The sequence below is a fragment of the Berghia stephanieae genome, chromosome 5 (assembly GCF_034508935.2).
Source record: "Berghia stephanieae isolate SIO BIC M18660-M18661 chromosome 5, UCSD_Bste_1.3, whole genome shotgun sequence".
Taxonomy (NCBI): Eukaryota; Metazoa; Mollusca; class Gastropoda; order Nudibranchia; family Aeolidiidae; genus Berghia; species Berghia stephanieae.
The window spans coordinates 4,475,220-4,547,308 of record NC_088364.1 but is presented as its reverse complement, the minus strand read 5'-3'; the positions used below and the strand labels follow the sequence as shown (position 1 = coordinate 4,547,308).

The following is a 72,089-nucleotide window of genomic DNA, read 5'->3' as shown; positions in this document are numbered from 1 at the left end:
TCATCTCCTCAAATTAAAGTAGAACATTAAAATAAAACATGATTGTAACGGCTGTACCCTGAACTGGCTGGGCAAATCCTCAAACTCTCGATACCACTAATGTTGTATAGGACTACATACAAATACAAAGACTTTTGAATATTGTATGATTGGAATCAAGGAACATAAAGAAAGTTATCGGAATGAAATCATAGGAAGAATAAACTATCTACAAACGGGTCCACAGGAATTGGGGTAGACATGCCCCATGATTCGATACATGTGGCTGTAGATTATAGTAAAGACGTGAATCGAATAAATAACCATTGGGGGAAAAAAACCCATAGAATTTTTTAAAATAAACATGAGAAGCAACAACAACAACAACAACAATAATACTAATAATAATAAATAATAATAATAATAATAATAATAATAATAATAATAATAATAATAATAATAATAATAATAATAATAATAATAATACGTAATAATAATAATAATAATAATAATAATAATGATAATGATAATAATGATAATGATAATAATGATAATGATAATAATAATAATAATAATAATAATAATAATGATAATGATAATAATAATAATAATAAAAACAATGATAATAAAAACAATAATGATAATAATAATAATAACAATAATAATAATGATAATAATAATAATAATAATAATAATAATAATAATAATAATAATAATAATAATAATAATAATAATAATAATAATAATAATAATAATGATAATAATAAAAATAATGATAATGATAATGATAATAATAAAAATAATTTTAGATAATAATAATTTTAAATATAATAATAATAATAATAATAATAATAATAATAATAATAATAATAATAATAATAATAATAATAATAATAATAATAATAACGGATTATTTTTCTTTTTGAAGCTATAAACTACATAATCCAAAAATAAAAGCACTGACTACTGTTTTGAATACAACTTGTTTTGTAACCAAATGCAATTCTCAAACTGCAGTATACTCTCTCTCTCTCTCTCTCTCTCTCTCTCTCTCTCTCTCTCTCTCTCTCTCTCAATAAGAGTTTACATCAAAGGGAGATAACAAATAATATTGTGGAATGCGTGGAGGAACTAAGGCCTAAGGGAGACAATCAAAATAAAACGTGGTCATGATAACAACAATAATAATCATTGTGTACTAGTAATAAAGTCAAATAAAGAAGCAATAATGAACTAGTTCTCAATGTGGAAGGAATTACTGTTGTGGTCAATCCAAAGTTATGATAACACATTGATAGAGATTAAGTAAAGTTTATTTACAAGTCTGATACCCTAACATCTTATCGTCTCATTGCTGTAATGGAAATATTCTCAAATCAGCACAATTACTCTCCATTACAATCATGTTAAAAATGATTATTTTTATTTTTTTTTTTTGTAAACAGACATTAAAAAATAATAAACAACTAATTTAGAACTAAACTGACATGAAAAACGAACTTTGAGTATTTTGCAATACAACTGAAATAATATTAAATCTACATCATTGAGAAATGAGATTAACAGGTGGCGTCATCAGAATATGTGTTTTAAATGTTTGTTTTTACTATGTCATATGAAGCCTCTCCATTTTCACTCTTTACGATCACCGGCTTCAGACAGCCCCTACCGTTTTCTACTTTTTACTACGTCATGACTGTGTAGTGTGTGGTTGACAAGAAAGATGTGCAGCTGAAGAAAAAGGAAGTTGTTATTGTGTGTCCAATTCTTTGAGGGAATAACATGAGTTAAAACAGGTCATTGTTACGTCTTACAAACCCAAACTTTCATATTTGTGGCTGTAAATTCAAGTTCCAGCAACTAGATCATCCCGACATAACACCACTTTGTGACGGTGGGTCACGTATATCCTTTCTATTTATTTAATCCTACATACCTAACTTATCTTTTAATAAAACTAATTCGTTATTTATTTCTACAAAGTAACAAAATCCACGAATACAAAATTCATATCAAAATGAACATCCAAGAAAATAAAAAGTAATTATGGAGTAATTTGAATTCTGTAATCAGACTTGTAAATAAACATGTGCCTGTAGAATAGAGGAGATCAATCATGTCATGAGATTTTCCTGCCTTTTGCAACATAGAGAAGGAAAATTTGGGAGAAGAAAACACAACACAGACCTGCCAACTGTTACGAAAAATTTGTAGAATTACGAAATTTTGTCTCCAATTTGAGAACTTCATAATTATCTCTTAACTCTAAGTCATTAAAACTTAGTGAAAATAATGATGATGCCAGACTACACAATTTTAAGGATTTTGAAAAGATTTCATCCTTATGAAGGTAAATTGCTATTAATTAAAGATAACTATAGTGACTACAATTTTTATCTCCAAAAAAAATTACGAATTTTTATATTTTCAAGTAGGCAGGTCTGACTACACACATTATATGTGATTCCTTGAAAACTCACTAAAACTGAATACTGTACACAAAGTAGAAAAATAAAACATTGAGCGAACTCGTGAATACAATTCGTATAAAGGAGTAAACAATATGAGAGTGAGACGAAAAGTACATGGAAAAGAGTGATTTAAAGGGATTTTTTTTACATGACCAAAAAAAAAAATCTTAAAAATGTCAATAGATAAAACTGAATCAAACACAGATCAAAGTGAAGGATTGGGGATGAAATATAACACGAAATTGCACAGAAATATTTGGATTTAAACGTTGATTGCAGTAAAATGAGCAAAAGGGTAGGGATCAGGAAAAAATAAATAAATAAATAAATAAATAAATAAATAAGTGTAAATAAAATTTAAGTCAAGAATCAAAATACCAAATCAAATCCCATCATATGTTTGGGGGGTGGGGGGGCTTCTTTTTCTCTCAAAATCACAACCAAAGGGAAGAAGAAAAAAAGATATATAGAATAGGTTTTATTTATTTATTTATTTGGAAGCTATCACAATCACAATTAATAGTTTAATCATTGCACGAATAACCATGGCTTTTAATTTGGAAAATAATTTAGACAAATAAAAGTAAAAAATCTTTAACGGCAAATCAGAGTTTCCTTCACATCAGGATTTCTACAATTGTCTATCTGGTAATCAAAAACAAAAAAAACAACACAAAAGAATAAATAACTAAAAATAAAAATGTGCGCTTTCACATAGTGCAATATCAACTTAATGAGTTTAGAGCACTTTACAATGGGCCCGAACAGTTTTCACAAATTTAAAATCTCACCAAAAAAAATACAGAAATAAAACAAAGTTTATATAATGAAGTCGTAAATTTAAAAAATGGGTTGAGACCACATAAAACAGATCCAATTAAATGTAAAAATTAACACGTTTATAAATATTAACAGTTTTTCAGGACTCATGATAACTGAAGTTATATTTATTTGTATTTTAGTCCTGATAAAAGGTATATTTCAGACATCAAAAATAAACAATAATAAAAAGAAATTATCAGGTGTAAGTTACAAAACGTTTTCTATGAATTACTAGGATGGTCATTTTTGGTTTTGTTTTTTAGGGTTTTACGGCGCTTGCAACACATTTAGGTCATTTCAGCGCCAGTAAAAGGAAGAAAATGGAATAATAAAAGAATTCTAGAATTGCATGCAAGGGTACCCCAAAAAATGTAAGACAAAGGGAATGGTTCAAAATGGCCACAGGTCATATTTAATGATCTAATGGAAATAAATGGCCGACATAGAATGAACATCAGATCTATAATGACATTGACGAGATGGATTGACAGCAAGTTATCAAAACTATGGTCTTGTTGCTTGTTATTAATCTAAAACGGTAAAACAAAAACAAAACAAACAAAAAAATTAAATCACAAGGCTTATCAGAATGAAGTTAATGAAATCTTGTGTCCACTACGTCTATATTCAAATTCAAATTTGTAAAAGTTGTGATAAATCGGTGAGATATTTTATCAATATAGAAAAATTGCACAGTTTCCTTTACTATCAGTTTTTTGAGCAAAATGGATTTTACACAGAATCTTAAAAACAAAAATTAAAACTTGGATTGAGTAATGTCTAAAACAGAGATATATAATAATAATAATAATAATAATAATAATAATAATAATAATAATAATAATAATAATAATATATATGTGAAGTAATGATGGTAGAGACTTTAAAAAAAAATATTCAGAATTCAAGATTGGGAAACGCACTTAATAATAAAAATTATCAACAGAAATTACATCATATAAAAAGTCGTGTAATTCCAAAATGTTATCCCCATAATACATTGGAATGAGTGGAAGAATAATATTGCATAAAATTATAAATATCAACTTTGTCTCGTCGCAAATTCAACATTAAATCATTAAATGTAAAAATATGATAACTGAATGCGTATAAAAAAAATAACAAATTCTTGTCATGTTATAATTTTAAATGCTGAAATGTATTAAATGCATAGAGGATTTCTCGAATTTGCTTGTTGGGTTATTTCCCCCCTCATACTTACTCCTTACTTCATTCAATAACAGCAAAGAAATCAAATTTAAAGTTAAATTAAGTAAGATGTTTATAAAAACGATGCTCAAAACCGAAGTTTTGTCGGCTACTTAATAAAAATAATAAATTAATGAATATTGTCCTGTCTTTAGTCAAAAGAAGATTACAGCACTTTAAATACTGTTAGGTGTTAATTCAGAGGAAAAATAAAAAGGTTGCAAAAAAAGCACAAGCACATAAGAAAAGAAAAGCCTTTCAAACAAGTTTGGAATCTCATACTAAGGCAGCAACGGTGGTAAAACAATTTGGATGGTGATGGTTATAATGATGATGATGGTGGTGGTGGTGGTGGTGGACTTTTGGAATTGATGGAAAGATAACAATAACATAAAAGAATAATGTTGGTGTATATCAAACACAAACAGATCAAGCCTAAACCTCATCGAATCAACACAAAAAGTTATCTTGGATGTCAGCTACCAGTCACAATTACAATTTCACATAAAACTGGCTAGTCGTAGCAATAAAAATATATGTGAAAATGCTCTAAGTTTCTCTTTTCTTCTGGATTGAAAGAAACAGCATGGTCAACAAATCATCAAAATAAAGCTGTATTTTAATATCTGGCATTGGTTTGTATAGGATTAACCCTTAAACGACTAGAAAAGATTTCTTTAAAAAGCTTCAAGTTTTAGATAAGTTAGGGGTCATTTTCATCCATTGATATTTGTAAAAAAAAAATTTTTTTTTAAGATTTGTACTTAAAATCGATAAGAAAAAAATGTGTTTGGTAACCATCAAACCCTTGGTAGTAACGATCTCTTTTCACAAAGATAACTGTTAGAGAATTGTTAATTTGGCTTTCATCAGAGTCCTAAGTGAAAACAACAAGATAAAATGGGTGTTAAAACAAACTCAAACTCAGCCTGTTACTATTTAAGGCACTTGCGATAACTTTAAGGCTGTTGATTTAATCAATAGTCATTATGATTAATATAATATAGTAAATATTAATAAAAATGTTTCTTACTGAATAGGCACTTAGGAAGAAGCTGGAAGAACGTTTTAGGGTTATTTTTTTAAATAAAAATCAGTTCATAATATTCTTTGTACAACAGATTCAGCAGATAATTTATATTTAAAGCAACAATAACCAATACCATAATCAGCATAATATTATTTTTATCATATATATTATACATGTATAGATATATATATATATATCAAAGAGGTGGAAAATAATATATCTATAATTTTGCGTATTGCCATAAAACTTCTTATTGAAGAAAAGCCAAATTGAAATGTGAGACTGGGACAATTTGTTTTGATTTTGTAACATTTAGACACAAAAATACATCAATATCAAGTTTTATGAATACTTTTTCTTATAATTTAGCATGATTCAATGGTTAAATAATGAAAAAATACCCAAAACTGAGAACCTTGTATACGCTTCTCAAAGTGTTGAAAAAGATTTAACTTTGTCCACATGAGGAACTATTCTTACTATTTCACTTGATGCCAAACTTTCCGTTTTTTGGGGGTTTTAAAGCAGTTTTCATCATTCATCCGACTGATAAAAGCTAAATTCTTGCATAGTTCTTCAAATTCATGTAATACTACTGTCTTATTGAGTTGAAACATTACAAAACCAACCTTTTGTCATAGTCTCATATATATATAAAGACATACATACTGAATAAGTCATGTGCTAAGTTGTTGCTGTTTAAATCGAAGTTTGATGACATGACAGTGATAAAAATGTTTATAACTCACATATAAGCTTGCGTGATTCGTTATTTTGAGCACTGCTTTAAATAAAATGCTTGTTTATTTCATTATCACATATCGAGGCACTTATGAGATTACATCTAAACAATTAAAGTTTTAAATTCATAAATATGATCAGACAAAAACTACGCAAATCAAATTTACTTTCACATTCAATATTTAACCCACACCCCGAGTATGACACTGCAATCTTGTGTTTGCTTGTTTAATGTCTTGATGAGAACTGAAAATATAACACCTTCAAAATTGAAAATAAGAGGAATGTTTCAGGCTCAGTACCCTTCTTCAGATGGCAGGTTTTGAGCCAAAAATCGTACTTGTTACAGTTTCTTTTTTTAATTATTTTTTTTATTAAAGCTAATATATTCATTCTTAATTCATATTCATTCCATAATTGTTCATTAATTTCTGTTTACAGCAGAAACCTTGTTGTCTATGATCCATATCCAAATCTATAAATGTGCAAGTGTCACATGTCACGCTACACATGGATATGAGATAAATACAATAAAAGGTCATTGTGCCTCCGATGCTTGTGCCAATTACAATTGGACATCAAACAAGGTTGCCAAAAAATTTTTTTATTTTGTTTGTTGATTAGGTCTCTCCAACACAATTGGTATATGAACTGAACAAAAACAGCAATCAACAAAAATAGTAAAAATTAAATCAAATCATAACTAATATATCATAAGCTAATATCATAATAACCAAAACAACAGGCAGAAGATTTACAGAAAAAAAATATCCCCTGTAAAATAATTCACAAACAAGAAGCAGGATAGCTATAAAGAGAAAAAGAAACGACATCATATGGATCGTACAACCAATGCGAACATCATAGGTAATGAATAAAGGGTGATGCTCCCATCAACCACCCGTTGCCAAATCAGGAGGGGGAAAAAAATTGTATTATTTTTATAGAGTTACAACAGGCAACTATGATCATAGCTATCTATATATAAAGTGAAATGTTATTATTCAAATATAATCATTACACATCTAGTTCATAATAACAGAGCTAGAGAGGGCCATGAAAATAATGAAGAAAGGAGCAAGACATTTGAAATTTAAAAAATGATGTTGATGATGAGATTAGTGTTAAAGAAAGACAAGTTCTTTGCAGCTTCAAAAATATCTTGAAATCCATAATTTTAAGAAAAAATTGGCAACCCTGATTTTAATTAATGAGTATTTCCACTCATAAATCGAAGCATATCCATTCATACATTAGTGATATTTCAATAAATGAGTATTTCCACTCATAAATCAAAGCAAATCCATTCATATACATCAGTTATATTTCAATTGATGAGTATTTCCACTCATAAATCAAAGCAAATCCATTCATACATTAGTGATATTTCAATAAATGAGTATTTCCACTCATAAATCAAAGCAAATCCATTCATGCATTAGTGATATTTCAATAAATGAGTATTTCCACTCATAAATCAAAGCAAATCCATTCATACATTAGTGATATTTCAATTAATGAGTATTTCCACTCATAAATCAAAGCAAATCAATTCATACATAAGTGATATTTTAATCGATAAACACATGACAGTTATCCTATCTAAAAAGGCAGACAATATCATTTTTACTTTTCTTTCAAGGCCATTTCCAACCAATCATCTTCGTCATCATCAGAGTTGTCAGATTCACTGCGTAAAAGTTTGATGTATCGAACCTTCTCCTTTCTAGGCAAACACTTGTGTACCAGTGAAAACAGCACCATCCAACCAGCTGTCACAGCACTGACCGACCAAAAAAGAATCTGTGATCCATACTCCTGATACAGGTAGCCAGAGATGACACTTCCAGCTGAAAAACCAACACCGAAATAAAATGACGACAGGATGGAGCGAATACTTCTGTCGACAGATGCCCCGACGTTAAAGTCATCGTAACTGAGAATGGCTAACCACAGAGCAGTGTGGGTAATCCCATGACTAAATTCAATTGGAACGATGGCCCAGGGGTATGGAATGACGGAATAGCTTGCTACACGAAGACTGAGGACGAGAAGAGCCAGAGATACTGTCCAGCAATTTCCGATCCTTTTCACAAGACGGGAACTTAAAATAAGCATTGGAATTTCAGCAAAAGCAGCAGCAGAGACACAAAGACCCATGGTGGATTCTTTCCCTCCCAGATCTTGGATTCTCCAAAACAGGAAGTTGTGATATGATGCATAGACTGTGCCAGCGAGGAGAAGGGTTATGGTAAAGAGAAAGCCTCGACCGTCACAGCAAATGGCGTGTGTGGCTTTACAAATTTTGGAAACATATTTGGACGTGGCAGGTGGGGGGATGGGATAGCAGCAGGCAATAATAAGAGCCACACCCATGAGAACAGCAAAGATGTAGAAGTGGAGCAGGAAGTGATGTATGTGGAATGGCAGGAAGCAGGGAGTGTTGTCCACAGCTACGGTCACAATGATAGGAACTAAGACAAAAGCCAGGGAACCCCAAAATCTTTGCTGGCCATAGCGCTCCAAGTCGTCAATTCTATTGAGGAAATCAAACCAAGAGTCATCTGCAACTTTCTCCACTGGGGAAGCAAAGATCTCTCCGGTGATGACAATGGCTAGAATGATGAGACAAAGCAGTGTCTTGTCGGTCTGGAGAGTGTTTTGGATGGAGAGGAGTTTGGTTCTCAACTGATCCACATCCACCCACTTGGAGGATCTCTTTCGCCTTTCATTTTCTTTTTTGTCCACGGCCTGAAAGAAAATAGCCAAAATTAGTGAATTAAAAATCAATAATGTGATGCTTGATTTTAGGAGTATTACAGCATTTGAAACATTATCAGGTAATTTTAGCATCAGTAAATGTAAAATGATGGGAAATTTTTTTTAAAATCTCCACTTATAATGATAAGCACATTTGAAAAATAAAAATAGAAGGTATAGTTCAAACAGGAAACAAATGTCTGGGTTCACCTAATGGTCAAATCCTGACACTGGCACAGAATCCCAGTGAAAAGGGATAAATACTCAAAGTTTCACAAATACATACCATAACCACAACTGTATTTGACTGTTTCCTTTTTTGGCTATGGACCTCAGCCATGGTTAGCCAAAACCTAGTAATCTCATTCCAAGAAAAGGACATGAAAAAACATGCAAAGGGAAAACTGACACTGACACAGGCTGATAGAAGACACAACAAGAGTGATCGACCCAGTTACGAAATAAAAACTTGGAAAACATACGATATACTTACCTTCGTATTCTTCTTGCCTGACTCCTTTTTCTTGAGTAAATCAAGAAAACTCTGAAGGAGATCTTCAGAGATTTCCATATCCGGTGCCTTTTCCTTTATATGTTCAAGCAGTTGGTGGGCAGTCATGTTTGATGACAGAATGGCTTCAGGAGTCAGACCGAACCCAGCAAATACTTGGACAACTGTATCATAATCTGCATCTGCAGAAGATTCGGTTGTTGTTTGTTTTTCTGTTTTTGCCTGGCTCCCCTCTGTGGTTTGAGATGTGGTAGTGGTGGAGGCTACTGCAGAGGTCAGCGTCATCTTTGTTGATTGTGTCATGTTTTTAGACATTGGGAAGGAAGTGGTAAACGATGGTTGAGGCAGCGTTGATGCCAAGGTGTTGCCCAAGGATGTGTTTTCTACCTCAGACACTCCACCACAGTGATCTGGTTTTGCCAGTTGGGTGTATAAGGCTGGGAATACCAGATTGGTCACCATCAACATAAATAACGAAAACATGAGAATGACTCGTTGGCGATTGAAGGCAGAGGCACATCTGGCCCATAGAGGGGCCCATACTAATCCAGTGATGGTCTTGGCCGCAATGATGCATCCTGCCTCTAAAGCTGTAAGGCCAATCAGACGAAAGAAAAGAGTAATGAAGGGGACCAAAGCTGACTTTCCACCATGGAAGAACAAGTAGAAAAGATTGGTAAGAGTAGCTGCCCTTGAAATGTTCACACTCTCGTAGCCTCTACGCATCTTCTTTTGATGTACTGTCGAATGTCAAATATATATTCTTATTTTCAGTGATGTCTCTCAAATTTTAAAGACTTCTATAGATTCAAACTAGATTATTTTAATGAATTCTTGTCATGTAGCACAACGTTATTTCTTCAAATTCTGGATGGAAGAACCTGTAGGAGACAATGAAAAACACAAAACTTGCAATGCAGAGAAATCAATGTTCTTAGATATCAATAGCATTAATATTTGATGAAATAATTTGATTTAAATTAACATCATTTAATTAAATTTTATGGTGCTCGTTCTTTTTCTTTTATTTTCAATTTTTTTTAAATTATTTTTTAACCTAAACAAATAAATAACCACATATTTATAATTTATATATGCCAAGAGCAAAGTTCCATAAATAATGGAGATGACTGTGAGAGTTGAATGGAGTGTGAGTGCGACTGCTAAAGTTAGAAGAAAACTTTCAGTCACCTCGGTGCCATCTCAAACAGCCGATGACATGATGGAGCTGAAGTTTTAGTTTAATTTTAATCTAAACCAGATTACTTCAGCACCATTGCCATTGCAGAAGACCGGTGACAAGCTTTACTTTGGGTTTTCGATCAACTTTCTTATATTTATGAAAGTAATGTAGGAAAGTATATGAAGGGTGCAATGATTATCATATTTGCAAAATATATGAATGCGACAATAGTTCACAGGACTATTTTTAAAAAACTTATATTTGACTTACAAAACACTCAAACCAACTGACGAAGAACCTGTTACCACTGTTCTGTTGATGTCATTCGCCTACTCTCTTGTCATCAAGTAAATAACAGGGTTGCCAGATTATTTTTCAACAAAATGCCAGGGGAAGACTCAAAAAATGCCAAAACACTCAAAAAAATGCCAAAGTCTGTTGACTCCCACCCCCACTAAGAAAACTACTCACTTTTGATAGACAATTTACTATCCTATCCTGGTGGCTTGCGTGTTTTCTTTTTTTTTTTTTTTTGAATTATACTAAATTTCCTGTTGGGGTAATTTTTTTACCTACTGACTACTAAGTGGAGTGCTAAACCACTACACCACGGTTGGATTTTAAGAATGAAAAAGAAATACATTAACATGACGCGTTTAGAAATAATTAAGGAAAGGTGTCATTTGAAGTATAATATACAAGAAAAGAAAATGCCAAATGAAAATGCCAAATGCCAAATGATTTTTCTAATGCCAAACGGTTTTTAAAAATGCCAGATTTTTGGAATCTGGCATTTAAAATGCCAAACTGGCAACCCTGGTAAATAAGCTGTCTCCTCACTTCCGGTTCTTTGTAAAGAATACGTACAGACTATAAGTAAGACGTGTTTTGATGTAGTAAGTTCCGTGAATAAAGTGTGTATGAAACAGTGCCAGACAAAGCAGAGAGAAAATACGAGGGGGGGGGGGGTCTAGAGTATGATAATCGCTTTCGGATCGGAAGGTCCTGGGTTCGAGCCACGCTCGACGCATGGTTGAGTCCTTGGAAAAGGCTCTTTACTCACATTCCCTCGCCGTACTCAGGTGTAAAATGAGTACGTTGCCGTTAACAGCGTTGTCTCTGTCGGGGAAAAAAGGTAATGTCGCCTCACAGACGTCATGCCTTGTTCTATATGTTACGTGTTGCTGTTGTAACGCGCTTTGAGCACGTTTTGTGAATATTGCGCTTTATTAAAGCTCAAGTTGTAAAAGATCAAACGTCAAGTTGCAAACCACAATTCAATTTTTTAAAGTAAGGGGGAGGGGAGAGAGAGAGAGAGAGAGAGAGAGAGAGAGAGAGAGAGAGAGAGAGAGAGAGAGAGAGAGAGAGAGAGAGAGAGAGAGAGAGAGAGACTCCAATCATCGACTGTAAATGTCATTTTTAACATCTAAACCACCGCAGCTTAATACCGATTGGAGGCGATAGGCCACATAACTAGGACATTGGGTCTAGATACGAGGAGACGGAAGTGACTTTGAAATCCTGCAAGATCGACGTACACTTATTTGCAGGTCTGATAACCTAATTCATTATGGGCTCATTGTTGTAATGGAAATCTCAAAAAATGACGCAAAATATTGTCCATTACAACAATGTTAAACTAGGCCCACAATTGCGTTCGGACATCAGAGCTGCATATATATATATATATATATATATATATATATAAAATATATTATATATATATATATATATATATATATATATATATATATATAATATATATATATATATAGGGCTACACGTCGTGAGAGGTCGATTTTTTATCATTCTTTTTTTAAAATACAACCTTCTGCCATTTATTTAACGTGAACCTTAGATGCTATAAGCTGTGGACTGTAAAAAGCAATGAAGAATAATGAAAATACCGCTTCAGAAAAAAAAAAAAGAGAACAAAATACCAAAAAACGGAACGTTCTGGGATCAAACCCCTTCTTCAGCCAACAACAAACCAAAAACAAAAAGAAAACAAAAACAATGAAAACATAAATACATTACTAAAAAAAAAAAAAAAGACAGATCGACGGCAGAGAAATGATCATCGTGTCTTGATCCCGAAACGTTTCGTGTTTGGTATTTTGTTCTTGTTTTTTTAAGCTGTTCTGTCACATTATTTTTTGTTTATTGCTTTTGTTATTTATTTAACGACTTAAAGTAAAATATACTCGTCTTGTGTCATGTGTGTCTCATAGAATAATATCCTGGGTGTTTTGAAACTCCAACTTGTCTCTGGTGATTCTATGGAGTCCAAATATAGCTTGGGTGTGTAACTCACTTTTCTGTCTGGTTTTGACTTTGCAGATATTGAATGTCATGTCCTCATATTGATGCAGTTGGGGGCAGCGTGGATCAGCGGTGCGGTCTTTGCTTCGTACCAGAAAGGTACCGAGTTCGATCACCCGCCGCTGCGCCGTGTGGCCTTGAGCAAGTCACCTCGCCCTAGCTGACGCCTGGGTTATTCTAGTCTTCCCTTGGAATAGACCCTAGAAACAAATTTCGCCTATGGGATGAATAAAGGGAATTATTTAGAATTATTATTTATTTACTTTTAAAAACTCACAACATCCACCAGTCGGATATAGCGTTCCAACACACAAAACCATGTGTAAACTTAACCGTTAATTATAATTATCTGATTGATACAATTTAGTAAGAACTACCATAAAAATGACTGTCTGAAAACAATAATAAAGAGCTGAGTGACGTCAATTTCAATCCTTCTATGTGAATCGCCATAAAGTTGTATCGCCTTAACAATGAAAAAAGACTTTATGACAAAGAAAAAAAAATGCACATTTATAGAGAGTGAAGGACTAGTCTTGGGTCTGAGACGTGCGACTGAGAGATTATTAGTGCTTGACGTTAGCACAGCAATGGCTTGGGCTTTGACTTTGAGTCAAGGACGCCATGCGATCGGATGACTTGTTATTCTCCATGAAGTTGTCTCTTTTATCAAATCAAAAGAAGCCCAGCTACCCATCACGTGTTTACTGAGGATATTGTGGAGAGAGAGAAATGTATTGTCTCTCTCTCTCTCTCTCTCTCTCTCTCTCTCTCTCTCTCTCTCTCTCTCTCTCTCTCTCTCTCTCTTTCTTTCTTTCTTTCTTTCTTTCTTTCTTTCTTTCTTTCTCTCTCTCTTCCCCCCCCTCTCTCTCTCTCTCTCTCTCTCTCTCTCTCTCTCTCTCTCCTCCTCTGTATCTATCTATCTATTTATCTATATATATATATATATATATATATATATATATATATATATATATATATATATATATATATATTTCTTTCTTTCTCACGACATGAGAGATATAAGAAGCCAACGCTACGATTAACAAATACATTAACATTTTAACATTATTGTGTTGACACGGGGAAGAATCTAAACATTCAAACAACACGCAAACAGTCTCTGTAACCATTTCTGTCTTGGGTGCAACACCCCCCCCCCCCCCCCCCTTTTTTTTTTTTTTTTTTGTTTTTTTTTTTTTTTTTTTTGGTCTTATTTTATACTTGTATTTTATTATTTCAATAGCCACTTGCGACATTTTTAGGTCATTTTGACAAAATTTTGACAATAAGAACGATGACGGGAAAGACAATCAAAGATCTCGAGTTATGCTTACAAGAGTCAAAGAGTGTGTGAGAAAAAGGGAATACACACATGGATCACTGATAATAATATAGAGGGATAGAAGTCACAACAAGAATGATCTCAAAATCCCTCGTCTTCATGAGAGACATAAGACGCCAACGCGACGATAAACAAATAGAGTTTAACATTAATGTGTAGCCACGGGAAACGATCTAAACATCCAACAATACGCACTTTCTTTATATCTATCTCATTGGTTTCTGTCTCGGATGCAAAAAAAATATAATGGGAGCTTGTTGAACAATAACCTTATCAGGGGAAATGATTCAGTCATGCTTAGTATCAATGTTTGAATAAAATCAGTTATTTCCCTTGGTTGAGTACCCTGCATTGGCCACAAACGATCGAGATTCGAAATATTGAGCAGTAAAGTTAGGTGCCCCAAACGTAAACAAAGGTCGAGAAGCACGTGGCAAACCACATGTTCCTGTCTTGACAGCTCACGTTCCAATGTAAATAATAGAAAAAAATAACCTTTAAAATTTGGCTGTTAGGTGCAAAAGAAACACATATTCATAAATACTCGATCATGCATCAAATAATGTCTAGATATGGATATTTTATGGAACAAAAGGTAAAATTTTCTAAAATTTATCAAAAGTTACAGTCTATCTATTTTTAGACCAGAGCAAATTACTGCGCTGGTGTGAACAAAACGAGAATTATTCGGAGCCTGATTTTCATAATAATTTAGCCTTATATTATTATTTTTGCAACTGTTAGATTTTATGTAAACATATTTTCAATACTGAAAGTGTATTGCCTACAACTCAAACTACAAAATTGGGAGACCTATATTGTGCGTAAATTATTCCGGTCCCTAACGGAAGTCACTAGCAACTTGTTATTGTTTACGTTTGGGGCAGCAAACTTTACTCTTCTATATCGGTCATGACGAGTCTCAAACGTACAAAGGTACTCACCGGCTGACCAATTTTTCTTTCATACGAATTATGGTTATTTTGTTGTGTTTTGCGGGGAGAAGGTAGATTGTTTATTGTTGTTTGAATTTTTAGGGGAGTTCTGTTTGGGTTGCGTTTTTAAATTTGTTTTGTGTTTGTTTGTTTGTGGGGTGTATGGTTTTTGTATTGGTCTTGTTTTGTTGTTGCTTTAAGCTTTTAGCCATTTGCGTCACATTGTTACAACTTACGTGCGGCCATGCGATCTTGTGGTATGACACTTGCTTTCGGATCGGATCATCCGGGGTTCGAGCCTCGCTTGGGGCATAGTCAGTCGAGTTTTTGGAAAAGGCTCTTTACTCACTTTCTCTCAGGTATAAAATAAATATCTGACTGTTGACAGCGTGTTGCTGTTGGAAAAATTGTAATATCGGCTAATAGGCGTCATGACTCGTTCTACATGTTATTTGTTGCTGTTGGTCGGGGACCCTTTGTAAAGCGCTTTGAGCACATTCAGTAGATATGGCGCTATGTAAATGCTCAAGTGTTTTGTTTTGTTTTGTTTTCTTTGTTTTTTGTGTGGTTTTTTTTTACAACTATTTAAGATGTAAACATTAGACGTGGATTCATCCTCCTGTAAATATAATTTCTATGGATGCTGTGCGTTTAGGTAAAACATTCATAACATCCGCCACCGGATATAACGCACTAACATACAAAACTATGTGTAACCTTGAACGTATATCGTTTGAAAGAATTTAGTGAGAAGTGAGAACTACTCGTAAAAATGGCTTGCTAAAAACAATAACAAAGAGCTGAGTCACGTCAATTCCGTTCCTTCTATAAAAATACCCCCCCCCCCCACACAAAAAAAAAAAAAAATAAACAAACAAAAAACAAGAACAAGCAGACTGCGATAAATTCTCCCCAGTCGAGGTGTGTTCATTTTTTTTGAATATTTTTTTTTTCTTGTATGTATTTTTTCTTTGCTTTGTCAGCAATGTTTCAAATACCTACTTTTTTTTCAAAACTGGGCTAAACTTCAGTTGCATGGGTTCTAAGTGGACGTGTACATATGTGACCCTTCGCCTCAAAACGGTATTAAGTCGGGATTGTTAAGTTGTTGAAAACTGAATTTATAGCCAGAAATATTAGACTTGTGTTGAATTTAGGGTGCTAATGCCAACAATTTATATTTTTGACCAGTTTTAACATTAAATTCAGCTTTTAAGCATCTGGTTCGTTCCGACATAATACCGTTTTGAGACGATGGGTCACATATATGCAGGTCTGACATCCGAACCCAATTAAGGGCCTAGTTTAACATTGTTATAAAGGACAATATTTTGCGTCATTATTTTTTTAGATTTCTATTACAACGATGAGCCCGTTTTGAATTGGGTTATTAGACCTGCAAATAAGTGCACCTCGGTTCTAAAGGACTTTTTTTTTTACTTTTGACTCCGACTTAAGAGTAAAGTCTTGTTGTTTGTGCGTCACTTTGGTGCATTGTTACAACTATTTGAGATGTAAACATTAGATATGAATCAACATGCTGTGATTTGCAGGTCTGGTAACCTAACTTACTATGGCCTCGTCGTTATAATGGAAGCACTCTCAAACCGACGTAAAATATTGTCCATTACAACAATGTTAAACCAGGCCCGTTATTGCGTTTGTTAATCAAAATCAGCTTTAAAATTTTAATTGTATAACAGTCATGTTAATGAGTTAAACGATATTTGGTCGTGTCGTGGTGACGAGAAAAACGATGATGATATGAAGATGACAATGACAATTGCGGTAATGTTGATGATAATGACGATGATCATTTTGATGACGTTGATGATAATGAATTATGCCCTTTCGCCACGACATCATAAGATATTGTCGCGTAGGCATTCCACGAGGGAATATTATAGATAATTGGTCAAACACATAGCCCTACTATAATGACTCTTTTAGTACGCCATGGTCAAACAGGATGTCTGATGTCAACAGGAATCACCCGTGTTGTCCAAGTGAGCAAATTGGGGGTTAATAATGTCGCTCAATTAAAAAACAAACAAACAGAAATGCAAGTGCCTGAAGCGGGGCTTGAACCCGGGATGATTATGATGACAATAAAAAGGATGACGATGATGATGATGATGATGATGATGATGATGATGATGATGATGATGATAGCAGTGGTGGCGGTGGCGGTGGTGGTGGTGATGGTGATGGTGATCTTTGTGATTGTGTTGTTGATAATGATCATGTTGATGGTGTTGTTGTTGTTGTTTTGTTGTTGTTAATGACGATGATGAGGAGGATGGCGGTGGCGGTGGTAGTGGTGATGGTGATGGTGTTTTGGTAGTGGTAATGATCATGTTGATGGTGCTGTTGTTAATGACGATGATGGTGATGGTGGTGGTGGTGGAGGTGATCATGATGATGATGACGACGAAGACGACGATGATTATGGTGGTGATGGTGGTGGTGATGGTGCTCAAAATAATAATGGTAGTTAAGTTAAAGGCTAAGAGAGAGAGAGAGAGAGAGAGAGAGAGAGAGAGAGAGAGAGAGAGAGAGAGAGAGAGCGAGAGAGAGAGAGAGAGAGAGAGAGAGAGAGAGAGAGAGAGAGAGAGAGAGAGAGAGAGAGAGAGAGAGAGAGAGAGACTGTTGGTGTTACTGCTGCTAACTTATTGAAATAGATCATGTATAAAAATAAATAAATGAATAAAAAATAAAATAAAATAAATAAATGAATGAATAAATAAATAAAATAAATAAATAAAGTTTCTTTTTCATATCGAACCTGGATATATCGATATCAAATTCCTGTACTCGTGGCTGGATTGACCTCACTAGAGAGGGCATGCGCAGATTCGTCTGCTATCGTCTTCCGCGTTCAATCATGCATTCATTTTTCTCTTCGTGCTTACAGGTGGGGTTGAGAACTTTTCGGCGACTCTCCGTTATTTCATCACACGTCGCTCATTTTTCAAATTCTACCAAAATGTCTTATCCAATTGTTCAAAGAGGTTCACCAAACACGGAAAACTTTAGATGTTTTTTCAGTGAGTATCTCGTGTTCTTTCTATGTGGACTTTGATTTTGATTCCCGATCTCAGTCAAGTGGAACTCTATTCCTTTCATTGCATTTTTTACATTCACTGTGTAATTAGCTAGACGTCTATAGGAGTTATTTTTAGAATTGTTATGAGAATGCCATAATAAAGCAAAGTATGTATTTATCCAAAATTTGAAAAGTACATCAAATTAATTTTATTAAAAGAAACTTATTGGCAAGCAGTTTTGTAGAGGAATGTAATTTTATCGTCTGCTAAACTTTGGTCTTGGTTGGTAACTGATGACTGATGAACAAGTTGGATACTGCCTCTATCAACACTCAGTTTCTAACATGTCTTAATCAGAGTCTGACTCAGCACAGCTCGAAAAGTTTTGACATTCAGTTAATTTGAAAACCAAAATCATTATTTTCAGTTCATTCTAAATAAATGTTCTCAATATAGGGGCGAGTTTGTTGAGTTTAAAACTCCTGTCATAGTCTGTGACTGTGATACTCAATGATACTGTGACTGTGATCGTATGTTTGGGACGTCTTCTCTTCCTATCCTTCTTTCCCCATATGCTATTTATGTAGTCTTTTTAATGTCGCTTTCTATATTTGTTCTGGTTCTGCCCCGGTCATGGCTGGAACAGAGATAATCAGATGCGCTAAGATTTTTTTTGATCAACATAAAAAAAAAAAGTTTTGAGAATACCACACCCTAAAAGACAACCAAATCCTTGGGGCCAAGACAGTATAAAATTTCAAATTGATAAGAAGTCTTTCCATCACTTTTAATTGAATTTATTGATGGAAAAAAGACCTCTCTCAAAATATCACAGTAAAAATAACTACTGGTAAACATGATCCGAGAAAGTTTTTTAGGCCCATCTCTCTCATGTACCGCTGTGCGAAAGTTTCATTCGGAGAATGTGACCCAGCCATTTCCATCGTCTATGCTTGACTTCATCCACAATGTTTTTCAATCTTGTGTGCCTGGAGATTTCTTGTTTGGTAATAAGCTTTTGCAAACCAAGTTCCTTCTGCAGAGGCATCTTCGTTCAAACCCTCTGATGCAATGTGTCTAATTCGTCCCTTCAAACTGCATGCATGAGTGTGCCTATGTTTATATGTTCACTCATGTTGTGGTTGGGTGTATGTGTGTGAGAGGCAAGGGGGTTGGGGAGGGGGGGGGGGGGGGGGTGAGTGTTTAGAAAGATGAGAGAAAGAGAGGATGGGGAGTGGGGTAAACTTCAGATTTCCGTGGTAGGAATCCAGACAGTCTTAATTTTCACGGGCAGAGATTTTTTGCAGTGGCACCATGATGTTTATTTATAAGCTCTTCCGTGGATAATTTTGCTCATCTCAACATGTTCTCCAGCAACTCATTCCATGACATAGACACGTAATTGGGGAATTAAGTTTTACATGAATAGTCCCAGGTTGGGGAACTGTCTTTCCAATGGTTCACCTTTGCCATACATTTTGTTTAAAATTTGACTTTTGCTGTCCATCATATCTGAATATTTTGTATATAGCTCATGGTATTATTATTATTATTATTATTATTATTATTGTTATTATTATTATTATTATTGTTGTTGTTGTATTTTAAAATAAATTCATTAATCCTCTTTATAATATAAAATAAATTTTTTTTTTTGAAGTAGCTCATTTTGCCTTTATAAGTAAATACTTGTAACTTCCTTTTTTTTTCATGACTGGGTGACATCAGGAAATGAAAATGGCTTGGCCATCTCACCTTTTCATGACATCCCCCTCCATGCTGACAAAGAAAACAACCACTTCAACATGGTGGTGGAAATCCCGAGGTGGACTAATGCTAAAATGGAGGTGAGTGTTTTGGGTTTGTTAAAAATAACCAATGAAATGTAAATGGTTAACTAAAGATGTCTGCAACAACAGTGGAGTTGGTCTTTATTTGTACATTTGTGACTAACCATCTCAAAATGGTATAAAATAAAATTCCCTTTATTTATTCTACATGGGTAATTTGTTTTTATGGTCTATTCCAACATCAATTGGATCCCCTCAAGGAGACAGCCAATAATATCAACTACCATAGAAGCATGGAATCTGAAAGTGAATCAATCCAAAACAGAATATATAAAAATCAACAGAAATTTAAATGAATGGAAAAATATATGTAAAGTAGGCAATTTGATCAATGAAAATCAAAAGACATCTGAAAACGAAAATAGCTGGCCACCAATGCATTCAACCAACTCCAAAATTTATGGAAGAGAAATAACATAATCAGTGAGAATAAACGAATACAGATTTACGAGGCACTGATTATTCCGATATTGACATATAATTGTGGAACCTGGGGCCTCACAAAAAAGAACTTAGAAAGTCTTGAATCATACCACTACAAACAATTACGTCGCGTTTACGGGATCTATTGGCCAGAGAACATTACAAATACTGATCTCTATGAAAAAAACAGGGTCCAACACCTGAGTACAATAATAAAAGAACAGCGATGGAGGCTATTTGGTCACATATTACGTTGAGAAAATAACATCCCAGCCCAAACTGCAATGACAGAATATTTCCTTCATGGCAACAAATATGTAGGGAGACCACCAACATCAATAGTAACTACCCTGAAGCAGGATCTCTTTCATATCAAATATTTCTGGATTCAGATGAGGCCGAATTAATCCCTGAAGAACTAAGAAATACAGCAGTGCCCTCCGTACTAAAGTCACAACAAGATCTTAACAGCCTCAAAACTCTGGCCCAGGACCGTGACCAATGGAAACAGTTAACAACATGGATGGAGAGAGCAGTTATACTTATCGACCATGACTGAATCACACAATTCTCAGCAAGCGTCAATCGGACTGTGAAACATAATACTATATACTACTATTACTACTCTACTACACTACTACTACGACGACTACTACTACTACTGCTACTACTACAACGACGACTACTACTACTACTACTACTACTACTACTACTACTACTACTACTACTACTACTACTACTACTACTAATTCCAAGGGGGACTGGAATAACCCAGGCGTCAATTGCTGTGCAGCGCCGCAGAATGAGCCAGTATGTCAGGATCAGGATGAATCGTGCTATTAAGATTCAATTGACAATTAAAGTTTTATGGGATAGAACTTTGGTTTGAATGTTATACTTAACATTGACATTGAAACTTGTATTGGTAATAATAGTAGTCCCTAAGAGTCAAAAGGTCCATTAAGTCTTAATGAGACAGTGACAATTGTTTGCTGTCTTTTGATAACGCATCGGCTGTCAAGAGGTCATTTGACTCCATCAAATTCCCGACCAGTGCAACGGGTTATCTCCCGTGATAGTTGACAAATTTGTTACTGACATCTGGTTAAATTACAATCGCTTTTGCACAACCAGTCAATTTTACCAATTTAAACAAATTGGCAACACATTGAGAAAACTTTGATCTGTATTTTGGTACCAAACACTCTATCATTAGAATTACTGTCTTTGAGATATTTTGCATTAAGATATCAGCACAATTTTGATTATAGTTTGTTAAATTTAATTTATTGATTGCATTATTATAAGCAAACAAACCGATAGAAACTCTCAAAACTTGCTCTAACCGATGGAGGAATAAAGTAACCTTTCATTCATTCCCTCACAATTGTGCGTCACTCTGAGTTCTTTGATGTAGCAATGACTATCCCGCACAAATCTTTGGGCCTCTTTTTCGCTCACAAATTGCCCGAATTCGCGTCAAAATATGGGACGAAGCCGTTTCGTATATGCTATTTTGAAAAATTAATTACGACGCTGTTTATCGATGAATATGACTGAAAGTTGGCACACAGTTAGAAAAAAGGTCATTTTAGATTATATCAAGCGACAAAACTCGTGCGATTACCAGAAGACCGTTAAAAATAGATTTTTACTCTTTGGAGTAAAATATTTCTAAAACTACCGGGCGTGGAGGTTTTGTCGCTGACAAGGTAATACATGAACATTTCTTCTTTTTTGGTTGTAAAATTTCATATGAATATGACGAGTACTTTTCCCGTATTTTACAAAACACCATCCTAATTTGCTCTTCAAGTTTCAATCTTTTAATCCACTTATTACGCAAGATACAACGAAAGGTCGAAAAAAAAATGCCGAAAAAGCGTCCCATATTTTCGCGTTTTTATCCTCTTTGCGGGTCATCCAAATAAATGACACCTTTAAAACTGTATAACTTGTTTATTTATGAATGGATTTTCAAAATTCGAAAACATTTTTACTCAGTGGAGATAGGGCTTGGATTTTAGACAAAAATTTTCCTCAAAAAGAGAAAAAAAACATTTTTCATAGTCATTGCTATTTGATGATATGCGATAACATCTCGGTGCAGCTGTCCGATTTGTTTCGCTTTGATCACTGCTGGTTCAGAGGGTTATGAATTCCGGTCATTGAGTCTTCATCGCACAAATTATATTCAACAGATGGTCACTCTAGTTTAGCTTAATATTAAATGAACACGATTATGCCAGTTTTCCGTTCCACTAGTTACAAACTAGTTACAAACGTGGTCAACTAAGAACACTAGAATAAAGTCCGAGTCGTTTCATATTTCAGTTGTATATATTTGAAATTTACTTCCCAGGTTAAAATATTGTTTCAGTACTTTGTGGGTAAAAAAGAAACCTTATATAGTTTGTAATTATTTTGCTGCAATGATCAATATATTATTAATTAATGGTGATCATTTTAATCATTTTTGATACAAACACGACTTAACGAAGGGACAAAGGATAAATAGTAAATATATATATATATATATATATATATCTGTGTTTATATGTGTATGTGTGTTGGGGGGGGGGAGAGAAAGGGATAGATAGATAGAAAGGGATAGATAGATAGAGAGAGAGAGAGAGAGAGAGAGAGAGAGAGAGAGAGAGAGAGAGAGAGAGAGAGAGAGAGAGAGAGAGAGAGAGAGAGAGAGATATTTTCCATTTCATTAATGAAGGACAAAGACATTGGTCTATAACTGTAAAAGTCACTCTGTTGCCTCCATAGCCTCGTGATTTACACGTGACATATTTTGTGCTGTTTCCATACTTTTACACAACGGGGCTTCTAATGTCACCCTGTTGCTGTTCTTTATTATTTTTGCGTTTTTTATTTGGGGGGGGGGGGGGGGGGGGGGGGGGGGGGGGGCATGAGTTTCATTTCCGTCCCTCTGTTATCTATTTGTTTTTGATTGGTTGATTGATTTTGTGAGGGGCGGGGAGGGGGACACGATATGTTGAATACATTTTAATATGTGAATATGGCAAGATCAGTACGACCAGTCCCTTCCCTTTCATTGTGTATGTCGAATAGACTGAGATACCTGAGAAGTGGGTGGCGTCCATCATCAATATTCCATCGGAAGTCGATGCTTGTTCACAGTAATTGCTCCTAAGTCGTAACCATGCATAATGGAGAAGGAATAGCATCATCGTCATCATCATTAGTAAAACTCGCGTTCATTGTGTGTGTGACCGGCAGTCAAAGCATTACTACGTATAAAGACAAAACGGCCTTTTTTTCCATTTTGATCAGAAAACGTTTAATTCATATATCGATTGGGGAGAAGAGCTTTAACATGTTTAAATCTTTTAGGTTTTGGACCGACGCTACATATATGCAGGTCTGACATCCGAACCCACTTATGGACCGGTTTAACATTGTTGTAATGAACAATATTTTTGCGTCATTTAGATTTCCATTCCAACAATGGGCCCATAAGGAATTGGGTTATCAGGCCTGCAAATAAGTGCACATCGTTTTAAATCCATTTTTTTTTTTATGTTTTAGATATTTTCCACACGTTTGATAATCGATATAACACGGTCGATAAATGAATTAATTTGTAAAAGATGGTTTGTAACTATATGACTTGCTGTCTGTCTGTGTGACTGTCTGTCTGTCTGTCTGTCTGTGTCATTGTCTGCTTGCCTAGTTTCCATTAGGGAATTGTTATTTCTTCGATGTCGCCATCGTTTATCGTACGAGTTCTTTAAGTGTAGCCACAGAGGCTCTCTGGTCGTCATTAGTCAATGAATGCACTTACTTAACCCCAATTATCATTAGGATGTTGTTGATTTCATTCATTTCGTCATCACTTCCTTCATCATCATCATCATCATCATCATCATCATCATCATCATCATCATCACCACCACCACCACCACAACCATTGTGCCATTGACATTCTTATTGCAAATTGCGTCCCCAACTTCTCAGTGTAACAAAATACCCCCCCCCCCCCCATTCCCCCCTTCTCCCCACTGGATACAGAAATGCGATATGTATTGATTATTATTTTAACCCATCCAGTTATTAGTTACCATTTCCACAAAGAGAACAGTAAATAGTGTTGCAATAAAGTCCCAGTCACAACGCTTGCTTGTATTTCAATTTTGGTCAAATGTAATTATGTATGTATGTATGTATGTATGTATGTATGTATGTATGTATGTATGTATGTATGTATGTATGTATGTATGTATGTATGTATGTATGTATGTATGTGTGTGTGTGTGGGGGGGGGAGGACTTCAAAACCAACTGCAACACTGATCTAGTAGGACGAGACATGGCGCCGCGCTATCTCTTTGCTGGTTTTTTTTTTTTTTTGGACAGTTAATGTTGTCCTACACCAAACACTCATTCTACACCTGCGTACGGTGATATTATGTGAGTGAAGAACCTTTTTCAAGGACTCGAACCAGGGACCGGTAGGTCAGGTGCTGAGTGGCATAAGACTTCCAAAGTCGTTATAACTCGATAGTTAATTAATGGGATGGATTTTGATTTAAATGAAATCTCGTCCCCTTGTTAATGGGTTATACGATAAATACATATCTGGTCGTCACACCATTCTGCGGTCCCTCCCCTCCCCCCCCCTCCAATCACTACCCCCCCCCCCCCAATGCACGCACGGTGTGCCGAACACAGACGTCATTGATCGATCGGATTGTTGTCATCACAGTCTATAGAACACAGCGTGTCTCTCGGTCAATCAGGGTATGTCTGCTCACGGTGGATTTAATTGACAGTGGTATCGAATTTTAAATTTGATATCGGTCTCTCTCTCTCTCTCTCTCTCTCTCTCTCTCTCTCTCTCTCTCTCTCTCTCTCTCTCTCTCTCTCTCTCTCTCTCTCCCTCTCTCTCCCTCTCTCTCTCCCTCTCTCTCCCTCTCTCTCTCCTCTCCTCTCCTCTTTTCTCCTCTTTTTTTCTTCTCCCTATCTATCTGTCTGTCCTATCTATCTGTCTGTCTTTATATTTATCTACCTATCTATATTTATTTCTTTTTTTTATCTTTACCTCTCTCATTGCGTTTACTGGGGAGGGAAAGGAGAGGGGGGGGGGGGGGGGGGGGTGATCATGCGTCTGCGTTTGGTCTTATATCTAGGTTGTCTAGGACAAGACCCATCTGACAGATTACTCCTGGGTTTACTTCTGTTTATTGAACAAGTAACCATTGTATGTGTATTATGTGTGTGTGTGTGTGTGTGTGTGTGTGTGTGTGTATTGAAAATGGAGGAGGGGGTGGGGGTGATTCGTGCTAGTAAGCGTGGCTAAACTATTATTAATCTAGCGTGTTTTAACTGTTCCTTGTAATCCTTCCGTTACCCGATAGTACATGTACCCATTTATCGTTCAATGTCTCAGTCTAGTGTTATGCGAGGATGTATAAGGTTTTCAAAACTGTCTTTATGAAGTGGTCAGAACCATAGCTGTGGTCAGAACGACACACTGTTAGTCATTGACAGAAATTATGTTCATTCGCATCAGTAAAAGAAATAAATCCAGCGTAAATGTCATGATTTTTGACATCAGTCTAATTGTCATCATTTAAATTACCTCGTCGTTAAACTGTTTTGGGGAGTCATGTGACCTGATCAAGGGGATAAATAGTAGTGCCGCGCTGAGGACCGGACCGAGGACCGGTCCCACGGTCTTTTAGCTGTGAACCGTGGTCCAGTCCCAAAGAGGAAGACCGCCGGCGGTCCTCACTTCTTATCACCTTTCAACGGTCTCGCGCCATACTACTTCCCCAGCGATTCGTTGCCTCGGTCCTTTGCCTATCTTCCACCAATCACCACCCATCCCACTTAATTAATCGCACCCACCCCCCTTTGCCATACACTAAACGACACAGACGACCATAGAGGCAGACGACCACCTCCCTCCACTCCGCAAACAGCCCTTTCGTGTGTGAGATGGGGGGAACAGGAGGCGCACGCCTTGGACTATTCCATTATACGGGGTAAATTTCAAAATTTACTACACCATAATGATCGCAATGACAATGATCTATGATGAAGGCATGACCCCTCTTCTCTAATGGGTTATTGTTTGAAATGTATGTGACTTCTAAAGATGTGTGTGTGTGTGTGTGTGTGTGTGTGTGTGTGTGTGTGTGTCGAACCTAGCAAGTTGCAAGTCTGATTTTTTGTTTTCTTTTGTCCATCTCTTGTCGCCACTCCTTTCTATCGCATTGTTGTCATTTAAAATAATACAATAATATTAAAATTTCGTTTGGTGTTTTAACTAATCAAGTAATATGAGTTTCATTAGTTTCTTCCGTCCAAAAAAAACAGTTATAACGTCTGTATTTTTAAAAGGTCCAATAGAATATTTGGGGACCCGATAGCTCAGTTGATAGAGCACTCTCTTTATACGCAAAGGGCCAGAGATCGATCCGGGTGCAGTCGATTTTTTTCTGAATCCCTGTCTACTCAGCAATGAATGGGTAGCTGAGTTTGTTAGATCTGGCGAAAAGTCACCATCGACCCCTCTTATCACCTCATCCACCCCCTCTTATTATAACTTCACGTCTCTCTCTTACTCTTCAATGCTCGCTGCCCTCTAATGTGTGTGTGTGTGTGTGTGGGGGGGGGGGGGGGGGGGGGGTTAGGAGTTGCGTGTGTGTATCAACGCCACGAACAAGTCGATCAACGCCTTGGGCGATGCCATTATCTCCGTTAATGGGGATAAATTTCAAATTTTATTAAATTATCGAAGTAACAATGAAGTACGGTGAGCAAATAAAGAAGGCATCACCCTCTTCTCTAATTAGGTTACAATTTGAAATGAGTGTGACTACTCCGTGTGTTTTACTCCTGTAGGCCACGGTTTTCATCGTGTAGCGGTCTTTAACGGTTCAAGAATGAACGGACCGGTCGAGAGACCGGTCCTTGCGGTCTTCATTTCCCAAGGACCGTAGGACCGTGGTCCTTAAGCTTGCCAAGGACCGCCCCGCACTAATAAATAGATAAAAGAGCGTCGTTTAAAATAAACAAAAAAAAAAAAAAAAGGGATATCAATTAAATTTGCCCTATCTAGAATCACACGTAGTCCCTGCCATTCAATTCAATCCTCGCTGCTCCTGGCTATGCATTTAGGTAACACAATCACTTTTGTAACAGTGATGATCTGTTGTAGGGGATTTTAGTAAAAACTGACAATTCGTTCTTAACACTTCCATGTCTGAGCAACAGACTTGGTGCTTGCATAGATTCATTATTTAAAAAAAAAAAAAAAAATTAACCAAATTAGATTTTTTTTTCTCCTTGTTCAACGGTTAAAACCAGAATTATAGAAGGGAAATGTCACCAAATGCAATACGACTATCAATAATCAAACGATATCACTGTAACTCGGAGGATTATCCGGTTCTTGTGTAAATGAATCTGGTTCGACTATCGTTACAAAAAAAAAAAAATAATAAAAATAATTATTAAATAAGATTACTTTTGGGCATTTCATGTGTTGGGTGAAGTGTGTACCTATGTCCCATCGATGCGTACAGTAATGTATGTGGTGTGTATATCATGTTTCTTGGACGGACAGGGTCACCAGTTGTAATCTCGGAATAGCTTATGTCTGCAAACAAATTTATATATTATGATTATCGTTACGTTGTATTGTCAATTTTATGAGAGGTGCTAAAATCGGGTAGGCAGGTAAGTTGATAGTTGACACACATACTAAATTAAATGTTGATTTTTTGAATCACCTAATGGCGTGTGTCCCGTACACATTATCGTTGACACTTGTATTATAATAGTGTAATACTGACACCCTGTATTCACAATGATAATATTCATACTGGTGTGTAGTATTCTGCCATGTCCTGTTAAAAATGCTGTTTTAACATTGGAGCTAGAAGGCTTGGAGAAAGTGAAATGCTCTTGTGCACGGTTTCCTCCAACTCCTCGAGACAAACAAAAAAAAAAAACCCAAAAAAAAAAACCCAACAAAAAACAAAACAAAAAACAAAAGCAAAACAAAACAACAAACAAACAAAAATGCAAGAATAAAACAAACAACAAAATTCTGGGGAGAACCGTAGTTCGAGGAAGAGGAAACCGTTTCAATGAATGATAGGGAAAAGAATGTTAGTTTGTTTTTTGACATTTGAATAAGTTTGAGGAATTCGTACTCGAGAGAGTGTCTTTTGCGAGAGTATGGGACAGCCCACTTGTCTTTAATGTCGTCTAATTATGACGATCCTCAACTTAAAAAGACGTCAATACAGTGCAGCTTCGTATTCTTGTGGTATGACAACCGCCTTCGGATCTGCAGATCTGGGGTTCTAGTCCCGCTCCTCGCGGCACAAAGGTGATTCCTTTGAAAAGACTCCATACTTACTCGCAGTCTCTCACCGCAGTCCTGTGTTAAATGAGTCCTTGGCTGTTAACAGCGTTGTCTTTATCGAAAAAATAAAAATGAATATCGCCTTACAGGCAGCATTGTCTGGCCCTACATGTTATAGGCCTTATGTTGCTGTTGGCTTGGGACTACTTATAAAGTGCTTGCAGCACGTTTTGTTGTATTGCGCTATGTAAATGCTCAGGATTTTAAGTAGTCTCAATTTTTTGAGGGGTCACTCGTAATTTATCAGTATTAGAAGTAAATCCTCCCCCACCACCAAAATGGAAGGATTTCTTTCTATTCAAGTGCGTTTTGTCAGTGTAAATCGTATCGGTGTTAATGAGCCTAATGGTATCCAGAAACACGATATTTTGGCGCTGATCGTCAATAGATAACTTATCACTTTTATTTAGTTATTCCTGTCCGTTTGAATTATAATAGCGACTCAGCATTTTTTTGTTTTGTACTTTCACACACAGTCAAATCAAAAATGTGACCCATCGTCCATAGGGTATTATGTCGGTGTGAATCAAATGTCAATAAGTGACTTTAAAGTAAGAATGGTGGAAGGATTATATGGCATTCTATCAGAGGGGATGAAGTTGACGTCACCCAGGTTTTTATTATTGTTTACATACAGACCGCATGTTGAGTGATTAGTTATCATTAGAATATACCACTCAGACTATAAAACCTATTGGCTCTGTGTCTACTTTGGAACGGTCTCGACATAATACCGTTTGAAGGCGATGGGTCAGAAATGAGTAACTAATGACATTTGTCTAAGGGGTGAAAACAGTCAAATTAATAGTACCGACGTGCACATATTTACAGGTTTTCTGACTGAGACTTTTAGGTGATCTCAAACTGATTACACTGATAATCTACTTCTGTACTGTTCCCTATTTGAACAAGTCTCCTTTGTTTTACTTTTTTGGGTGCTTTACATTATAAACATATTTTGTGTGTTTTTTTTTTGTTTGTTTTTTCTTCCTATTGACCTAAAACACAAAATGTTAACCTGTTGCGGTGGGTGGAGAAACACAAAAGTTTTCACATAATATCTCATGTTTGATGCAGGAATTCGAGTTATCCCTGTTACATGATATGAATTGTTATCATTGCGAAATCTCTGTCTTTGGGGTATTTTTTTAGTGTTTTTGTTAGATTATTTATTTATATCAATTTGTTTATTTGCATAAACTATCCTTTTACTTCCCCAAACTCTCTGATCTAGCGTAGTCATACCAAATTGGTTGATGTAATTTAGCCTTCTCTTCTATAATATTCATATAGTCGGATTATATTTATGATGATGAGGAGGACTGGGGGGGGGGGGGGGGGGGGGGGGGGGGGGGTTCCTGACCTCCCATATTGGGCAGGGAGGTACATACTGTGTCTTCTATCCCCCTATATCTGTTTTCCAACATGCTTTCTGTCTTTGTCTTGGAATGAGATTACTTGGTTTTGTCCTACCCCTGGCCGGATATCCTGGCGGAGAGGGAGACAGTCAAATGTCTAGTTAGTTTTGGGGGATTATATTTTTTCCTTGTAAATCATCTCTCTTTTATGCACTGTATTATGTTTTGTATACATATTATATATGATTTGTAAACATTTGAGTGTATTCCTCTTAGTGGGGACCTGTGCTTGTGTCTGGATGAGACTTTTAGGTGATCTCAAACTAAGTACTTTGATAGTGTGCTCTTGGAATCTACATATGTTTCCTATTGGAACCTATTCCGCTTTCGTCTTCATTTTTCTTGGATGCTTTAATTGTAATTCTAGAACTTTTTACTTTCCCATTTACCTCCTTTTTACTGACTGATATGACCTTAATGTGTTGCAAGCGCCGTAAAACCCTTAAAAACAACCAAAACGAGGAGGAGGATGACGATAATGATGTTGATGATTATAGGGTTGGCTTAGAAACTCTTTTTTCGTTGTCATTGAAGCACGACTGATTTTAATCGGTGAAATGAATGGCCCTGTGAATTTGTTCCCCTCTTTCTGTCCCATTCCATTAGGGTTGTACAGTATGATAGTTTAGGCTAGGTTGAAATCAATTTTAATAATAATTTGTAGTTTCAGATAATGGTGCTGTGGTGTGTTGTGTTTGCTGGAGGGGTTGGAAGAACAAACATGTTGGGTTTTATAATGATGATGATAGAGTAATAATAATGATGTTGACGAAGACAGCGACAATGATGATGTTGAGGAGGATGATGATGATGGTGATGATAACGACGACGACGTAATATTTCAACCTCGTTGTTGTAATGTAATGTAATGTAATGTTGGAATTCATCCATACTGGTTGATTTGTTTTGCATTGTATATGCCATTGATAGAGTTGATCGGTGGTACTGACGTGCGTGCCTGTTGCCGTCCCAAGTTATCAACAAGATGTGTGTGTGTCAGAGTCCGAGTCACAGCGAATTGTTATTGCTATGACCAGACATAACTGACTATCTCCAACTTAGTTGACTTGGCCATTGGTCTTGTATAATATGTACTAGTTCTATCTGGAATGTTATGGAATTGGATAGATTATAATACACTCTTAAAGGAAACCCACCAATACTGGTGTACTATGAACAAAAAAATAATACCTATTTTAAATTTTGGTCAGAAAAACTCGTCCTTCAAATATCGATCGTTTGAAATTACCCTCATCTTGTCAGAAAGGCCCAGGTTTGAGAGTTTCTGTCAATGTGGTGTTAGTTTTAATCGATCGATTATATTTGAAGGACGAGTTTCTGAGTCCAAATTTTAAATAAATTTTTTGTTTTGTTTTTGTTTGGGGGGGGGGGGGGGGGGGGGGGGTCTTCATAGTACGTCAGTATAACATTGTGTGCTTCACCGAGTTGCATAATGCCCTCCCCTAGAGAGAGAGGAGAGAGAGAGAGAGAGAGAGAGAGAGAGAGAGAGAGAGAGAGAGAGAGAGAGAGAGGAAGAGAGAGGAGAGAGAGAGAGGAGAAGAGAGAGAGAGAGAGAGAGAGAAAGAAGAAGAGAAGAAGAGAAGAAGAAAGAGAGAAGAGAGAAGAGAAGAAGAAGAAGAAAGAAGAAGAAGAAGAAGAAGAAGAAGAAGAGAAGAAGAGAAGAAGAGAAGAATGAGGAACGTTTAACTACCGTTGCAGTTGGTTGAAAATCTGTCGTTTGGTCGTTTGTTTGATTAGTTTGATAAGGACACCCCCCCCCCCCCCTCCCCTTACCTGGCCCCCGCCATCGCCTCTCATGTTACACTGGTGTTTGATTTTTGGTTCCCGGTACAAATCACAGCATCGATACAAAACTTTGTCGATCCTGATTGTGATCGCCTTCGGTATCGATCTGGATCTGCAATGAAAGGAGGAAAGGAAATGAATGGGAAATCCCTTTGCCAAACGGAAAGATTGGAATGGTTGGTGACGTCGAACTTTCCTCCTCGTCCTCTTCTTCCTCCTCTTCTTCCTCCTCTTCTTCTTCCTCCTCCTTCTTTTCCACGGCTTCTTCTTCCTCCTCCTTCTCAGCGTGTATAGCGTATTATTCTCTAAACGTGCTCAAAGCGCTTTACAGGTGGTCCCTAGCCAATGCATCACGACGAGGCCCCCCCTCTCTCTCTCCCTCTCTCTCTCCCCCCTCTCTCTCTCCTCTCTCTCCCCCTCTCTCCCCCCCCCTCTCTCCCCCTCTCTCTCTCTCTCCCCTTCTCTCTCTCTCCCCTCTCTCTCTCTCTCTCTCTCCTCTCTCTCTCCCCCCCTCCCCCCTCTCTCTCCCCCCCCCCCCCCTCTCTCTCTCTCTCTCTCTCTCTCTCTCTCTCTATCTATCTATCTATCTATCTCTCTCATGGAAACGTCGGTGACAACGGTGTCTCGTCTTTTGTTTCAATTTAAAGCTATGTTGAATATGGTCTATAATAACTGGATGGATTCAAATGATCGAAAATAAGAAAACAAAACAACAAAGAAACAACAAGATTCAAAAACAAAAACAAAAAATGAACAAAACTGACCACAGTAAGTTATTCATTCATTTGCCAAGGCATGGTGTACTCATTGTGCCCCTCAGCTGTGATTGGCTAGATGCAGTGACGGATACTGGTGGGTGCTGGATACAAACACAAGGAAACAAAAAGGCTATCCCTAGTCTATTGTAATGGTTATATTTTTTACGTCGTTGTTGTCGTGGTGAATGGAGAGGACCGATAGAAAATCGATATAATATAATCTTGCTGTTAGCATGCGGTTGTAAACTTTTATCCTCTTGTATGTGTGTGTGTGTGTGTGTGTGTGTGTGTGTGTGTGTGTGTGTGTGTGGAGAGACAGAGGGGGGTGGAAGATCCGGGTGGGCCAGTCATTCCACAAAAAAGGGTTGAGTTGTTTCGGTGATAATGCATGTTGTTATTAGCCAGGGGGTGGTCACGGCTGACGGGGGATGGCAGGAGATGGATTATTTTGTACTATACAGGATAACAATCTTTCGTGGAAAGGCCCGTATCCTGGTTTGAGAATAGTTTGACTTTCTCATTCTCTGAGTAAATCGTCGTCATCATCATCGTCGTCGTCATCGTCATCATCACCACGACCACCATCAGTACCAATAACTGCCTGATTTTACCACCCATTCTTTGAGTTAGTTACGCACCTTAGACCAATGCTTTTTTTTTTGTTTCACCCAGGGGGGGGGGGGGGGGGGGGGGGGGGGGGGGGGGGGGGAGGGGGGGGGGGGGTACAATTTTTGCTTATCGCTCAAACGGAACTGTTTGAAATCCTAGTTGAATCGGTTATGTAGTATTTATTACTTTTGCGTGTAATCTATCTGACTATTCAGCTATGGTTTGGTAGCCGTGTCCTATTCAAAGGATGGCAAGCAAATTTTAAAGTTCCTTTAATTTCATTCAAACTAGTTAAACTCCAGCAACTTATTTCTTTATTGATATATAAATATTTCTTTTAAATTTTGTTTTGGTTATTAATTGAAATGTTTAACTAGCAGGCTGCACTTATTGCATCGCCACCCAACGTAACATGTTTTAGTTTTTATTGAAATTTTCCAGCAGTTCTAACATTCTAAAACAGTCAAATTCAGAAGTAGGAGATGGAGAAGATTGGTAGAGGGAGAAATGACATCCTTTGGTTTGAACGGGAGGTTGGAAAGCTGACAGAAGACAAAAGTCATTGGCGCTCCTTACTGTGGACCTTGTGTGTTGACGAAACACAATAGAAATATCATAGATAATATTATCTAAAAAAAGCAGCAGACCATTAGACTGGACAATATATAATGGTTGAATAAAAGTAGTCCTTTAGAGCCACATGGTCTTACTAGCATAAGTTTGTCCTGATTTCTCTGGTGTGAAACAAGCAGTTGGAATTGCTTGCATCACAAATACTTTCCACCAGGTCAAACAAACACAACTACCCAGTCACTGCTGGATGGAGACAGAGAAAATCGAAAAATGTCAGTCCTAAGGGCACACTATCCTGATTCCTAATCACCTTCTTGGAATGTTTGAATTTGAGAATTTATATAGAGCCATATCCAATAAACTTGCTTATATTAATATTGCTTTACAAGTGATCCCCAGTCTTAACATGATGCCTGTAAGGTGATATTACAATTATTTTTATTTTACAGAGACAAGGCTATTAATGGCCAAGTACTCATTTTACACCTGAATATGCTGATAGAATACGAGTTAAGAGCCTTTTCCAAGAACTCAGCTCTGCATCGCTTAGAGTGGAGACTCAAACCCGAGACCTACTGGTCTTAAAGCCAGTGTCATACCACAAAACAACACGACCATACACGTTCCTGTTGTGAGTCCCAAGATCATGGCTGTACACCACAGTAACACATAACACATGCAAAATGATGAACTTGTAAGCCGACGATTTATTAATGTCATGTATATACATGTTTATGTCTTGTCCACAATTAGATCTGCAAGGAGGAGAAGCTCAACCCCATCAAGCAGGACATCAAGAAGGGCAAACTCCGCTATGTCAAGAACTGTTTCCCACACAAAGGTTACATCTGGAACTACGGGGCTCTGCCACAGGTAATCATTTACACCAGACATTCACTTACAATCAATGAATTGGGGCCTGTTATAGATGTGTGTGTGAGGTGAATATATGCTGGTATACGCTGTAGAGAGTATTGAACAAACATTAATATAATGCTATCAAAATTGAACAGACTATTTAACACTAAATGGTTCCGGTTCAAAATCCATTTCCTGTCAATTACAAAATAAAATTCAAACGATGACACGTTACTTAATATTCAAACAGTAATTCTGTCTACTTGTTTGTTTGTTTGTTTTTATGTGAAGTATTATCGTGTTAATTGTGCATTTCAGAGAACCAACGGTATTTGGGGGAAAAATAATTTGAATCAGCATATTATAAAACAAAAACTTCTGTATTTTTGATGATAATAAGAAGAAAAAACCAATTGTTTGCTTATCACTGTTTTATGTTCATTTTATGGAAACATAGTTTTTGGTTTAGTTTGAAAGAGTAGACAATTGTCAATATTTTTGCCGTTTATTTCATGAAAAAGTTTTTAAATTGGCTGAGTTCTGCAAGTAGACAATATAAAAAATGATTTTGAGAAATATGGCTTTAAAGTTTACAAGACATTAAATTGGAAAATTGACTTTAAAATTGTTGTGAGAGTGTACATAGATAAACAATTCATTTTGCTTGGAAATCCCGCCCAATTTCTCTTGGAAAATCCCAAAACATGTTTAATCAGCCACATGTTAAAACTACTTCCAGTGACATGTGGTGGGCCATTTCCCTAGAGCAACTCAAATAAAGTACCTGCTTGACCCCATTCCGGATAGCTCAGTTGGTAGAGTATTTGCTTCACATGCAAAGGGACCTAGATCGAACCCGGGTGCAATTGAGATTTATTTTTCTAGCACCTCTTGCCCACCCAGCAGTAATTGGGTAGCTGGGTCTGTTAGATCTGGTGGAAAGTACTTTGTGATAGACTAGCATCTTATCCGATGGGTATCAAGCAATTGCTATGGCCTTGTTTCACGCCATAGTCCTAATGGCTCGGAAGGACTACATTATGTGTGACCCCATTGCTTTGTGGATACTCTTCCTTTCAGGCTGATATGTTCTGTCTTCAGCAAGATTAACCAGGTCCCAGGTTTGAAAGTTGATCGACATGTGAAGGACCAGTTTTCTGGCCAAATTTTAAGATAAAATACACGTTGTTCTTGACGACTGCAATCTACTGGTTAACTCACACAATCCTAGAGATTTTTGCTTTTTTTCACAATTGGAAAAACATGTATTAAAAATGGGCATGTACATACATAGTTTTATTCAACTATCATGAACATGTAAAAACTAAAAACATTAGCTTTATTACTACGCCTATAATTTGTCTCATAAAAAATGTACTAAATAGGCATGGGGTAAAAGTAAAACTGGTAAACTACGGATATAGTCGGTGTTAGGGTTGAGTGAGTTAAATAACCTATAATGTCTTGAAAAAATGTATGTTGAAACCATCAACTTTATGTAGATAAAATCTAATAGTGTCGACATGAGGATTAATGGAGAGTTTCTATCTACTCTGTGACTCCAGACGTATGAAGACCCAAACCACGTGACCCCAGACACAGGTGCTAAGGGAGATGCTGACCCCATTGATGTCTGTGAGATTGGATACAAGGTGAGACTTGTCTGGTCTATGGCTGTTGGGTTGGTATTTATAGATCTGCTGATGGTCTTTGTTATCAATTAATTGATTTTATTTATATTTAATTAATTCATATAAATGTCTGGAATTCACTTTGATTGGATGTCAGACATAGACCTTCAAAACGTCTTCAAAACTACTATAAAACATCTCATGAATTATTCTTTAACCAATTGAAATTGATTTTATGAATAAATTTGTCAAATGGCATATATAGAAAATTTCCTAGAGCCTGTATTTGATTTGTGTCAATATGTTTAACATGCCTGGTTTCCTCAATGGATGGCTGGAGCTGACTGCAATGCAGGATAGGTGCTATACAAATGTGTTCTATTGTTAATTATTTGTTTATTTTTAAATGTACTTATTCATATCTTTATTAATCAATTTGTTTAACTATATTCAATTTGTATCCATAGATTTTATATCATACATGTTTGACACTTTCAAACTTTGTCATTTTTAATCTGTCCAGATTCACCCCCAGGGCACCGTGGTTGCCGTCAAACCTTTAGGAGTTATGTGTCTCATTGATGAGGGTAAGTAAAAGGTGCAAACGGGTGAGGATGCAGGTAGTGGGGAAGTTGATGTCGTGTGTAAAGCAACACGCTGCATCGCCAGATGGCTTGGATGAAGAGACGCTTAATGGGGCACATAGGGTATGCTGTAAATTGTGGAGGTTGTAAACAAATGACGGTAAACACGTGACATGATGGAACATTGCGTGGATGGGATTTGGTCTTACCTCTAATAATCTGTTAAACCATAAGGCTGATGTAACAGTAGGAAATGAAAGTGGGAAATAACAAAAACAATTTAAATATTGATATCTAACTGTTAATTAGTTATGGAATGTGTCATACAATACATAATCAGAATCATGGATTCATCTTTATCACTCTTTATTTATACATCTATTACCGTAATCAACTCTTTAACAATACGACATGATACGATATATAAAAGTACTATATTGTAATAACCTTTTATATGGTGTTCCCCTAACAGGCGAGACAGACTGGAAGGTGATTGCCATTGACGTCACAGACCCACTGGCTGACAAGATGAATGGTGAGTTGTATAGTAATAGTCTGTCATTTTGTGTCAGGATAAAACAACCACTTGTTGGAAGCTACTGGTAGGGTCTTCTATTATCCCCCCTTTTCCTTCTTCTTTATGTAGAAATCTCAGGTTGGAGGACCAAACCACTTGGGATTTTAAAAGAAATTAACAATAATTTTTTTTATTTTAAAGATAACAAAGTGATATCAAACGATGAAAAAGATAAGGGCTGTCAGAGTCCTGCCTTTCCAGTTGGTAGACAATTGTTAAGTTTAATAGAAGATGGATAGAAGGAATTGACATGGGTGTCTGGCCTTGGTGTGGGAATTGGCAATCAATATGCGTGTCCTCTTGTCAATCTATAAGAGATATGTTTTAATATTTTCTGTGAAATCATATGCAATTCTTTTGTTCTAGATCTTATGGAAGGTACATCATACTTTTAGCCCATATTTTGCCGATCTACAGATTGTCAAAGACAGGCTTCTAACCAATGTCTAATTGTCCTCGTCCTGGATAGAGGGGACTTGGTTTTTGCAGAGACTGTTCTTGGGTCCTTTTTTTAAAGAAAATAGCCAGTTTTGAATGAATGTGCTTTTCATAGAGAGGTGGTGTTCTGATCTCTGAAATGATCTCTCTGATCTGACTGATTGTGTATAAGTATTAGATAGGAACCCGATGTGTGTCTCCCTATTGATGAGTGTCACTCGTGAGTGATCCCTCATGTTATGACATGAATTGGAAACTTAGTGAGGGCACGATGCTTCTTGAAATGAAATTGTGAATTAAATTCCTTTTTTTTTTAAATATAAAAAATAAAAATTCTGTATTCTGGATCAAAATATGAACAAATAAATCCACATGGTGGTGGTCGTTCAGTCTGCATCTGGTCGCTGACAACTTTCAATGAAACCATCTCTGTCAGAAATGCTGTCAATGTGCATGTGGAAAAGGAAAAGTTGTTGTAGTTTCCTTATAGTATAGTCTGGTCAGAATCTTGATGCCAGCCTGTAGATTGCTTGACAAGTGGAACTTATTTGGGAGAAATGAGGAAAGAAGACCCAGCATTGGATGTAGAACTGCCTGGTTTGTATTGAGTTGGGACTCCATTTGGTATTGATGTGTCCTGGTGTCTCTATAAGGCCATTTCATTAGTTGTACATTGTGGCTATTTTAGCTCTTAGTTCATTATCCTAACTGTTTCATATGTTCATCTTTTCCACCACCAGTGAATGACGAGTCATTTGGATTATATCTCATTGTATTTTCGGTACTTTTTCAATTCTTATTATTAGGTTTTTATGGTGCTGACACCTAATTGAGCAATAATAGTCCAGTATTGGTTTTAAATCTCAGTGTGTTGTAAAATTCTTACAAAATAAGACCTTGTTCCATTTCCATCATCAATCCCTGTTTTCAAGACTATATAATATAATTGTCAAGTGGTGCATGTTTTTTTAGGTGTGTGTTTATTTTTTCTTTAATTCTCTGTTTAAAAAATATGGATTTAATTTGATTTCTATTTCCTTCATTTTCAGATGTGGAAGATATTGAAGTACATTGTCCTGGCTTGTTGAGGGTAAGTAGGCATGGGCTGGACTGCTTGAGGCAGGAAAATACATGGAGAGTAAACAACATACAGTGCAACCTCTGGACAATGACATCGTCCTGACTGGAAAATTATGTTGTTATCTAGGGGTGTTGTTATCCAGGAGTGTCATTATCCAGGGGTGTCGTTATCCAGGGGTTGCACTGTACCTATAGTAACAACTTATAGCCCTTTTAATACAAATTGATTTTGACTCTTGGCAAATTCGTGATTCAGTCGTAATTCTATCAGAGCCATATCGCACATGCAGACAGACTTTATACTGGTTCCTGTATCGTTAAGAGAAATGTAACAATTGCTTGTTGTCTTTGGATAGGATGCCAGTCAATCACAAAGTACTTTCCACAAGATCTAATATACCCAACCAGACTCAAGACCTCCAGTCAAAGCCTTATAAAAAACCAATTCATCTCACTCAAGGATGAGGACAAGATGTGCCTGGTCAAAAGCCTGTCTTTGGCAATCACCTCTGTTACTTTACACCACAGCAACAAAGAAATTTTGAAATGCAAATAAATTGACTTAAAAGTGAAAATGACAAAATCCCTTCATTCATCCCAAAGGGGAAATATGTTCTTCTGAAAATACTGAAAAAAAAATGTATAACATATAATGATAGCTAAATAAACTAGAGAGATATAAGGTAGGGGGAATAGGATAATCTTAACCCCCCCCCCCCCCCTCTCCCTAAAAACAGACCAAAACAAAAAATAAAACAAAACAACATTGATCTGCCTGCCAGTCAGTGTCTGACAAAGGCCATAAAACTAAAAGCTATCAATATTTCAGACCAAAAAGGCCCTTAGAGACAAAGTTTAGAATACAGTCACTGCCTTCTACTATTTGGATAGGATTCTAATACTAGGACACTTTTCCAGATCCTACATGTTGAGTGTTGGCTCTTGGCTTGAGACCCCTTGTAGTTTGAGTTTATTGGATATTACACTCTATAAATGCTGAATTTTTATTTATTTATTTTTTTTTTTTTTTGTTTTGGTTGTTTTGTTTTTTTCTAGGAGTTAAAGGGCGATTGCAAAGGCCTTCATTTTATTATTAAAAAAAGAATCAATGAAAATAGATATCATCCCTCCATTTCTGACATGTTTTCCCTTCCAGGCCACCATGGAATGGTTCAAGTATTACAAAGTCCCAGATGGAAAACCAGAGAACCAGTTTGCCTTTGACGGGGCTGCCAAGGACCGTGCCTACACCCTATCTGTCATCGAAGACACTCACGAGCAGTGGAAACAGCTGATTTCCTCAGAGGAAGACTCTCCCATGGCCCGAACCAACACGTGTGTGAAAACCTCACCCTACAACGTCTCCCCCGAGGATGCTGAGAAGATCTTAGAGTCGTCAGCCGAGTGTGGAGCAGCCGCTGACGTTAGCCAAGATATACACACGTGGCATTACGTTATCCCTCAGAACTAGGCAATGAGGGCTTGGTCTATATATATATATGTGTGTGTGTGTGTGTAGGGGCCATGGGGGGAATCATTCAGAGCTTTATGGTAATAACAACAATAATAATAATAATAACGATAATGGTATTGTTGTTTCTCTAACTACAGTACCGTTGATGTGTTTGTATAGATGAGTCTTTGGGAAAATTCTTGATAATCTTTTCTTCAATTCCTAATATTGATGGGGTCAAAGGTGAGTGAAGGACTAACTCATAAATTAACAAACCAGCCACACCATGGTTTATTTTGGAACATATATATAGATTGTTCATAAGCTGAGTTCTTTGTACTAATTTGTCTCAAGATGACATAGGTTAAAGTGGGCAAGGTTTCTGATTCATGTGGGGAAGGTAAAGATAGAGATAATTTCATAAATTGAAATAATATTTTGAAATCATAAATATCTTGTTTGTCAATCGTCCCATACAAAAATTTATTTCATATTGAATTTTTCTAATTAATCGAATGGTAAAGTTGAAATAGTTTTTGTCCTTGCATCAGCTTTTGTCCAATTTCCAATCATTCCTGTCACCGTTGCTACCAGCGTTAACAAATACAGTGTCATGACTACAACAATGACACAAGTTGTGTTACTGATTACAATAGGGAATGAGATTAGCGGAAGAGTAGCATCCCTTGATTAGACGTCACCCATAGTCTGCGACGTCACCGGTGGAAAAGTTATTAGAGAGAGAACGTCATGTTGGTTGTGCGCATGCATCTCTCGTCCTCGCTTCCGCTTGGTTGCTTTGAGCTTGATGTAGGTTGTGTGCTTTGTTGCCTTGTTCTCTCTTCCACTCCACGCACACTTGTAATGTCTCTCTGTCATCGCTTTCAACACCACGTTGTTGGTGTTTTGGGTTCATATCTTGTATTCTAGAATTTTTAAAATAATAATAAAAATGACAATGATAATTATGTGCTTTTTGATTTGTCTTGGACGATTAATTCATTCCAGTCATTCATTCATTCTCTCTGTCTTACTCCTTCAAAGGTGGACCTCAAACTAACATAGAGATTACATTTTATAAAAAGGAAGAGAAGAAAATTAGTATTATCCATTAAAAAAAAAAATATAATTTTTTTTTTCTTTTTGGTGAAAATGTCATTGTTTGACAGTTTTTATTAAAAATTTTATGGAGCTGAATTTGACAAATAATTTGATGTTTTAAATCTGAAAATGTATGGACAGTATGGGTCAATAAGCTGTGAGAACAAAATGATTTATTGAAAACTTGTTCAATCCATAGTGGTCTGTATGAGACTATATTATGGGTATAGCCATTTTTTGTCAGAGGTTGCAAATAATTTTTTTAAAGTGTAGGATTCGATCCACAACCTTCAGATCCAAAGACAATTGTCTAACTACCAAACCTTCAGCTCGTCCTTCTTATAATTGAGGTCTCCTTTATTGCGAGTCTGTTCATTTAGGATTTTAATTTATTTTTTTTTCTGTCATGAATCAATTTATGAAAGAAATTGCTTCCGGATTACTTGACGAAAACAATCGTTCTTCTTCCATGTTACCAATATCTTATTAGATGTAGCCTATGTGATTCTTTACATCGCTTTAAATGCTTTTGTTGTTTGTTTTGACTCTTGTGATATTTATAATTAACGTAGGCCATGAATAGGATAAAACATGATCAGGTGTTTATTGATGACAATTGATGATAATAGTTAGGCTGACATTCAAGGCCCCCAAAAAACGTGTAGATTTTGGTTGTTTGATATTTGGTTTCACATTAAGGCATAGTGACTTTAAAGAATAGAACAGCCATATTGCTCATCAACGAAGACGTATTTACTTTGATTATCTGTCAATAGTGAGTTGCCTCATTAACTACTGGTACAAAGTGACAAGACTTTACTTAGCATTGGTGTTCTGTCATTTCGTGGTTGTCAAGATTGATATGCAACCCATCGTATCCAATCAGTATTATGTCCAGATGAATCAGATGAGTAAAAGTCAATTTAAAGTTTTTATGATCAGTATTTCAAATTGTATTTTGCTTATCAAATCACCATTTTCATTATAAATTTGGACTGTAATAGAATAGACTTTGGTCAAAAAGAAATCTTAGGGCAGTGCCTTGTCTTTCTATCTTAGAATGTTAGAGGTCTTAACATGAATTGTTTTTTTGTTTGTTTTTTTTTTTTCATTCATTCTATATCATTGCTTGTAGGGTTAAGGATAATGAGAACTTCTAACATGGAGCGAGCCTGAGTAGAAGATTCAATTGAAGAAACATTTTTACAAATCTCAATTCAGTGGGATTTTTGTTTTCAAAATAAAAAAAAGTCTCTTTTGATTTCAAAGGATTGAATGTCAAGATGTCTTCAGACAATTGGTCGTCCTGGTACTATAGAAATCATTCAAATCATTCACACACTGATTTTCATCTCAATTTATTTTACTGTCCTTCTCTACGATCCTCCATTTTAACTGGAATTAAATGCCATGTTCTATTCCTAGCACTAAGATTTCAACTGTTAAATTTGTTGCTGTTATCAACCTAGGCCATGTCTCCATGATTAGGTGTCTATCCCTGTTATATGATAAATCATCACCCAATTCATGATCACCTTCATCTATAACATGAAATGTATTAGTTTTCCATTTAGAATAAACCAAATGTATAAAATATCCAATGATTTACAATAAAATGCACATGTCGATATCTTGTCGTGTTTTTCACTTTCCTCCATTTTGGATTATTGTCCTCCAGTCCATTTTGCTTGAATTGGGAATGAGATTAGCGGAAGAGTAGCGTCCCTTGATTGGACGTCACCCATAGTCTGTGACGTCACCGGCGGAAAAGTTATTAGAGAGAGAACGTCATGTTGGTTGTGCGCATGCGTCTCTCGTCCTCGCGTCGGTGACGTCACAGACTATGGGTGACGTCCAATCAGGGACGCTACTCTTCCGCTAATCTCATTCCCTATAGAAATATGTTGTTTTTTGCCAGACAAAAAAGAAGAAATATGCCAGGAAAAAAGTGATCATGCCTGGACTGGCATGGACTGAAATCCCCAGCCGCTGGGAAGCTTTTTCTTGACCTCCTATTGTGGGCAGGGAAGTCACTATGTCTTCTATTCCTCTTTATCTGTTTTCCAACTTGCTTTTGGTCTGTCTTGGAATGAGATCACTTGGTTTTGTCCTGACCCTGGACGAGGTCCTAGGCTGGGAGAGAGACAGTCAAAAGTTTTGGGAGATGACATTTTTTCCTTGTAAATCTCTCTGTTATGTTGTTTTGAATGTATAATTGTATAATGCAAGCATATGAGCATGTTCCTTTTAGTTGGATCCCGTGCTTGTGTCTGGATGAGACTTTTACTTTTAGGTGATCTCAAACTAAGTACACTGATGCTCTTGGAATCCGCATCTGTTAATTTGAATTAATTCCTCTTGTCTTACTCATTCTTGTATGCTTTTAAAGGTAAATCCAGAATTTTTTTTTTTACTATACCGTTTTTCTTCCTTTTTACTGGTGCTGAAATGACCCAAATGTGTTGCAAGCACCAAAAAAAAGGCTAGGGCTATTGGTCAGTACTGACCCCCAGGCACTAGCACCTGCGGGTCAGTACTGACGAACAGGCGCCAGCACATGAGGGTCAGTACTGACCAATAGGTCCTGGTGTCTATTGGTCAGTATTGAACAACAGGTGCCACTGCCCGCCATTCATCAGCACTGATGAACATCAGGCCTGTTCGTCAGTGCAGACAAAGACCTCTTCTCACTTATTCGTCACTTCCTAAAGTATTCCATTAACAAAACAAAACAATTAAAATCCCAGGCCAACTTATCCCATGACACTCAGTAACACTTGGTCACTTAGATAAGTTTGATTTCTAACGCGTTAGATGCAGTTGTTTCAAGCCACCATAAGATTATTTTTTATTTTATGTTGTGCATTCTATTTCTTTGGGGTTTTTTATTGTTTTTGTTTTGTTCTGTTTTTTCGTATATTTTCGTTATTGCTTAAATTAAAGAAAAATATAGGAAAATATGTTGTATAATATTTCTTGTTACGATTCTTTTATAATACTTTGTCCATTCTATTGATGAGTTGTTTTTAAATTTTTTTTTTTGTTGGAACTGTGTTTTCAGTCCACCAGTGGACACAGCTGTGTATTCAGTCCACCGGAAATAAAAATATTTAAAAAGGACCAAATATCGTCTCTACTTAGCTTAAACGATACTGATGACATTGATACTGAGTTTATTATAGCTATCATCAGAAATGGACAGGCATAATTTAAGTCAATTCAACGGCTTAATAATATCATTTACAGCGTTTTGTTTAATCTCGGAAAATCTTGATTGAGAGTTGTTCGAAACCGGGCACCTGAAATAGATCTCAATTCTCGAAACCGATTTATCAAACTTGACGAGATTCTTACCGTGACTTTTAACGCTTTTTATTTATTTAATTTTACTCACTTGATGATTATTTTTATTTAGAACACAGTGAGACGTCCTGGGACGGGTTCCTGACCTCCCATAGTGGGCAGGGGGGTACATACTGTGTCTTCTATCCCCTTATATCTGTTATCCAACATGCTTTTCTGTCTTTGTCTCGGAATGAGATTACATGGTTTTGTCCTGGCACTGGCCGGAATCCTAGCCGGGAGGGAAACAGTCAAATGCATAGTTATTGTTTTGGGAGATATTTTTTTCCTTGTAAATCATCTCTCTGTTATGTATTATTATATTTGTTATTTTCAATGTATAATGTAAGCATTTGAGTGTATTCCTCTTTGTTGGATTTTGTGCTTGTGTCCGGATGAGACTTGTAGGTGATTTCAAACTAAGTACATTGATGGTTTGCTCTTGGAATCTACATCTGATCCCTATTTGTTCCCAGTTCCCCTTTGTCTTACTTTTTCTTGGGTGCTTTAATTGTAATTCTAGAACTTATTACTATCCCATTTTCTTCCTTTTTACTGGCGCTGATATAACCTAAATGTGTTGCAAGCGCCGTAAAACCCTTAAAAACAAACAAACAAACAGTGAGACGTCAAAATTTATTGCCTTGCGCATTTCTTGTAGGTAACAATATGACTCCGGAGAAAAACGAAACAAAAACGAACAAACAAAACAAAAACAAATGAAAAAATAAAAAAAGAGAACAACTTTATAGTTATAGGGTCTTGAATATGTTTAAGGGAGCGTCAGAGAGAGAGAGAGAGCGAGAAAGAGAGAGGTTAAGGACTGCTTTGTAGCTACTTGTACTGGCACAATTTATTTCTTTTTATCTCAGGCACAGCCGTGCTCGAGGCCAGTGATCGATGTGAAAAGTGACCAAATAGAACCTTACTTGGGCAAATAATACTAAAACTCTGATCTCCTTGGAAAACTCATCGGTTTTGATAATCACAAAAATTCTAACGGACTTGGAAAAATAGATATAAATGTTAAGGAAGATGACTCTACATTCTTTTAAGGACTCCATTTTAGGGCTAGTAGAAACGAAGAAATGGGATACCAGTCTAAAAATTCTAGTTTTACAAGACATGATAGACAATGAACAATAGACTAGCCCTACAAGACAAAGGACAATGAATGCTTTTGAAAGAAAATAATAATAATACTATCATCATCACTGGAAATTGAACCAGAGACTTGTTGCTATTGGGACAAGCGTGCCAGCCATGACATACTCAGACCTAAAGGACATCGTGATTTCCAAGGGGGGAAAATGTAAGTTACTAGAAAAAAATAAAGTAGAAGAAAATGGAAGGTCAGAACTGATATCCTCATTTTCAAGGGAAATAACTTCTATAATGGTAAAAAAAAAAGGGACAGTGAAGCTATCATTTTTTTTAAATGTCACGGGAGATAATTCAGGAAATTACGTAATTAAAAAATTGTTGTCTATGGGTTGTGTCCCCTAATTACACATCAATTTGATATTGTCTATTTTAATGGGAAATAACTCTTTTCAAAGTGGTAAAATAGGGGCACGTAACCTATCTGACAAAATATTATTTTTCGCTAATCAGGGGAAATAATCCAGGAAATACGAAACTTACACTTGACCGAAATAGTCACGTATGGATTGTGTACCTTGAATCTCCAAACCTTAAATTAAAGGGATGCAATCCATTCATAGCAAATGATTTTCCAAGTCCTTGTAGTAATTACTGGATTACCCCTCTTGTTTAATTATTCAAACAGGTTATGCGCCCCAAGTTTACCACTTGGGAAAGATTTATTTCCCTTGATAATCCAAACCCGTTTGTAGATCTCAAGGGATGTAACCAATACATAAATTTCATGTCGATTTTATTTACTGGATTTCCTCTCTTGTTAAATGACATGACCCCCCCCCCCCCCCCCTTATTTTGCGACATTGGAAGGAGTTATTTCCCTGGAAAATCAAATCCGATGCAACACAATGCGATCAACGGATGTAACTCATGCTACAATATAAATATAATTTACTGACTAAACTCTCGAAAACTGCATATCGTATCGTGTTATTACACATGGCACGTCATCATTCTCACACCAGCACACATTTGACTCGCCTAACACACGTAATTTTATTTCTATTTCATTTTTATCTCCAGTGGGCAGCAGCATCATTTTACACCAAAACTTTTACACTGAAAGCCTGAAGTGGTCTGAATGTCCTTGGCCTAACTGTGTGCAGTTAGAGACGTTTGAACCCCCCCCCCCAAAAAAAAAAAAAAAAAACAACAAAAAAACAAAAAAAAAAACAAACAAACAAAAAACAAAACGAAAGCAAAAAAAAAAAAAAAAAGACAAAAAGTAAAGGAGAAAAAAAAGAAAAACAACTGAAGCAATGCACACACATTCCCCTCATTATTGCAGAAGATGAGAGGTGAAATATTAGCGCCCATGATAAATTTCGAAAAGACTAAATCGAAAGAAGATTTGATCTCCCAACCTCGTGGAAGGCAATGTCTCCCATCCAGGGGGGAGAAACAGCTTTAAATCAATGAGACATGGTGAAGCGCATTGAGCATGGTAAATCTACGGAAAGCACTATGTTTATTTATTTAATTTAATAGACTGTATTTTTTGTTTAGTTTTGATGAGTGTTATGGCGCTATAACACACTGTGATCATTTTAGTGCCAGTCTATTGATTGGTAGACAATGGTCAGAAGTCCGATATAAAATAAAAATAATTAAAAAATAAACATCCAATCCAACTTTAAAATAAATTGTATTTTCTTTTTTATTGTATTTTAATTCATTTCAATTTGTTATTTATTTCTTTATTTTATATCATTTAAATGGTTTTGATATAGACATGATTCTATGGATGACAAATATGGTTTATGGTAGGTACATATGCATTGGAAATGATGAAGATGATGATGATAATGATGAACATGGCAATAATAAAACAATGGTATGAATGAACGAATGACGTCATTGGAGCATGGAGGTAATGGACGAAATGAGAGAATGAAGGATAGGACCAATCATTTGTACAGTAAACATTTCATTAGTTTTATACATATTATGTAGCAGGTACAAGTTTTGTAGTATGTATAGATAGAGTCAATGTATTTTATGGGAATAGTAAAGCAAAAATAGGGTAAATTTCAATCGTATTATCTTGAGAAGGAAAAGATATAGAAAACCTTTATCCCTAACATAAACCAAGGCCTCAAATCAGCCATTACAATACAAAGACAGATGACCCCATTGATTATAACAAATAACAAACAACAACAGCATCGCCAGTCTGCTTATAACATTTGGGACACCCCCCACCCCCCCACTTCTAAAAAAATGGCACAACCAATAACAATCAACAATGGACGAATAGAGAAGAAAAGTACAACACTGGGTGGCGTGGCACATCAAGTTTTACAATTTCAATTCTTTTAGGAGTGAGTTTTGACCAGTTAACTGCCGACCTCTGCAAATACGTATTTTAAAGTTTGACCAGAATTTGTTTTGTTTGTTTGTTGCTTTAGGTCTCTTCCAACACAATTGAGGTTATATGAGAGACCGCTGAAACAAAAAAACAAGCAATCTAACAGAATACTCGTCCTTCGAATTTCCATCAATTTAAATGACAAGGTTAGGACTTGGACCAAATAACTTCACACATTGAGAAACTTTTTCCTTTTCTTTTCTTTTTTGGTAGGATGTGAATCATTTGTCATTTATACAAACGGATGAAAACGTCAAATCCCCATTGTTGTCAACCAATTTTCGTCAGAGCCTCAATTCTATCTATTGTCCTGTGTCGTGTCTACAAACAGCAGGTGTGTAATAAAATCTACAATTCCATTCATGAAAACAAAACAGTTCATAGAGTCAATTTGATTTGGAAATTAACAACAACACACAACAGACAAAGTGAGCGAAGGCAATTACACACTGAAAAACAAGTATCTTTCTGCATCCGAACATTTAGTGTGTACACAACATATCAAATATTTGGGGAAACCCGGAAATTTGTTTTTGTTTATAAAAGTCTGACTTCACCCATTGAAATGGCTTCAGGACAGGTGGGATATATCACATTATAATAAAATAAAATTTCTACAATGGTTAATCACTCTCATACCATTTCCAAAAAGAAATGAATGAATGAATGAATATGGCTGTGCTATCTCTATGGACGCCTGGCGTCAACAACGTGTGTGTGTGACTTCAAGTGTAGAAGAAATGAAATGAGAAGGAACGTGTCAGAGGACAATAGAGAATAAAAACTACAATAATGGGGAATCCCCAACACTGCCATGTTTTTATTCTCTATTGTCTTCTGGCACTTTTCTCCTCACTTCATTTCTTTTTACTATGAACGTATGTGCCTGCTTCCGTCATTTTCTCAATTACTATTTCTAATAAGGCATTCAAATCCAAAGGAAAAGCAGGTGCCATTCACATTTCCCACTGCCATGAAAACTGGTAAGAAATTCTCTTTAAAAATTGAAAGAAGTGAGTTTGATAAATCCTGGGATAGCTTGCCTGTCGTTTAAAGATACCATAATATTGTACTCAAGCGAGTGGAATCAGAATATAAAAACCAATGCGGTGATTGGTTGTTTTTATGGCTTATACAGCCCTCTTATAAGGAAGATGATGGGGGAACAGTTGTAGCACAAAAGGAAAAAAAAAAGAGAAAATGGGACTGGATTCAAATCGGGTAGAGAAGATCCACAATGTACCAATTTTGATACAACCTTCAAGTCCCATCCAGACACAAAGGATCCCGTCAGGAAGGAAACAATACACTCAAATGATTTAAACTACAATAGATTAAAAACTGTCATAGTACACATGACATACCCAACACATTCACAAAGTTGTTGCATTCAATGCCTTTCATCAAACATCAGATACCACATGATTGGGAATGAATCAATGGATGGACAGATGGACTCCAATCCTTCAATGACACCCCCCCCCCCCCCCTCCTTCACACATTTATTACAGATACACACACTTTACAAAACCTCCTCAATTTCCAAATCTACGGAATATTTCTTTACAAAATATGTGATAAAAATGTGTTACATTGCACTGTACTGTGGAAAAAATTCTCTCTCTCTCCCTCCACAAACGCAGTTTCACACATCCAAGCATGCACACTTACACACATAAAGACTAACCAAAACCATTGTATGACTGTGAGCAAACCCTGTTTTCAGTTCAGCGTCTTCAACAAGAAAAACCAACCCACAAAGATACTCCCAGTCACAAAACAGCTTCCTTGGTATCCTTCAGTACAAAATCATTCTGAAAAGGTGTCAAAACTAATGAACAAAAATGAATAGAACAGCCTTAAAAAAAAAAGAATAAAATACCAAACACGGAACGTGTTGAGCTCAAAACCCTTCTTCAGCCAACAACAAATAACAGCAAAGGCATAAATACACAATGTATTACAATGTATCTGTCTTCATTGTTTTGTTGTTGTATGAAGAAGGATTTTGAGCCCGAAACATTCAGTGTTTGGTATTTTGTTCTGTTTTGAAGCTGTTCTATTGATTTTTGTTGATTACTTTTGACAGTCCACAGACTCTATCAGCTTTGTACCACTTTGACCTGAAAAGCTGGGAATGAAACAGTGTGTGAAAGCAGGAAGACAAATGGTTTTACAATCAGCCTGTCATGTCGACGACAGCTGATATTTTCTTATATTTTTCTTTCTACTTTGACATTATTTCATCCACACCTTTTCAAATCAAATGTTTTTCACACACCAGAGCCAGTTCCCGAGTTTGTCATTTTCATAGCATTCAATACAACTGGCGACTTTAAATCTGAAGTCAAATTAACGGAATAATAATAATAATAATAATAATCAGTATCATCTTGGTGGACCAAGGCACACAATCTGGACCTAAACAAGCCCAGCCAATGTCATCTCCACTCCTGCCACCACCATCAAACAACACAGTAGGGGAACATGAGCTGTTGACAATGAATGGGGGAATACAATGGCAATACATCAATATTTATAGATAAATGCAAGGACTGGTACTTGGGTAATCATTGCAATTCCAACACACTTGATATAAACCAACACATACAATACAACACACTTCAAACGTTCTTATTGAAATATTTCATGCAGGTCAGTTACGTCCATTCAAATTCACAGAGACTCCAAACTGACATCACAGATGTACAAAATGAATGAATGAAGACATTCCATCCACATCTATCTTGGTCCTTCAGTTTTCTTTTCTTTTTCATTTTTCCCTTGTTTTTTTTTTGTTTTTTGTTTTTTTGCTACCCGGCCCATAGAATTGAAAGAAAATTTAAAATTCAAAACCAGCATTAGGTCTGGATGGTAAAAATGTAGAAAGAAGTCGGTCAAAACCACCGAATTTAAATCTCTTGGACATTCTCAAAACATCAGACGACCCCTGACCCCCTTCCCAACCTCACAACACACAATCTACTAAAATTGTACACAGACAAGTAAATGATTCCAGTCCCATCCAAATCATGCATGTGTTATTTGTTCTGTCACCCTAACATTAAAAATAAAAGGTGAAATAGTCCCTGGTAAAGCATGGATGATATCAATTTATATACTGGCCTAGGAATGACTAGACTAGCCTTCATCAGACCTGCCAACTTGTACATTTTAAAATTCGTAATTTTTAGGAGATAAAGATTGTAACCACCAAAGTAAACTGTAAAAATCAATAATTTACTCTTACAAAGATTACATGACCCTTACAATTATGAAATCTCTCATCAACTTTCATTTTCAATAAGTTTTAATGACTTAGAGATGCTCAAAGTTCTGAGATTGGAGAAAAAAAATCGTAATTCTCCAACTTGTTCGTAATAGTAGCAGCCAGTGAGCCAGGTCTGATTGATAGGCTTTGATTACAACCCTGACCCCATCCCCACCCACCACCCATCTCTTGTCTTGTTTTCATGTTTTAGGAGCTTTATGGTGCTCAAGACACTTTGAGGTCATTTCAGCACCAATAAAAAGAAAGATGATAGAGGAAAAGTAGTAGATCTGATGTCAAATGCGACCCTCTGCCATCCCTTCCACATACAAACATCTTCATCAATTCTACATCAAACTCAGTAACACACCAGGACAATAATAGGTGATGGAAAAAAGAGAAATATGTTGGAGTCCTTCAGAGTCAGTCCTGGACAATAGCAATTTCTTGCTCTGAATAAGATGCAAAGTACTTTCCACCAGAGCTAACAAATCCAGCTACCCATTCACTGCTGGGTGGACAAAATGGGCCAGTAAAAATAATCTTGTCTTTACCCGGGAAAGATCTCAGTCCCTTTGAACGTAAAGTGAGTGCTCTATCAACTGAGCTATCAGGATCCCCAGAGAAATACGATTTGGATTCATATCTTTTATTGTGAAAAGAGATTGGAGATTCTCAAAGAGATTGGAGATTCTCAAACAGCAAAGAATAATAACTTCATATTTCTGATAATTACAATTTTTGATTGCCTTGACATCAACTGTCAGAGACATTCAGACTTTTGAATCCAGTCATTCATGGTTCATATTTCATACACTACTTCTTCCACATATTTAACCGTTTGGAAAGTGAGAAAGGCCAAAGGGAGGAGAAAGAATTTAAAAAGGAAAGAAAGAAACAATCCCCTTGCTCTGTTCTACAAAAACTAGTTTTGATGTGTAAAAAAAAATTTGAGCCATTTCCTCAATCATCCACACGCGTCAAAGCCAGAGATTGGTAAATGTTTCTGACATTCCACATGAAATAGACACACCGATAGTGACAATATAGTATTGTATATATTATGGCTTTTGTTGTTGTTGTTGTTTGATGTAGAGGCATAAACAGAGATAAGCATTGAGAAGGACTGACACTGACGACAAACTTGGGGTCATCAATTCGTGTCTATGCTGTTGTCTAGATTTGTTGGGAAACGTTGACATCACAGCCAGTTTGGTAACTCATTGTTACCACTTATTGTGTGTTTCATTTCATTTCATTTCATTTGTTGGAACAAAATTAATCTGTAATCTTTTGAAAATAACTCAGAATTTCAAGAGTAAAATCTGTATTAACCCACTCAACCCTAACACCGACTATGTCCGTAGTTTACCCAGATTACTTTTACCCCATGCCTATTTATTACATTTTTCTGAGACAAATTATAGGCGTAGTTATCAAAGCTAATGTTTTTAGTTTTTACATGTTAATGATAGTTGAATAAAACTATCTATGCACATGCTCATTTTTAATACATTTTTCCCAATTTTAAAAAGTAGCAAAAATCTTTAAGTTTGAGTGAGTCAACCCATATATCTGCTTCTCACCCATATTTCTCTCTAAATCCTCACTTATTAAATACTTGACTAGGACGAGCAGAACAATCAAATCCCTTTCCATTTCTGAGTAAAACTACAATTAAAAGTTTGGCTTCAAGACTTGGACATATTTTGGTTTAAAAACCCCCACAAATCTGTATGTGTGAATTATCTTCTCATTACAATATTATGTCGAGGTGACCCAGGTGCTTTAGATTCAATTTTAATCTTAACTTTAAAAATCTAAGAGGAATTAAATATTTGTATTGGGCAAAGTCATTCTGGTTTCTTATCAAAACACTCCATCTCAAGTTCGTATGAATTGAAAATTGAACAAAGTTGTTCACTTTTCAATTAGGTGAACTCTAGAGAGTTCCCAATTTTATCAATTTAAAAAAAAATCCCTTTGGCACCTCCTTCATCCTGACAAAACACAGTATTGAAATGATAGGTCATTGTATGAAATGACTTACGACGACAGACCAGACGTATCCAGTACTTCCTGGATTCCAGCACACTGGAGCGAGGTGACCTGATGTATTGGTTACCTCCCATGAGCATCGGATTTCAGCAAGCTCAGATTCCAGCACACTTTTTGGCTTCACTCGAGACTGTGCTAGAATCCAGCGAGTACTGTATGTATAGGGATTAAATCTGTGGTCAGTGGAAATAAGACGAGTTACAGCTGGCTGTGGTCTCAAGCATTCGATGTCCTCAATGGAATTGTCTTGTCATTAAATGATTGGTTTGATGTCCACGGGGGAGAAAGGAGAGCCATTTGGTGTCTTAGGGGTGTGAGGGGAGTGTGGGAAAGTGTGCGGGGAGTGGGGGAGGGCGTAGGGGAGGGGAGGGAACCCCAAGTAGGGGACGGGGAGTGAGGCGGCAAGGGGGGAGGGTGGGTGCATGGGATAGTGTGGGAGGCGTAGGGTGGGTGGGGGTGGGGAGAAGAGGAAGGAATCAACGGTGTGCTGGGTGAAATACCGATGGGGTAAGTGGTGGTGGTAAGACGGTTGCCGTGGCGACGATGCCGCCAGTGCCAATGGAGCTGCTGTGATTGGTGAAGGGGATGAAGAAGATGGCGGTGGTGAGGATGAAGATGATGATGAGGTGGTGGTGGTTGTGGTGATGGTGATACTGTTGTTGTTTTTGTTGGATGTGGGGAGAGGACTAGGCATTCGTCCCTTGACGTCATTCTCCTCGTCATCCTCATCTATGATGGGAGACAAAGGGGAGGCTACCCCATTGGTGAGTATTTCAGAATCATGGCGTCTGCGTTTGACTTGTAGGTGGAGGGGGCTATCCAGTCCATCTCGGTCACTGTCACTGACGCCTCCATTCAACGACTGGCCGCCACCCATCGAAGCGTCGTGGGCCGACAGGGCTGATGAGTTGAGGGTGGTGTCTGTGGTCCTCAGCAGTGATGAATCGTTGTGATCATCATCCTCATCGTCCATCAGAAACCCGCTGTGGTCCAGCATTCCTCCCCCGATTCCCCCTCCTCCTCCTCTATCTCCTTCAGTTTGTTTATAACGAATGCACTTCTTCTTTCGTCTGTGGATTGGAAAGATGAATCCAAGATTTCAGTTAGAACAAGATACAACAAAATCACACGAGGAACATTTCATCAACAACTACAAATTTTGGAACAATTTTAACATTAAAAATTTTTTTTGATCAGCGTTCGTTTTTATTTCATTTCACTTTTATGTCTCGTCCTAAATGACAAGTTTTGCTATTGACTTTTTAAGACCTCTTGTTAAGCATTATCAGCACATTTAGTGGATATTACACTTTTAAAAAGCTATAATATTTTCTGGGCTTTTTTTTTTTTTTAAATCATTTTTGGGTAATATTCTATATCAATTGTCCCCTCTTCAAATTTGAAAAGTCGCATAAGTAAATCTTGATTGCAAGACATTTATTTAAAGAGTCTGACAACCCAAATTATTAGGGGCTTATCATTCTCATTTGAATTCTTTTCTTTTCCAAAAATTGTTGAACATGAACATTCCGTGCCAAAGTAAATATTTTCAGGTTATTGAATTCTGCTTCGTCATTCATTAAGTATTATGACTTCAATTTTTAAACTGCAGATTAATTTTTAAAATCTTATTCCAAAGTTTAAAGTATTCAACATATTGAGAGTCATTCTCTAACTATGGAACTGCATTTGACAAAACTTCACACCAGACAAAATACATTATTGTTACATGCGTCCATCATATGTAGTTAATATGTGATATTTACACTACAACTAGTAGCATCCCAAATGAGTTGGAGAAAAGGTGGTCTGGATATTATTCGTTTATAAAACAATTAATTGTTTAAAATGTTATTTTCCTCCAGTTCACATGTATCTAATATTTCCATTATGACACTACTGTTATAAGAGGAAATTCTCAACTGATAGAAACACCACTGGAATTTGTCCCCATGACCTATAAAAATATCTACAAAAATGGAATATCGTTTACAATTAAATCTTGGCTTTAACCCGTTGGCTAATGTTTGTGTTTTTTTCCAACCTCTTCTTTCTGTCATGGATGGTATAGACAGTTTGTTCATTCTTTCTTTTCATGTGAATAAATGAAGTAAAATAAAATAAAATAAAATATAATTATAAAATTCGTGTGTTTGGAGTTTAATACATATTCTTTCCATTACAGTCTACCCTGCAATAACTTATCCATGTTATTTTTTATTCTTTTTTTTTTTCTCTTTGTATTTTTTGTGTTGCCTGTTTTATTTTGACTGAAAAGGAGGTCGAGTGATTTGACCTGAGTAACCAAGATATCATCACCCCTAATCATCATCTGATTTTGGTTTTTTACCTCTTACCCCACCTAATGTCTTCAAATAAGAATCACCTTTTTGGCTTATTGAAATAAAATAGGTTCCCCATTAATTCATGTCTATATAGATAAAGTTAAAATTCCTCCTAATAGTAATTCTCCTTGATGGATGACTGGTGTGCTTGACCAGATATGGACATGGTATGGAGTCGACGTATAACAAGATGAGGACATCAAAACAAAATGGCGACAATAATTGATACAATAACTCCCAGTGTTTGATACATTGATGTCACATTGACTCATCAATCACTCCATCAATAAACAACACGTGAGACCCACATCTCCATCTGAGACCCACATCTCTATCGGGTCTTGTGTCAAGGTGAGCCGGACATCATTTTTCTTTCCTTTTTTTCCTTCTTAATTTTAAAAAAAAAAAGGTTTTCGGTAATCTAGATTTCTGTTTTCTTTTCCTTCAAATGAATGAAATTATGAAATTACTATTGTTCTCAATCATAATGTAAACTCGAATACCAATGATCACTGCCTGATTCACCTGATGACACATGACCTGACAGAGGTCAAGGGTTACATATAGCCATGTGCATGGTTTGCTCTATTCACAAAGCCACAGATTTCCGGCATTTCTCATCTTGTGACAGGATCACTTTTTGGCATTTTTATGTTCAACAAAGTATTTCCTCCTTGGTTTCCCTAAACGTCACTTCAAATTTTAAAACATTAATCAAAAGATATTTGATAAGCATTTTCTTATTGATTTCTTAAAAAACGAATAAACTTAAATATTATATAAAAAGACAATAAAACTCTAGTCTATGAATCAAGTATGACGTGTACCAACCATGTGAGACATTCTCAAACACAACAGAAGGCTGCTTTTCCAAATCCAATGTATCGCTATTTTATCCCCACCTCGTTTGCCCTAATATTTCATTGGGATTTTACTTGTATTTCATATAATTCTACCAATTTCTCCTGTCAATTTTTAAACTTGAAATAAGTTGACGTTTCAATTTATCTCATGGAGGGGAAAATCTCAAAATGTGGGGGGAAAAATTTAAGTGAGTTTGGAAAACCATTTCACAGTTCATAATAAAACATCGCTCCTATCTGAACTAAAACTGTCACAAGGTAATTCGATCACATGACAATACAATGAGAAAAGACAAGAAAAATGCAAAAAATAATTATATAAATTACTATAATAACATACAAAAAAAGCAGACCAGAGTGACGTGAGGCGATTCTAAAATCTACAAAAGCAAAGCATGCATAGAGTACAGTCCAAATCAAAAGGTAAGAATAATGATTTAGTATTGGTTGAATAGAATGATGACTAAATGAGCCTGTGGAAATAAATGTTATACAAATATCATGATAAAAATCCCTTCGTAAAGACATACATATCATTTTATTATCTTTTTTTTAAAAAATCCTTATCCGCTACTTTCCCTTTATCTGTAATACCATTTTGTAACATGAATGTACATGTCATGTACACTTAAACCATTGAGTGATGGATGCTTTTTAAAAAAAAAGTCACTTTAATGAAATTGCAGTCCCGTCTAGTAGACTTTTCCAATACAAATGAATCACTTTTCCTAAAGTCACTTTTTATTTCATTTTTTTTAATGGACTGATTACAAAAACAAACATCAAAGTTTCTGAATTCTAGTGACAGGAAACTGGCTCAGTGGAAAATGGATGAGATGTTGCCAATTTTTAAAGCTCTAATTTCAATAAAGTTTTAAGATTGTAGATTTTGTCTAAAACCCACAGCCAAGGTCATTCCTGTTTGACGTGGTCCTGAGAGTTTTTGCCGTGATGAGGATAATTAAAATTGATAGATATTTGAGGACGAGTTTTCTGACCAAATTTTTCAATCCACATCTTTCTGAAGTATGGCAGTTAACTGGTTAATCCAAATGTGAAAATGTGTCTATGAAAATGTCAGTCAGACAAAGCAGAGAAAAAATACAAGAAAAAAAAAAAATCAGCCTGCCTCAAACTGGAGATCCGAACCTCAGACCTCTGGATAACTGGTCAGACATGCTACCATTACACCCCTCATTGACCAATAACCAGGAGGTGTGCAGTTGGATTCCCATTCGAGGCAGTCTGTGGTGTAAAGGTGGCACGTCTGACCAGTCATCAAGTGGTCTGAGGTTTGATCCCCAGTCCAGGCACTCTGATTATTTTGTCTATCCCTGCTTCATTCACACCTTGTCAGATTGTCTTACACCGTTAGTGTCTGCTCCATAATTTGTCTCTTTTAACTCTCTCAAGTCCACCATCATTGAAAATCTATCAAATTTGCTCCATTTTTAATTCATATGAACCCGAGACTGAGACTGCATATCATATTTGGCCGATTTAAAAAAAAAAAAAGATTGTCTATAACTTATTTTTTAATGCTGATAAAAACAAAAAACAAAAGAAAAATTAATTTTTTTTTTAATTAAAAAAAAAATTAATTCTAAGTGCTGACATCAAGTCATCGTAATACAAACAAACCATTGTAAGATGCAAATAATAATAATATCAAAACACCCAATGCATATAAATCTGTAAGTTATGAAAGATTTCATTACATACATCGATACCTGCAAGCAAAATAAAAAATTATTTCTTTCTAAATAAAAGAAAAATAAAGACGATGAAAGCATACAAAATAAAATGAAAAAGTAAATACAAAATGTTAAATATGCGAAAGTGTTTGAAGAAAAGCTGAAATGATGGTGGAGGAGACGTTTTGAGTTCATGACAATAATAAGCAATAATAATAAATATTGTGACTAATGCTAAAAGCCTACAGGATTATGGAGTCCAATATGCAGCATGCAGCAAGCAGGAGGTAGGTATGATGGGATTGAAAATGCCACTAGGGTCAAGCTGGTATACAAGTAAAATGTGAGGACTAAGACAGATATGGATTGAAATGAAATAAGCCATGAGATATAGTGATCACAAGCTGTTCTAGTGTCTACGCATTCCAAGTGGGGGAGAGAGAGAGAGAGAGAGAGAGAGAGAGAGAGAGAGAGAGAGAGAGAGAGAGAGAGAGAGAGAGAGAGAGAGAGAAGAGAGAGAGAGAGAATAGAGAGAGAGAGAAGTAGAAGAGAGAGAGAGAGAGAGAAGAGAGAGAGAGAGAAGATAGAGAGAGAGAGAGAGAAGAGAGAGAGAGAGAGAGGAGAGAGAGAGAGAAGAGAGAGAATAGAGAGAGAAGAGAATAGAGAGAGAGAGAAGAGAGAGAGAGAGAGAAGAGAAGAGAGAGAGAAGAGATAGAGGAGAGAGAGAATAGAGAGAGAGAGAGAGAGAGAGAGATAGAGAGAGAGAGAGAGAGAGAGAGAGAATAGAGAGAGAGAGAGGAGAGAGAGAGATGATATGAGACGTGATTGAGAGTGCACAAAGTACATGTAGAAGTGGTTGTGATGATCTGATAAAATGACAACAAACACCAGGACTCTGACACCAACAGCTGATAACGATGACATCAACAACACTTTAATGTACTTTGGAAATTGTTGACAGACAACTTAAACATTTCCAATCTTTGCTGTTTCCATTCCTCTTTCACTTCAGACAAGGGAAAGAATGATTCGAAAATTTAAAAAAAAAAAGATTTTAAAAAGGACAAGACTGCTGAACCTTTCCCATTAAATCTTTAAAAAAATTAATGACCTTTAAAAAATACAAAAGAGCTCTAATAATAACAAAATGTCGTTGTTCACATAACTGTTGAAAAATATTTACTTTTTATTCTGGTTAGTCCAATTGTCCAATTGTAACCACTAGTTACAAACCGTTTCAAAGGTGAATATTGCATGAAAAAAGATTGAATTTTGGCTGACATTATGTCCTTAAAGAGAAACCCAAAGCGCCATCGCGTCACCCCAACATCTCCTACTTTAAGCAGAAAAAAAAAATGTAGAAATGGCCACATGACAACAAATAAAAAAGAGCAACATTGATGTTTATAAAAACAAGAAAAAAAGAAGAAAAATTATAATTAATAGAAGTACCATGGGTCTCAAATTAGAATTTTTAAAAAGGAGGAATATTTCGCGTCTTTCGCGGAACACGCATTTTATCAGGAAAAAATTGATGGCCCTATCAAAGACAATAGTGATAAACCATATCATCATTAACATACATATCAATTGACACTAGAAAAGAGAAGAGATTATTACACAACTGACACGTATGGAAAATAGCCTTGTAACAAAACAAAATAAAATTAATGCAAGTTATCTTTTCACAGTAAAATAGCGGAGAATGTGAAACAGTGGAAATCCGCTAAATAGCGGAAATTTGAGACCTATGGGTAATAAAAAAAATACATAAACCCACTGCATGAAAATCAAATAATAATAATATAAAAATAAAAACCCAAATCAGTTCCTTATTAGAAGAAAAATAAATTGTCCAAACAAAATAAAATGAAGATATTTGGAAAATGCAAGAGAGAAAAAAAGGTGAAAGATAAAGAGAGAGAAAGAGAAGGATAATGTGTGGTATTGCTGATACTTCTAGGCATGCATGCGGCATTGCAGTGCAGACAACAGGCATGGTAAGGAATGGATGGATGGATGGATGGATGGAAGGACTACCTTCAGAAGTAAAAAATTCTTTTGCTCTGGTTCGAGCATTGTCTGGTCCGATTTTTCATGTAATGACCTGAAAACATTGGAAGGGTCAGAGGTCAGGTGGGCTGGTGGAAGGTCAGCATTGAATGGCAAAGGTCAAAGGTAGAAATGGTGGATGAATGGGGGGACAACCGACGTGCACATATATGCAGATCTGACATCTGAACTCCCTTATGGGCCTAGTTTAACATTGTTGTAATGGACAATATTTTGCGCCATTTTATGAAATTTCCATTACAACAATGAGTCCATAAGGAATTGGGTTATCAGACCTGTAAATAAGTGCACGTCGGGGAAAACATTTGATTTTTTTAATTTAAAAAATCCAGAATAAAAATGTGGACGTTTCTCATAAAATGACAATGACACATAATTTATAATTTGTACATAAAATTCTTTCTTTACAAGAGGCAAGAAAAAAGCCATAAATTCCAAAAGGGAAATAATGTCAATTTAAAGGTCAGTGACGTCCTTCGCCTAAAACAAAAAAGCCTTGAAAAATTTTTGGGTGAAGACCATATGAAAATATTTCACACAAAGCTTCTATTTATAAACTTGTCTTAACTTTAAATCATTAAAAAAAAAAAAGGATAAATATCCATCTACAGACCTGCCAACTTGAAAATATAAAAATTCGTAATTGTTTTTTTGGAGATAAATATTGTAGTCACCATAATGACTTTAAAAGTCAACAATTTACCCTCACAAGGAATAATTGCCACTTCCAAATCCTTTAAAAAAACTTTTGATTCTAGCATCAACTTTCATTTTCAATATGTTTTAATGACTTAGAGATACTTTTTAATGACTTAGAGATACTTTTTAAAGACTTAGAGATACTTTTTAAAGACTTAGAGATACTTTTTAAAGACTTAGAGATACTTTTTAAAGACTTAGAGATACTTTTTAAGACTTAGAGATACTTTTAAAGACTTAGAGATACTTTTTAAAGACTTAGAGATACTTTTTAAAGACTTAGAGATACTTTTTAAAGACTTAGAGATACTTTTTAAAGACTTAGAGATACTTTTTAAAGACTTAGAGATACTTTTTAAAGACTTAGAGATACTTTTTAAAGACTTAGAGATACTTTTTAAAGACTTAGAGATACTTTTTAAGACTTAGAGATACTTTTTAAAGACTTAGAGATACTTTTTAAAGACTTAGAGATACTTTTTAAAGACTTAGAGATACTTTTTAATGACTTAGAGATACTTTTTAAAGACTTAGAGATACTTTTTAATGACTTAGAGATACTTTTTAATGACTTAGAGATACTTTTTAATGACTTAGAGATACTTTTTAATGACTTAGAGATACTTTTTAATGACTTAGAGATACTTTTTAAAGACTTAGAGATACTTTTTAAAGACTTAGAGATACTTTTTAAATGACTTAGAGATACTTTTTAAAGACTTAGAGATACTTTTTAAAGACTTAGAGATACTTTTTAAAGACTTAGAGATACTTTTTAAAGACTTAGAGATACTTTTTAAAGACTTAGAGATACTTTTTAAAGACTTAGAGATACTTTTTAAAGACTTAGAGATACTTTTTAAAGACTTAGAGATACTTTTTAAAGACTTAGAGATACTTTTTAAAGACTTAGAGATACTTTTTAAAGACTTAGAGATACTTTTTAAAGACTTAGAGATACTTTTTAAAGACTTAGAGATACTTTTAAAGACTTAGAGATACTTTTTAAAGACTTAGAGATACTTTTTAAAGACTTAGAGATACTTTTTAAAGACTTAGAGATACTTTTAAAGACTTAAGATACTTTTTAAGACTTAGAGATACTTTTTAAAGACTTAGAGATACTTTTTAAAGACTTAGAGATACTTTTTAAAGACTTAGAGATACTTTTTAAAGACTTAGAGATACTTTTTAAAGACTTAGAGATACTTTTTAATGACTTAGAGATACTTTTTAAAGACTTAGAGATACTTTTTAAAGACTTAGAGATACTTTTTAAAGACTTAGAGATACTTTTTAAAGACTTAGAGATACTTTTTAATGACTTAGAGATACTTTTTAAAGACTTAGAGATACTTTTTAAAGACTTAGAGATACTTTTTAAGACTTAGAGATACTTTTTAAAGACTTAGAGATACTTTTTAAAGACTTAGAGATACTTTTTAAAGACTTAGAGATACTTTTTAAAGACTTAGAGATACTTTTTAAAGACTTAGAGATACTTTTTAAAGACTTAGAGATACTTTTTAAAGACTTAGAGATACTTTTTAAAGACTTAGAGATACTTTTTAAAGACTTAGAGATACTTTTTAAAGACTTAGAGATACTTTTTAAAGACTTAGAGATACTTTTTAAAGACTTAGAGATACTTTTTAAAGACTTAGAGATACTTTTTAAATGACTTAGAGATACTTTTAATGACTTAAGATACTTTTAATGACTTAGAGATACTTTTTAATGACTTAGAGATACTTTTTAATGACTTAGAGATACTTTTTAAAGACTTAGAGATACTTTTTAAAGACTTAGAGATACTTTTTAAAGACTTAGAGATACTTTTTAAAGACTTAGAGATACTTTTTAAAGACTTAGAGATACTTTTTAAAGACTTAGAGATACTTTTTAAAGACTTAGAGATACTTTTTAAAGACTTAGAGATACTTTTTAAAGACTTAGAGATACTTTTTAATGACTTAGAGATACTCATCAAGTTTTGAAATTGGAGGGAATATTTTTCAATTTTATGATTTTTTCGTAAAAGTAGGCAGGTCTGTATCTAAATATAATTCAGTCTCAAACAAACAAACAACAACAACAACAACAACCCAATAAACTGATGGCCTGCACAAGACTATCCCTGAAAGATTTTAGTTTTTTTTTAAATTGGCACAGACATGACCTACTAAAAGTGTCAGCACATCTGATGTAGAACTGATACATACAAACAAATTGACATTTTAAAATGATTGATGAGAAAAAATAAACAACAAAAAAACAAAACAAAATAAAACTATTATTCGATGTTGTGAATCGGAAAGATGGAAAGGAGAAAGTAAAAAGTTTGTAAGAATCGGTGATGAAGCACAAGGATAGAGAGAGAGAGACTGTACCTAAAATATTTGCTATGGAAAAAAAAAATAAGTGAAGAATTTTCTAAATTGTCTACCAAGAAAAAGATAAGATAAAGGGGTGAGATTTCTAACAAACTGCAAAAATCTGGTTAGAATTCGGCAAAATAAAGAAGATAAAAATATCAAGAAAACAGAATATCTACATTTATTTTTGTTTTGTCTTTATTTCTACTTCAATGAAGAAAAATGAAATTTAAAAAACAAAAACAAAAAACAAAACAAAAACTGATCCTATTAGTGAACTACCAAAAAAAAAAATATAAAAGAAACAAACTGTTGGGAAAAATAAAAACTAAGAGTAAAGACAGTGGAAACAAACTGAAAGAATTTGAAGAAATGGAAGATGAGAGGAGAATTTCCTACAGGAATATCAAGATTGATGTCATCTCCTTGATCGGATTGACCTAGATATTTCATTTTCAACCAATTGCCACTAATACGTGGTATTGTCCAAACTGTGTGGTGGCTACTTCATTACTATAAATGCTGCTGCTCGAAGCTTGAAGAAATAAATAACAATGTGAAATTGAATGTAAGCCAAATTGGCCCATCAATGTTTTTGTTTATTCATCTTAACAACGCCACTACCACATCATCTCATTCATCTGTAGTGTGTCATTCATCCTGTTTGTTGATAAAGGGGAAACCCGAAACATCCATTCTATCTGTTTTTGTAATTAAATTGAAGCTTACATTCAATTTCACATTGTTAACTATTTCATTATTAACCCTTTGGAGGCGAGGGTCTATCCAAGCAGCAATGCCATCATAGAGGAATGCATTGAAGCCTCAGTCAGTCAGTCAAATTCATTGCTACCATTGCTCTCCAGATAGAAATATAATGAGAGAAAATCATGATTGCATCTCGCCACTAGACGGTTTTAAAAAAATAATAAAAAAACAAAACAAAAGAAAACAAAAACATAGAGGCCATTTTTCAAAGAGCTAAAACGGGACACCATAACACACACAGCACCGTCATGACCCCAAAAAACAACAGTGTGTTTGGACTGTTATAAGATAAAATCTTGATTTAGAGCTATTTCTGTTCCTTGTTTTATGTGCTGGCAAAAAAAAAGCTTAATCCTGGGACGTGTGTGGGTCATCTCCATACAAATAATCAGTCCAATTAAATTTTTCTCAGATTGCCAAAACGGGACAATCCTGATTTTATCAGGACACACCCTTGGCCGCTATGCAGAAACTAAACCTGGACACAAACAAAACTCCCATTCTAATGTGACAGATCACCAAAAGAGTCGTAGCAGAGATTTGACTAGAGCTTTATTGAAGCCAATGTCTCATCCCTGTGATCGCTTTCTGCTGGGATGACAGGGATGCCAGTAGAATCCATGGACTACCTAGATTTGCCATGTAGGAATTTCAAGAAAGGCTATGAACGCTGGCAGCAGTAGGATTTCTTGAAGGGAAATGGTGGTGGTTTTCACACAGGCAAAAGGTCGTGGCATGGAGGTGGGGGCACTGGGGGGTGGGATTGAATGGTGTGCTGGGTGCTGGTAGCCTTTGTAATCTCATAGCCTAAAACTGGCCAAAAAAAATAAAATCTGCCACAATTCATTGCAATGATCACCAAAAGAAGTGAATGGCAAGTTGTATGCAATAAATAGTACAACAAATGGGATCATTTGATTCCTAGAGCACAACGAATGGCAAATCACTTTTATTTCCTTTTGGTGATGGTTGTCTTGAATTTGGACATCATTTTAGGGAATTGTTAGGCTGTGAGATGACAAAGGGTACAGATGGGTGGATGTAGTCGCTGGGCTGGCATGGGGAACTTGGCTCTGGCAGAAATGATGATGTCAATGACTATGAGGCATCATTGAATAAGCAACGCTATCCTTGCTGCCAAAAGGGATGGGCTAACCTTAACATTTATATATTATTTTGCACGAATTAGGGTTTTGAGTCCTGTAAACAGATTGATAGGCGTTTTGCAATGTTTTTGCACGTTGTTTTCACTGTGATGCCAGTTTAAGACAACAGAGATAGAATGCTGGACGGGATGGGGATGATATGATGATTGTGGGGGAAGGGGAGGTTGAAAGGACAGAGAAGGGATGGATGAGACAGCTTTGCTGTGTGTTAAAGTCTTTGTCCAACTTTCAACTGTAACGGCAGGGACCTGAGATGAATATCACATGATGAGGGACCATTCTACAAGTTTAAAATGATTAGTTGATGATAATGGTGATGATGATGATGATGATGATGATGACAACAAAAACCAAGACCAACAGAATCAAAGGTCAACCAACCCACCTGCAAGGTTTACACCACATTGACTGTTGGTCCATTCCATAACGCGCTCTACACTTTTTCTCATTGACACACTCGCCTGAAACAAGAACACACAGATTAAAATAATGGTAACACACAACAAAACATGATTGATTGACATCAATACACAATAGTATCCAAGGAAAGGATGGGAAAACAACCCAGAGTATTTATTACAAATCACAAACTTACCATAATCTGACATCAAACAATAAATCTGTATGTAAATTTTCAATATTAATCTAAATTTGAAATAAAATGCAGAATATATTCTCTATGAATTATAACAAAAAGTATTTCATTTTTTCTGCACAATCTGTATTCATTTGTGATTTATCTTAAAATGTCATTCTTAAAACTTATGTTTAAACATTTGAATCCAAATAATTGCTTTTAAACTGCCTTACTCGGAAACAAAACATGTTTTTCAAGTCCCCCCCCCCCCCCCCAATATTGATGGATAAAATTACCCTCCCTTATCTTGTCCAAAACTCTCACCCCGAGGATTTCAAAGTGCAAAGAGTATAATAATAATAATTTAATATTCAAACTTGATAAATGTTCATATCCATTGTCAAATTGGCAGATCCAGTAATTCCCGTTATCTCCATTCTATTCTACAGCCACTCCACCCCACCAACCTGGTTTAATCTCCAACTCTCCTCCGATGCGGGCCCCCACAGGGCCTGCCACACTCATCCCCTCCAATGGACTGGCCCCCCTCATACTGGGGCCCAAACTGTGGAGCCTCATCAAGCCTCCTCCTCCTCCGACCCCTGGTCCTCCTCCACCTCCCTCGGTGGGCATCCCACCTGGACCCATTTCCTTTTTCCGTTTCTTTTTCTTCTGATGCACGGCGTAGTTGTCTCTGGCAGACCATCCAGGGTAAAGCTGTAGATGGAGCTCTTTCTCCTTGCGGGCCATTTCATAGTATTTGGCTTGCTCAGCTCTATCTAAGGCGTGCCACTGGAAAGGGGGAAAACACAGACCAAGGTTATATTATATGGTCTCAAGTCAAGCTGGTTGGAAATTAAATAATTTTTGTTTAAATTTTATATACTTATCAATGGCTTTAGTTCTAGACAGGTATCTCTGCTTTTAATTTTGCTTTACATCTAACATTTTTTGTGCCCCCCCCCCCCCCCTCCTCCTCTCCCAATAAAAAAAAAGAAAAAAGAAAAAAAAAGAAAGAAAGACAGAAAATTATAAAAAATTAAATAACCTCATCAAAAATCCGTGAAATATAAATATGACCAACCCTGGCCATAAAACTGTTCCCAATGTGCATTTAAAAGAATAAAAATTACAATTTAAAATAATTAAAATAATTACAATTATTATTTTTTTCTCATGAACGTGAAAATGACAAAATAAATTGTATATCTAAAGAGTTGTTATAATATGTCTAAATGGCAATTGACACAATACACAACAGAGATGGGACTTGCCTTTATTCTTTTGAAAACTTCTGGGCTGGTTTAAAGAATGAAAAGCATACAATCTAATACAATAGACAATAACACAATGGTAAACATAAAGCTTTCCATATCAAACTGATGACAAGTGTAACTTCATCTTTATCATCATTAAAAGACAGGAAAAACCCAAAGTGAACAAAACAAGTGAAACGCTGACAAGCCTTGGTGAAGATCAATGACATGTTGACAACACCTAAAGAACTCTTTGAAGTAAATACTTTGATAGAGAAAAAAATGAGAAAGAATAACAATCGAGTATCAATCTGACAGAATCAAATCTGCTATCAGCAGTTGTGAGATAGAAAGAGCAAAACGACGAGGATGTGAGAAACCAGGAGATCACAGAATTGGTCGACACTCACGTTATAGACAAAATGCTTACAAACCGTGACACGACCATGGCAACCACACACCAAACTGACTGGAAACATACGACTACATTTGTACATATTTTTTTTTAACCAGAAAAGTAATCACACCCCCCCCCCCCTCCCTATCTTCCTCCTCCACTTCACCTTTAGAAAATTTCCTCTTATAGCAAAGGAATCAATCAAAATTGATCAAGGACAGTTGAGATCAAAAATAGCTCCACTAAATTGCAGACCGTTTGAAAAGCTTCGAAACTACCAAAATCTTTAAAAGATGTGTCATAATTGGTGGTGGGTTTTTAAAACAATCCCAATGTCAAGAAATTGGTGTTTTGAAATATCCAGCACTGTGCCGTGTGCCAGACTTTTTACCTTGCATCCCTTTCCACTCAGGTGTGAAAAGGTATAACTGTCTGCCTACAGGCAATGTCAGACATTGTAAGAGTGGATTTCAGGGACTCCTACGGCAAATTTCTTTCCACAGGAGAGTCAGCATCTACTTACCCTTCTTCCCAATATCTGATTGATGGCGGCCGATTCTTTGAGCGTACATTCTGATATAACTTTTGGTCTCATCTCCTTCATAAACAGCATAAAGGCGTTCAAAGGTTTTTTTACATAAGGCTTTTTCCGTTGACTTTCTTCCACCGAGCCCCCTCCTCCTAGATGGGGGTTTTTACAACTAGAATTTTCATCTCCATGGGAGGAATTGAGCTGCCTGTAGGGTTAGGTAGTGGTGACGATGGTGGTGGTGGTGGCGGTGGTTTGTGGTGGTGCGTTGGTTGAATAACAAGACAAAGGACGGAGATGGGGAAGAATGAGGTGACAATATTATAAGTCATGGTAGGATATGAGAATCTTCTTTTAAAAAAGAAAAAAAAATGAATGATAAAATTCCCTCCCTGAAAATGAAAGTGTGCAATTATTGGTGAAGGTCTTCCTTGGTCAGGCCTTGCTGGAGATGAGAGTGTACCTGTTTGACATGTTGTGGTGTGATTGACTGAGGAAGGAAGACGAGGAGGAGGAGGAGGAGGAGGAGGAGGAGGAGGAGGAGGAGGAGGAGGAGGAGGAGGAGGAGGATGTGAAGGACGAATAGAGCGGGTGATATGTGAGAGAAGGATGAGCAAGCTTTATATATAAAGGGATCTATGAAGGTAGCGGAAAATGCAGGAAATGAGAAAGATAAAGAAAAATAAAGGCAAAAGCAAGGAGGTTCTCACACATTAAAATTATTTTTTTTAAAACCTGCAGTATTAAACCACCAACCACCCAACCATCTTTGAGTGAAGTTTGATAGCCCTCAAAAGTCGTCTGATCAATTGACAAAACTTCTTATGCAAAACAAGCCAAATCCTCATACAACCTTGACAATCCAAGATGCTGACAAAACCTCAAATGTCATGACAACCTACAGATTGGACCTGAAAACATCACATCCCAATAGCTCCTTTTTATTTCTAAAACATACAATTTGCATTCCTTGTCTTTCCAACTAGATAAACTCAACGACTTATGTAGACAGCTTATAAAAAATTCTCAATACAAACCTAGAATCATCCGGAAAACAGTCAACTATTTCAAGAGTCAATGCAAGTGACAATCAAAACGACTTAGTCGTACTGGACTCAAACAGACCCAACCAAAACCCTGAAAAAGACCACAAACCGACATCCAACCAGTTTATCAGTGCCGACAGCGTCCACGGAATCTGGAATCAGACTAGACAGGATATCATCCTTGAACATCTGCTCCTATTACGACATCAAATCAGGAATGTTCCATTCCTACCCACAAATCCTGCAAGCCCCAAAAATGGCTTTGTGGCTGGACACACCTCTGACGTGGTGGCTATGGAGATTGACACTTACCCTTCTACCCAAGATCTGGTTAATAGCCGACGATTCTTTCAGCGTACACTCGGCTATGACTTTGGGCCTCATTTCTTTCATAAACAACATAAAAGCATTTAGGGGTTTCTTTATATGGGGTTTTTTCTTGGTGGGTGGAGATTCTGGTGGAGGGTGGTGGTGATGGTGGTGGTGGTGGCGATTGTCGTGGTGGTGACTGTAGGGAATAGATGGATAGATGGGTGGGGGGAAATGAGAAGAGGGATGAAATAGTGGATGGATGGATGAATGAACAGGAATGGCAGTATTCTAGTTGATGGTAAATGCAAAGATATAAATAAAAGCACAACAGATAATTTATTTAAAGGTATTAGCATAAACAACAAATAATAAAAACTGAGGTTAGAGGGAAAAGAAACAAAACAACAAAAAACCGTCGTGGAAATATCCTTTGACTGTAAGTTAAAAAAAAAAGAAAACGAGAATGTGGATATAGAGGGGAAAACACTACGTTACAGCTATGGTAGGGCAGTTTATGATGATGATGATAACGATGAGACAGAGCAAAGGGAGAAAGGGGCGGAGTGAAGCCAGGGTCATTGAGCAAACTAAAAATATCATCAAAAAGAGATAGGAAGTAGATGGAGTAGTGTTCGTGAGGAAAAAGGGAGGGGGGGGGGGGGGGGGGTTGCAGACACAGATGCCCATCTTCCTGTGTCTAGGTACACTCTCATTGTTACAGCAAGGCACTGACTGGTATGGGTGGAGACTATTTATCTATCAATCAATCAACCAACCAATTATCAATGACTGAATGAATAAATGAATGAGCGTTGTCAAATTCCATTTGGAAAATAACATTTTAAATATTACTTAATGAATAAAAAATAAAATTACAATCAGAAAATCATAAATCCTATAACTTAATATTGAAATCCAAAATATGAGAACTTCAAATCCCAAATGAAAAAGAGTAAAAAGAAATATAAAAGAATGAAGGGATTGTGTGAAATGGCGTGGACATCTGACACGATAGAAGAGCATTAACTATTTCAACAGTAACATTTAAATGTTTAACTGGAATAATAAGAGAAGATAAACAAAATTTGATCCTGACTTGAAAACGGAATCAAATTTGTAAAAATCAAACCAATAAAATCCTAATTAGTTGTAAGTTATTATTTGATAATCATTTGATTAAATTCTTAACATTTTAATGAAAAGAATCTGGATTAAGGTAAATATATTTTTTAAACCTAGCTTAAAACCGCCAATGGGTAAACACAACAACATTGGCAGTTGATATACCACCATATTTGGTCATTGTGTTTGAAATCGCCTGGGACATGGGAGTTTATGTGACCATCAAGTATTAATCCACCCAAAATGCAGCACGTTTTAATTTTACACCATTATTTCTGGTAATTTGTCACTTTTAAATACTTAAGAACTTATAAAATGTAGAACATTTGACCAGCTGATCATTATTATTATTATTATTATCATTATTATTATTATTATTCGTATTCTTCTTCTTATTTTTACAAAAGCAACAATGTTCTAAACTTGTTTCAAAACTTTTGGTTAAAAATCAAAATCTGGTCAAATTTGGACTCAAACAAACAAAACAAAACAAAAAACAACAACAAATAATAACAAAAATACATCTTCCTAACCCCATCAAGTCGATGTGAGAGGCAAGTCTGTGGAAGTGGTGAATCTGTGGTAATATGTGAGGCTAATAATTGCCTTGTCCTTTAGTCATAGGACATTCTACTTCTGATCTGTAGCTACCCAGTTTGAGTCCTGGGCATGGGAAAAGGCTCTTTAAATCGCATTTTGTCACCATACTCAGATGTAAAATGAGTACCTGGTCTGTAAAAG

The 72,089-nt window shown here is 35.9% G+C and overlaps 3 protein-coding genes across 10 annotated transcripts in view; 1 reads left to right on the top strand and 2 right to left on the bottom strand.

Moving 5' to 3' along the window:
• Positions 1–7,264: 7,264 nt before the first annotated feature.
• Positions 7,265–11,044, bottom strand: LOC144972265 (major facilitator superfamily domain-containing protein 6-like protein B). Its single transcript, XM_078913325.1, has 3 exons — positions 10,977–11,044; positions 9,506–10,404; positions 7,265–9,003 (listed from the first exon to the last, which is right to left on the bottom strand). The coding sequence occupies exons 2-3, from the start codon at positions 10,247–10,249 to the stop codon at positions 7,879–7,881; spliced, it is 1,869 nt and encodes a 622-aa protein (XP_078769451.1). The 5' UTR covers positions 10,250–10,404; positions 10,977–11,044; the 3' UTR covers positions 7,265–7,878.
• Positions 11,045–18,126: 7,082 nt separating this feature from the next.
• LOC144972264 (uncharacterized) lies at positions 18,127–43,556 on the top strand. The gene is made up of 8 exons (XM_078913324.1): positions 18,127–18,355; positions 20,084–20,202; positions 34,958–35,077; positions 36,628–36,714; positions 37,217–37,280; positions 37,750–37,812; positions 39,342–39,382; positions 40,529–43,556. The coding sequence occupies exons 1-8, from the start codon at positions 18,154–18,156 to the stop codon at positions 40,841–40,843; spliced, it is 1,011 nt and encodes a 336-aa protein (XP_078769450.1). The 5' UTR covers positions 18,127–18,153; the 3' UTR covers positions 40,844–43,556.
• An 8,709-nt stretch (positions 43,557–52,265) lies between these two features.
• Positions 52,266–72,089, bottom strand: part of LOC144972262 (protein pangolin, isoforms A/H/I/S-like) — a 122,100-nt gene continuing 102,276 nt past the window's right edge. For 4 of the 8 annotated variants that reach the window (XM_078913316.1, XM_078913321.1, XM_078913318.1 and 1 more), the window contains 4 exons: positions 68,863–69,076; positions 67,154–67,478; positions 66,495–66,570; positions 52,266–55,196 (listed from right to left, as the gene is read on the bottom strand). In XM_078913316.1, coding sequence (XP_078769442.1) covers positions 54,380–55,196; positions 66,495–66,570; positions 67,154–67,478; positions 68,863–69,076 — 1,432 coding nt within the window. In that variant the 3' untranslated portion in view covers positions 52,266–54,379. Of the gene's footprint in view, positions 55,197–61,068; positions 61,136–66,494; positions 66,571–67,153; positions 67,479–68,862; positions 69,077–70,226; positions 70,423–72,089 lie in introns of all 8 variants that reach the window. The other 4 variants (XM_078913317.1, XM_078913320.1, XM_078913323.1 and 1 more) reach the window with 3 other exon arrangements.

Bases quoted from the DNA above. Each gene is read 5' to 3' on its own strand.
- LOC144972265 (XM_078913325.1), bottom strand. From the start codon at position 10,249: ATGCGTAGAGGCTACGAGAGTGTGAACATTTCAAGGGCAGCTACTCTT. The intron at 9,004-9,505 runs GTAAGTATATCG...ATTTTCTTTCAG, and splicing joins CAGGCAAGAAGAATACGAAG to GCCGTGGACAAAAAAGAAAA.
- LOC144972264 (XM_078913324.1), top strand. From the start codon at position 18,154: ATGCGCAGATTCGTCTGCTATCGTCTTCCGCGTTCAATCATGCATTCA. The intron at 35,078-36,627 runs GTAATCATTTAC...CTGTGACTCCAG, and splicing joins ACTACGGGGCTCTGCCACAG to ACGTATGAAGACCCAAACCA. The intron at 36,715-37,216 runs GTGAGACTTGTC...TAATCTGTCCAG, and splicing joins TCTGTGAGATTGGATACAAG to ATTCACCCCCAGGGCACCGT.